Here is a 71675-nt window from a genome sequence, read left to right on the forward strand (position 1 = left end):
ACACCCTGGAGAGGCAAGGCAAGGCAAGGCAAATTTATTTGTATAGCACAATTCAACAACAAGGTGATTCAAAGTGCTTTACAGAGACATTAGAAACAAAAACAAATAAAAAGCATGATTTAAAATTGATTAAAACAAGCAAACAAACTAACTAACTAAACACACACATTTCACACCTGTTCGCGCGATCTGAACCCTTATCGTAAGGGGAGCTACCAGTCCTTCTGTGGACGAGCTACTTTCTATTTTAAATTCCCTGAATTTAAAATACTCTCTAGACCCAGTCTAGACCCAGCTGGGGAGCTACCCAGAGCTCTAAACCCACTTAACAAACAAACAAACAAACAAAACAGTATATAAAATCAAAACAGATAAAATCAGAACAGTAGATAAAATCAGTAGTTAATGCAAGTTTTGAAATTTAAGCTTAACAAACAAACAAAACAGTATATAAAATCAAAACAGATAAAATCAGAAATAGATAAGATCAGTAGTTAGTGTAAGTTTTGAAATTTAAGCTTAAAGTGTGGATTTGGTGCTTTATTCAAATGCAGCTGAGAACAGGTGAGTCTTCAACCTGGATTTAAATAAACTGAGTGTTTCAGCTGATCTGAGGCTTTCTGGGAGTTTGTTCCAGATATAAGGAGCATAAAAGCTGAATGCAGCTTCTCCGTGTCTGGTTCTGACTCTGGGAACTGATAAAAGACCGGATCCAGATGACCTGAGGGATCTGGAAGGTTCATACTGGGTCAGGAGGTCACTGATGTATTTTGGTCCTAGAGAGGACAGAAAAGACAGGTGAGTAATCACATCTCAGCAGCTACTTCTTTGCATTAGCTTTACCTCTGCACATTTTCCTGGTAGACCTCATTCGCTCCCAGTAACTGTTCATTCCTCCTCACAGAAAACCACCACACCTCTTGATGAGGAGCAGCTGTGCAGGACCTGGAACAAAAGGCTCCCTGCTAATTATTAAAATACTCAAACATTCAATAAATAATTAAACCTCTTGTGTGCAAATGTTATTGATGTGCGATGTTGCATAAAGTTATAATAAATAATATTAGTAAGGGAGTCCTGTTCCTTACACATAAAGATCCACTCTACCAGCAACAGATGATAAGTATGTTATTCTGACTTTGTAAGAAATAAAAGCAGGACGTGTGCAAGATGTTAGACATTTATTAGTTCATGAAGCCAGAAAAAAGAAACAATTTGTTTATTTGCTACAAAGTAAAAATGATAAATGCACAAAGTGTTGTAATTCCCCACGCTGGGCTTGCACTGTATTTGGGAGACTATTTGTTATTTGCACAACGGTAAGTCATCCAACAGGACAAGGACTCGTGCTTTTGTCTGAGAGATTTTTTACGAACCTCTAAAATTGGGTTTGTGTAAGTTGATGACAAATCATTTAAAGACATCTAAACAGTTTATAATAACTGATCTAAGATGATAAAGATGCTGCAGGTCTCTAATTTAAGTCTGAAACTAAAGCCATCGTACTGCCTTCTGCTTTTCCCAGGAACTCTCTCTCATTTATCTTAATATGTATGAATGAACAATAATAATCTGTCAGAAGTTCAGAGAAAATTTCAAATGTTGTTTATTTGTTTCCCCCCTTAAAGACAGTTTAAATGACTGGTTCAAAAATGTGCTGCAGGCCACTCCTGCATGACCTGAGCTTTAGGAGCTGAACAGCTTTGCAAAGAGGTGATTTTGCATAAACATATACAGTTATGCAGACCACATAATACAAGGGTGTGGTTGTTGTCATGGTCTCAGCAGTTTTGCTTCATGATGCAAAGACTGTCCAAAAGCTTCCGGCTTGCCTTGGTGTGTGCCAGCTTCTGAAGATATGATCTATAGAAATGTCTCCTGTACCCGGGAGTATAGTGAAACAAGAGTCACGAACCAAACTGAGGTCTTTTTCTATACATCACATCACAGTTACTCAATAAATAAAAAAGATAAATATTAGCTACGTTTGGCTGCTGCCAAAGCAGATGGATCTGCATTTGTAACTTGATTCGACACAAGTTTACAGTTTTTATCTGGAGTTTTATCCTCACCCACCAAACTAAAGAAGCTGAAATGGGAATTTTTTACATCCTGTTCTAACGTCACTATAATGAGCTCCCCAACACAGGTAGAGGCACGCTGTTACACAGTGGCTGTAGTTCAGTAGACAGGAAATGGCTCCTACATTAAATTTCACACAGTGAAATGAAAAAGTACATTTCAAAGTGGCCGTTTCCAAAAGTTAGGCATTTTTTACCAAAACAATCTAGCTGGCTAAAGAAAATACATAATAATAATGACCTGTGATGTGAGCTGCCCCTCAACAGTCACCTCAGCTTAAACAGCAGGACGCACAGGCCTCTGGAAAAATGTGTTTCCAATTATGGTGTATGAAGCATCTATTGTTTCCCTGACATCCTCAGGTAGCAGCTCAGTGATGCACACGCAGGCTGCCAGCCATGCCACACTTCATTCTAACACACTCCAAGCTAACCGAGTATTGTGGGTTGACTGAAAGAGCGCGGTGGGGCTGGAGGCTTTATTGCTGGGTCAATGTTGCTCAACTAGCAGCCTGCAGAAGGTGTACATAGCCACAAGCTATAACCATTCAGTTTATTAGGCTAGCAAAATGTCCCAGTCGACCTTGTTAAAAAGGAACAATGTAGACTCTCACAGAGGTGCGTCGTTAAACTGCATATGAATCAAAGCTTTGCCCGTAGATAATTCAACAATGCACCCTGATGCATGACTGGCATAACAAGCCTTTCTTTGTGTGCTTGTGCTGTTAGTCGATGCAAACCCCTCATCTAAAGTACATCTGATCTAATCCTCTCAGCCAGCAAAAGAAAATCCACAAACATAAATAATCTATATCTGCTGCTTCTGAGCTTGATCACATGAAGGGCAAGAAAATCGACTTGACAATCCTGGAAAGTTGTGAAGACTGCTGGGATGCTCCTCACCAAGTTCAAAGAGATACGGGAAATCCATCAGTTATACATCCCAGACTTTGAATTCAGGCCACGCAGAGGATCAGCAGCCCCCCCTCCACCCCGCCTTTTCTTTTGATGCTCTGTTCTCCTGCTTCCAAGAAATACATGCATTGTGACAATCAACATTCAAGCTGCATCCTATTTCTCGCTGCCATCATGTTAGAGGAACTGTTTTCTCAGGAGCTGCTTGTTTTCTTATCAGTTCGCTGAGGTACAGTCGCTTCTCGGCTCCAGCGAGGAAATTCTGTTCCCGCTTCTGAAAAAACTTTTTGTTTCAGTCACACAGAAAAGAAACCCAACAGTTGGCATCATGCTTTTAATCATCATCAAACAGGATTAAAGAGATTTCAGGAAAACTGAAGTGACACACGGCACACCCAGATAGTAACTGTCAAATATTCTCACGTTCACACTGCCTGTGTTTTCTTTGGTTGTCATAAGGACCCACATATGATCATGCTGGGTTTCCTGCCTGATGGTCTTGATGGGATTAAACTGGTGCAGACCATATAAATGAATCTCTGTTTTCTGCTCTCTCAGCCAATGATGCTGATGAAAAGGAGTAAGCTGCAAAGAAGCTCAACCTGTTTAATTGTGCTTCGCTCACTTAAAAAGGGGGGATGTCACATGTGCCTCTTCTTCTTCTTCTCTGCATATTCAGACATACACAAGCTGACTTCAAAAATGAAGTCTGCTTGATATGATGCTTCAACAAAAACACCCAGAAATAAACTGCTTTTCAAATCAAGGATATTTATTATTTTTGAATCATTTGTGGCCCATATGAGCCACAAACCTAAACAAAGGGTTTCATTCCAAAAAACAGCCCCGATCCGAGAACGCGTCTGATATCTGCATGTAGTTTCCCACAGTTAGGATGGTGGATATGCTGTTCTGGAATGAAACTCTTCAGAAACTGAGAGTACAAAAGAAGCTCATTGCACAGTGTTACAATACAGGAGAAAGAAAGTTGCATTAATGGTGTGACAGAGTGAAAAATACCTCGTCAACCAGTAAATCTCGAGAGGCACATTTTGGGTTTAAAGAGAACCACTGGCTACGTTCACACACGCACATCGGATAACTTCAACGAGTGGGTTTAATCTCCCGTCTCATTCCCGGAGGAGCTACAGGGAATGATTTCCCATCAGGCTGACTCAGCTGAATCACTGCTCTCCGAATAATGAAACAATACATTCAGAAAAAAGAATCTTTTCAAGGTGAAATCTGCTGTTCAGTCTGAGAACTGATGATTCATCGTGTAAACAGCATGTGATCATCCACCGTGGGAGGCCAGTGGTCCCACTGTTTCACAAACCTCGTCTCACAAACAAAAAGCAGAAATTAATTCTGGGTCATAATTGACAGGACGAAAAAAATCTTTTTTTAGCCTAAAATTTGATGATTTTATTTAAAGTGACCCAAAATACACCCAAATGAAAGTATTTCATATTTTTGTAAAGGTGCTACGAACGCTCAGGCTGCTCTGGGTTCGCCCCGAGGTGGAGCAGTGAGGCTCCCAACAAAGAGAACGGTTGTTGTAGTTGAACCTGTGACTCTGTAGCCGCCGTGTCGGTCTGCACTGTTTATGAGACGGTGGTGACAGAGCTCCTTGTAATGAGAACGCTCCGTGTTCCCACATTTGCCAGGTTCCTGCGGGGACAGGCTGGTCTTTGAAGGAAAGTTCCAAACAGTGGAATTGTAAACAGCATCAGAGTGATCATACACGAGGAAGAGAGGTCAAACAGAGGTCAGAGGGCACACTGACACAGGCACAAGATCTGATCTGGGAGGTGGAGCTGTGTGGTGGTTGGCATTGTGGGTTACCAAGGTTTACGTGACATTGTGACAGTAAAGATGATGTACAACATAAGAAATACCCTCCCTGCTAAATATTAATCCTGAATATATGAATGTCAGACCAGCTGTTCATACCTCCTGATACTTCAAAACTGGCTGTATCATTAAAAGTGTCCCTGTGCACTCGCAGGCTAATTATAGTAACGTCTGTGCTCACGCGTTTGAAACATGAAGCATGTGCACATGCACTAATCATCTGAACGTCCCTGCACAGGGCGTTCAAGTGCTCGTATGCAATGTTATGCAGAGCTTCTGACGTTTACAGTTGTCAGGTTTCCGGTGTGAGGTCTAAATATGTTTGGTAAATGTAATGTTATCTCAGCCAAGACTAACAGGTATGTTACTGGTAATCTCACAGAGTAACTTAATAAACATTAACCCTGGAAGTAGCCAGCTGCAACATGACCAAACATGCACATCTTAGATTAAACAACACCTGATCCTTTCCTGTCACTTCAGTGTTGGAATAGTAACAAAAGAAAAGACCAGAACCCACCAACACCTCCACCCCCACCAAGCACTGCTCCAGGTAGGTTGTGGCTGTTAAGCTTGTGGGTCAGGACTTAATCAAAGGTCCACTATCAGCAATGTGGCACAATCTGTTTTGACCCCTGTTCACCTTCCAACACAAGCATCTTTAAGAAGATGATTCTTGGTTTAAAACTTAAATTCAAACAAACATCAGTGCTGAGCAGACGTTTTGGTCCCCGATCCACAAAACACTGAGAACACAGAAAGTAAAAAAGTGACAGCAGTGGCTCTCCACAAGACTGATCAGAAAGAGTGGGATCCACGGGGACGCCCTCTGAAAACAAACCACAGAAGCTTACATTTTTGCTGAAAAGGCCACACACCACAAGGCGGCCCCAGATGTCCAGCCCACAGCTGATTGGTGCACAGAGCGTGGGTACAACAGGAGAGGAACGTCCCTTAAATATGCAGAGAACAGAGAAATCCAACACAAACCATGAAACAAATAAAAACAAAAGTACACAGGTAAACGTTTCGTACCATCAGTACAGACTCGAGCTGTTCTCGAGTCTGTAGCAGTCGAGTTCATCTGCTAACAGTCAGGCTTCACTTGTTGATCTTACTAGACATGGTGGCAGACACAATCCCCAAAATATATTCCACATAAAAGACATGTTTTTAATTTTTCACTGAAGGCCTCTGACTGATGCTGGGCTGCAGAGTCCACCAGTTAAGGTTTCTTCAGGTTTGTGGGCGATGGCTGGTGATTTCCTGCTCCAGTGAACAAGACCAGCAGTGCTTTGGTGCAAATGATGCAGGTCACAATCGCTACACAAAAACAGAAATTTAACGAGTACGGTGTGGTTTGCATGTAGAAATAAACAGGAACAATTTTTAAACCCTCGTGTAGATTAAAAGTTTCATCCAGGATGTGAAGTTAAGGAATGTGCTGACCAGCAACAGGGAGCACCGCCAGTACAACAAGGCTTAAGGGCATTAGAGACGGAGAAGTGGCACGCTTTCAGTCGCCCACGTCGCTGTCCTGATCTCCTATGAGCCACAGGAAGTGAAAGCTGAGTGCCAGCAGGGCGGTGCCCAACAAGTCCCCTAGCGCCGTCAGGTAAGGGATGGAGAAACTGTCTGGGTCTTTGCCGCTCCTCCATATTGAGTGCACCATCCAGTCTGCTATACACAACAACAGGAGTACCTAGAAGAAGAGAAGAGAAGGATTAGAAGGCAGCTTTGATCGAGAGCGTGCAGGAAGTATACACGCATACCCAGGTGGGCTCACTGAGACAAACATGCAGCAGAAAATCCATCATCCCTGTCAGGATAATATGAACGATGGTAAACCCGCGTCTCTGTTTTCTTGCTACGATTACAGGATTAGAACGTACTTGTGGGGTCTTTACCTTACAATACAAGTGCCTCGAGGCAACTGTTGTTGTGATTATATAAATATTAGTGCTGTCAAAATTAACGTGTTAATATTAATCTGCCATCACGGGCAACAGGATTACAATTTTTAACACACCTGGAGTGCAGAGCGACTCAGAATCCCTGCAATGTTTCTATAAAGGCATTTCGGGCAGTTTGTCCAAGTAGAGTCAGCTGCGCACATGCGCACGGGGCAGCTGGTGTGTAGTGACGGCCAGCTGCACCAATCAACTCGATGTGGAAGATGATAAACGCGCTTCGGCCCTCTCCGTGGGAAATTTAGCATTAAAAAATAAGAGGGAACAGTCGACCCACATAAGGTATTTTGCACGTTGTGCAAGAAGGAATTCTGTTTTCACCGAAGCGCTTCCAGCTTAAAATATCACATTGACTCGAAGCACACGTTAGCCAGGATGCTGCTAGCACTTTGGCTAACGCCTCACCCAGCTTGGACACTCGCGGAGCATCGGGGCCTCAGGAAGTCGACCTCGGACACATCGACTGACGCCACGCGGAACAAACTGCAGACCTGTTAACATCACTGAGAACCTTTACACAGCTTTGGTTCCTCGTTCAAGCACGTGAAGCCTCCCCAAGACAGACAGAGAGAGGATACATGTTTACAGAGTTTTTACATGAATGTTCAACATGTTAAGTGCGATGTTTGCCCTTTTTTCTCGAGTCTGTTTGCTCATGCAAAATGAAACGTGATTAATATAGAATAAAAATAAATGATGTTTAATCATTAATCCAAATTAATCCACAGTTCCCCTGTGATCAGTCTGCATAAACATTTTAATAGTTTGACAGCACTAATATATATATTAGTGTATACTTCCCTATTAGTATCTTGTAACTGCATAAATGTCAGTTACAAGCTTAAATATAAAGTTGAAAAAATGTAATTACAGCCAGGCTATTGATCAAGTAATTGCGATTAAGCGCGATTAATTACAGAAAATTGTGAGATTAATTAGTTAATTTTTTTAATCTATTGACAGCACTGATAAATATATTTAATTGAATAGGATGCGCATCACACTTTAATGCCTGTGTTGCAAAATATATAACCTGATATTAAGCTGGAGATTCGTGCTGTTACTCCTTTTTGTCTAAAACTAAGATAACTAACTTGTATTTCTCAGCGTCAAACAACTCCATACAAAGTATAATTATACATGCATGCACACTTATTATTAGGACAGGACTGGCTATCACAGTGGTGAAAAACAGTGCAGCACGTAACTCAAATGTTCAAACTCTGAGTGAAGTGGCAAACATAACTGCACAGCAGCATGTTTGCATAGCTCCAGACTCTCAGACACGCTGCTTTCTAAACGGCAATATAATGTAGATAATAATCATAATTATGATAATGGCAATTTTGGGAAGTCTTGACTTTTCCTTCTTTCTTTTGACTTTCCAAGTAGTATTTTTCTTTTTCATAAGAAAGAGAAAAGCAACCTTAGAACTTTATACTTAAAAAGAAAGAGAAAGAAAATGAATAGGTGCTTTAAATGCCAAGCAGAGTAGCGTAAACACTTAAAACTGCAACCGCAACAAAGACGAGGAGGAGTAATGGACAGAGCAGCAGACCGAGAGACGAGTTCTTAGAGTGTTATTCATAATTCAAGTTTCCACACATGAAGTGGAACGGTGGCGAGAGGAAAAGAAAAGTCTATTAAAAGATAAGGACAGGTCTATAATTTAAGAGGAAATGAGCTGTCCAAGTTGGCAGTAAAAACATTCGACAAACAAAGTATTCCAGACATTGATCGATACCATCATGCAAAGTAGGGATGATGATATCAGAAGAGGGGGGACGATTTGGTTATGACAATGATGTTTTGTGTTTAATAACATTAATGTATGAGTTCTGATAACCTGTTGACAGCCCTGCTTGTCTTTGGCTGTGATGGAACATCTGATACGGTTAAACAATGCGTTCTCCTGCTTTCACATCTAATAATCTTCAGTCATGACCCTGCAAAGCGTCTCTCAGGTAAATAACAAGCTTTCAAACCTATTCACAAGCACGGGCGTTGTCACTTTGTCTTTCATTCATGGTGACAGGGCAGCACATCCTCTCAGCTGCTGAAATTGTTGCCTTTGAACCATCCTGGATCTAAAAATGCCGACTACACTATCATTTACAGTTCACAGCTTAGCTTTGGTTTTCAGGCGGGAGGGGAAGGAGAGGCGCTTGTGTGCAAAGGGGGCCGCGTTTTTTAACAAATGAGACACATCCAAGTTAAAAATGCGATTAACCAAATGAAAGATGAAAAAAGGAACTCCAGCAGAGTGTCGATCCATCAAGCAGTCTCGACCACAGCATCTGTACCTGGTTCCTTAATCATGCCTGAGTGAAGGGGGATGATTTGTCTACACAAAGAAGCTGTTTGATCTCTGGAGATGGCCATGTTCGACTGCGACGGTCCACGTACACAGGTGACTGAAATAAAAATACAGTTCAAAGACACAAAAATTATGCTGTTCTCATATTGTTCCCCTGCCGCTGGGCATAGACCTCGGCTGGTTTCGTACAGCTGCCTTCTATTTATTTAGCATACCTCTCCGAGCGGCTGCCCAAGCCTCTGAGTCTTTGCTTGGCAGTTTCCAAGGCCTCAGGTCAGCCTGCTGCACTTCTTAGGCAGCTTCTTCTGCAGCTCCCATAGTTGGCTACTTTTCCCTGTGCTAACTTGATCTTGGCCTCTAGTCTCCTTCTCCATGGAGGGTACTGCTCCTTAAGGCTGTCCATCTTATAGCCAAGCATCTCACTGATCACTGCTAGCGTGGTCAAGATCAGCTGATTAGCCTCAGTGATGGTTGCAGCAGGGATCATCCACAGTGCTGCATCCACAACTTCAAGTAGACCTTCTGAGGGTACGTGATGCAGTGTTGGTAACCGGCTACAGAGGGTCCAGGTTTCCACCTTCGCAATGATCCTATCTTTCAGGTCAGTTCCTCTTGCACTCAACGCTCCTCCTTCCATCGTTCTTGGGGCTTGGGACTCAATCTTGGGTTGGAGTAATGATCCCCCCCCCCCCGTCCCTGAGAGCAGTCCCTTCTTCCGAATGTTGGAGCACTGAGCTACTATTTGTTGGGAGCACTGCAATTTTAAATTCCTGTGTATGATCTATACATACAACGAAGCAAGGAACATGGAGGCTTGCAGAAAACTCTTCCTTCCATAGGCTGACAGGTCTCAGCCAGACTGGGTTGTCTTGTTGTTAATAACAGCACTCTCTCAGGACAAAATGTAAGTTTAACTTTCTGTTTGCTTTGTAGCACTGTGGGTTTTTGACAGCAGCTTTCAGTTGTGCTACATGGACACACCTGCTCATGTCCAACTAAAGTGAATACAAGCTTTCCAAGGCGTGGTACAGACTAAACTGTATGAGTGCAACCTGAGAGTCTTTGCTTCAGTAAAAATGTCAGACTTTACTTTTATTTTGGACCATTTGCATAAAATGCAATGACTGACTGACTCGTCTCCAAGCCTTGAAACTCTTGAATGACTGGAGGTCTGCCAAGAAGGACTCTTTATGTTTAGTTTGTGCAGTTGCTGGTGCTTTGCTTCAAAGAACTATGATGAGTTGTAATGTTGCAAACACAGAGGAATTATGAGATTAAGAGACAATTCAGGACGCTGCTGGAATCACTGAATGTCTTTCATGTAAATCCTTTAATCCTGTAAATAATTGGACGTTGCTTGTTACCAGACAGAAAGTATGGACGACTGAAAGTGTTTCTTCTGATACTGGTGAGGCAATAAAAAGACATGCAAACACTGTAAGGTGGTCTGTAATGACTACAACAAAGACTTGTGCTAAAGTCACTCATATATTTATACCTGCACATTTCTCAAATCATCCAGCATACTGAGCACAAAAACAGACTTTCACGTAACACCGAACACATCCCAGACTTTGACATGAATAGATGTTCTGAAATAATCAATGTTTAATCATCTCTGAGAGGTAAGGTTATACTGTGTTGTTGATATGTGCGCGGAGCTGTTACGTAGACATCTTTTTGCTTATTCATGGTTACATCTCTGAGCCCCTTTTTTCCTCTGCAGCTCAGCTAAATATGCAACATATATACAGTATATATGGAACCCTGTGCTCAAAGAAACCTGCAAATCCTGCAGTGATACAAACAGTATCACTTGAAGCCACTTTATTAGATACTCTAGTATTTATCATCTGGGCAAACATAATTGGATTTTGCTGTATTCTACAGTAGTGCTCAGTGAAATGCTTGATTTGTGGACCATTGCAAGCTGCTTTATTGAGCCATTATTGAATAATCTTTTCTTTTTCCAGGCTATAACAAAATTAAGTTTGAGAATGACTTGAATACACGGACTTGGGTATTTTATTATAGCATTTCATTTGAATTCATCTGTTTTGAATTAGAAGATTTAAAGGGGAAGTCATTTAATACAAAAGTACACTGAAAGATCTTTTTTAAAGTGGCAAATACGATAAATTTAAGAGAGCTTATTGTATCTGGGAGCATTTCTTATATTCAATATTTTCTCCTCAGCATAAATCAGCTTTCTTTATGATGCACCTGGCCACAGGTCTGTAGGGATATACAGCCGTGGTGCATGGTGCATGTCTACTCATTTTAACCCTTATAACCTCATACGTACAAGAAAGCTTTATGGTCTTCATTTAGGATTAAAAACATAAATCAATTTTGCTGATCTGTCAAAATCAAAATCACGTTTTTGGTCAGGATGACTTTTTTATGACTAACTTCAAACATCCATATCTTGGGAAACATGGATATAATTTTAGTAGCTGAATTCCATCAAATGAGTGTAACAGAAACACAGCAACAGAAATTAGCATGGCTGCTTTAGATCTTTTATTTTTGGAACCTTTTTTAAACCTTTATTACCAGCATCATGTTCTACATGTGATTCTCCACTGAGCTTATCGTAAAGCATAGAGCTGAGCCCAAGCTAACTGTTGTGTGCTGTTGAATGCAAACCGAATGACTGTCTCTGCAGTGATTAATAACCGTTCCACATGTTCACTTATTGTACACCAACCTTGTGAGATTGATCTTTTTCACCAGTGCCTCCCTGCTAGTCATCCTGCTCAAGCTGCACTTAAAAATAGGTGACCTTGAGCTTTTTGGGAGGGAAGAAACCATGCAAGAGTGTACTTGACTTACAACCACAGAAAAGAAGAAGAGCTTAATAGTAAACGTTTTTTACAATGATTTTCTATTCACAATTGTGGAAGCCAAAATCACGTCTGAAAGTAAGCTGGTTCTACCTCAACATTACAATACTAGCCATACTTGGCTTTTGGAGCAAGGAGTGATCATATATTTATATGTATTGGGGACAGATACAGTGGGGCAAAAAAGTATTTAGTCAGCCACCGATTGTGCAAGTTCCCCCACTTAAAATGATGACAGAGGTCAGTAATTTGCACCAGAGGTACACTTCAACTGTGAGAGACAGAATGTGAAAAAAAAATCCATGAATCCACATGGTAGGATTTGTAAAGAATTTATTGGTAAATCAGGGTGGAAAATAAGTATTTGGTCAATAACAAAAATACAACTCAATACTTTGTAACATAACCTTTGTTGGCAATAACAGAGGTCAAACGTTTACTATAGGTCTTTACCAGGTTTGCACACACAGTAGCTGGTATTTTGGCCCATTCCTCCATGCAGATCTTCTCGAGAGCAGTGATGTTTTGGGGCTGTCGCCGAGCAACACGGACTTTCAACTCCCGCCACAGATTTCCTATGGGGTTGAGGTCTGGAGACTGGCTAGGCCACTCCAGGACTTTCAAATGCTTCTTACGGAGCCACTCCTTTGTTGCCCGGGCGGTGTGTTTTGGATCATTGTCATGTTGGAAGACCCAGCCTCGTTTCATCTTCAAAGTTCTCACTGATGGAAGGAGGTTTTGGCTCAAAATCTCACGATACATGGCCCCATTCATTCTGTCCTTAACACGGATCAGTCGTCCTGTCCCCTTGGCAGAAAAACAGCCCCATAGCATGATGTTTCCACCCCCATGCTTCACAGTAGGTATGGTGTTCTTGGGATGCAATTCAGTATTCTTCTTCCTCCAAACACGACGAGTTGAGTTTATACCAAAAAGTTCTACTTTGGTTTTATCTGACCACATGACATTCTCCCAATCCTCTGCTGTATCATCCATGTGCTCTCTGGCAAACTTCAGACGGGCCTGGACATGCACTGGCTTCAGCAGCGGAACACGTCTGGCACTGCGGGATTTGATTCCCTGCCGTTGTAGTGTGTTACTGATGGTGACCTTTGTTACTTTGGTCCCAGCTCTCTGCAGGTCATTCACCAGGTCCCCCCGTGTGGTTCTGGGATCTTTGCTCACCGTTCTCATGATCATTTTGACCCCACGGGATGAGATCTTGCGTGGAGCCCCAGATCGAGGGAGATTATCAGTGGTCTTGTATGTCTTCCATTTTCTGATGATTGCTCCCACAGTTGATTTTTTCACACCAAGCTGCTTGCCTATTGTAGATTCACTCTTCCCAGTCTGGTGCAGGTCTCCAATACTTTTCCTGGTGTCCTTCGAAAGCTCTTTGGTCTTGGCCATGGCGGAGTTTGGAGTCTGACTGTTTGAGGCTGTGGACAGGTGTCTTTTATACAGATGATGAGTTCAAACAGGTGCCATTCATACAGGTAACGAGTGGGGGACAGAAAAGCTTCTTACAGAAGACGTTACAGGTCTGTGAGAGCCAGAGATTTTCCTTGTTTGAGGTGACCAAATACTTATTTTCCACCCTGATTTACCAATAAATTCTTTACAAATCCTACCATGTGGATTCATGGATTTTTTTTTCACATTCTGTCTCTCACAGTTGAAGTGTACCTCTGGTGCAAATTACTGACCTCTGTCATCATTTTAAGTGGGGGAACTTGCACAATCGGTGGCTGACTAAATACTTTTTTGCCCCACTGTATCATCACCCCCACCTGAGATTAGGTACCAAGCCCCGAGAGCGAAGGAAGAAAGTGTTGACTGCAAGAGGAACTGACCTGAAAGCGTTAAACTTGGATCCTCCGTTGCCGGTTTCCAAGACTACGTGAAGTACAGACAGATCATCTACTAGATGATGTGAATGCAGCACTACGGACCTACCTACCGCTACCATTACAGAGACTAACCAGCTGATCTGCACTACAGCAGCAGAGATCAGTGAGATGCTTGGCTACGAGTTGAACAGCCACAAGGAGCAATATCCTCCATGGAGGAGACTAGAGGCCAAGATCACAGTAGCATGGAGGGAGGTTAGCCAACTATTGGAGCTGCAGAAAGGTGTGATGAAGAAGGTGCCTAATAAGTACAGCAAGCTGTCCATACCTGAAACCTTTGAGACTGCCAAGCAACGACTCACAGCCGCAAGGTACACAAGAGATATCGAAGGCAGGAGAATAAACCAGCTGTTCTCCACAGAACCATCCAAGGTGTACTCTCAGTGGCAGGGGAACAATATGAGAACAGCACCACCAAGGCTGGAGGCAGAACAATACTGGAAGACCATATGGGAGAAGGACACAACCCATAACGGCAATGCTCAGTGGCTAGTGGATCTAAGAGCAGACCACAGCGACCTCCCTGAACAGGGTCCAGTAGCCATCACAGTGGCAGATATCCAAGAAAGGGTCTCCAGTATGAAGAGTTGGACAGCACCAGGGCCCGACATGGTTCACGCTTACTGGCTAAAGAAGCTGACTGCACTCCACGAGCGTCTGGCAGCATAAATGAACCAGCTGCTAGTTGACGAGAGACACCTGGAATGGCTAACCGAAGGTCGGACGGTCCTGATCCCCAAAGGACCCCCAGAAGGGACCGGTCCCCTCCAACTACCGACCAATAACCTGCCTCAGTCCTACATGGAAGCTCCTGTCAGGCATCATATGGGCTAAGATGAACAGGCACATGGCTCTTACTGCAAGCCTGATAAGCAACATGCATCCAGAGATGATCTGGATGCATGTTACAGAGGCACATATAAATGACATTAGATTTATATGTCTGTATCAAATCAATGCCATAGGAACGTTGTAACCACAAACCCTTCTAAAACCTTATGCCCTAACCTGATATGCACCTCCCTTATAATGTATGTGCTGTTGATGCAGCCTGCTCAGAAACCGGCAACAGCATTTCCACTTGTGTAGTCTCTACATAGATCCAGCACAGAGGAGCATTAGTAGGGCTGTGTGATATGACCAGAATCTCATCTCCCGATATCAGACATCTATCGTCCGATAACGATATAAATCACACAAATGTAACATTTTCTGTAAATTCTGTGAATCTCGGGCAGGTGAAGTGTTTCCAGCTGGGCGTCATGTAGCTGAGTCGAGTGTTTTAGCCGATGCATGAAACGATACATTTTTAGACATAAGTTGTAACGGCCGCCGTTTTCTTTGTATTTATTACACGGCTTGCTGCGGGGAAAAGCCTGTTCTAACGTTTGAGTCTAAGGTTTATTTTTTTAGCACCTGGCGGCTCTTTTTTACTTCTCATCCGTAAATAATCTGCTCTTTCACATGATTCAGTTTATTTTGAAAAGTCTCAACAGGATCTTGAACTTTATTGTGAAAGGTTTATGTGGAACGTAAACAAGCGGACACGCGATGGTTTTACCGTCGTTGTTGCTAACGACAACGCATGAAAACAGGCGCTTGTCCATCCGTAGTGTGGTTATATTAAATATAAGAGAAAGAGAGAACTTGAAGAAATGAATATAACCACTACAGTGACATCAGAACCATGAACAAATATTACTGTAAACAGTTTATTTTGCGACACCACGAAACAAACGATAGCGTGAAATGAAACGATAGATGTTTGTATATCGTCATCCGATATATATCGTTACATCGAACAGCCCTAGGCATCAGTGCTAAATTTTACAATAAAATACGTGAATTTCATTCACCCAGCAGCCGGGTGCTTGCTTTTTTTTTTTGCCTGTCCCGTTTGGTTCTTTTGCCATCAGAATTATTGTCTAAAGCCAAAGAAATTTACTTTACCAAATGGACCATCCCAGCCTTGCCGTATTGGTCTATTTGATTCACCTTTTATTGTTCATTTTATTTTCATTTGCTGAACACGGGACAGACTTGACTGGGGAAAAGAAACGGGAGAAAGAAAGAGGGAAAGAAAAAGAGCGGGGAAGAGGGACGGGGATAAAGCCGGGTGCTTGCAACTTATCTGTGCCAGCAGCCACAACCCTAACTTTAAGCATTTATAAAGTTTAATAGTGCGATTTATTAAAAAGCAGTGGTCTTGAGTACAGTTGTTATGATACACTTTAACATGGAAGTCTAAAGGGACTGACTCTTGGAGCCAGCCTCAAGAAGCTATTCGGCACGTCTCTACAGGCGTAATCTTTCAACCCCAAAGTTGCTGCTGGTTGTAAAATCTCTTGGATTTTACCATCACAAAAATCGAGGCTTTGTTTGTTTTTGGATTCACGTTTCAGCTGTCGCTCACATCACACAGCAGTCAAAGCCAAATCGGGAAATAAAATCTGCTTTGTTTTGGTGTTTTGATGACGATGATGCTGATTTCACATCTGAGAGCGTTGAGCTGTCTACTGAGCACATTCAGAAACACTCCTCTGTATTTTGCCTCTAGGCAACCTTTCACAGCAATTACTCTATTAAACTAGCAAAATACGATCCTGCTGCTGCTGAGCACTGCCTGACAGACACCCTGACTGCATTTGAGCTGACACTTATACTGGTGTACTTGATAGGAAAATGTCATGCGGACCTCAGAAAGCCTGGCCATACTGTCTTTTGATGCATGCGTGAAGCTGACTGGTTTGTGGACCAAACGCTTGCTGACAGATGAGAGCCCAAACTACGTTGAGTTGGATAAGATCTGACACTCACTGGAATAATGAGATCATGTCTTCAGAGTAAGAGATGGTTACCTCAGTTATTATTGATTCATGTTTTCCTGTGTACTACCTCTGTGTTATCCAGGAACTTGGCTTCCATTAATATTATCATAGACATACATATGCTTCACTATTAAACTTTGTTTAACCTCATCAGACAAAGTTGCTCCAATCCCAATCTGTCAAACTCTCTACTTTCCCTTCACACCATCACTGACTGCACCGTGTTGCCTTAGTTTATTCAGTATTGCCTCATTCTTATACTGGATATGCTGTGGGCTAACATTAAATCGTGCAGTCTTGTGTGATTTGTTTATGTTTTCATGCTTCATCTCTTGCCATGTTCCAGGCTTTTTTTAATCCCTATGGATTTATGTAAACTTATTAATCACCGTGCGCCAAAACATGCACAACCCCATTCTTCCTTCCTAACTAGTGACTGTACTGTGAAGCAGGCAGAGATAGCACAATGAGTCGGGCTATTTTGCAGGAATGTTTCAATTTCTCCCCTTATTTTCTCTGCTTTCACTTTCAATGGAACGCTATCAAACTGTACCATGTGCAGTTTCTGCTTATCACTGCTATTAAAGAAGCAGACTGCTACAGTTAAAGTAGAACTGAATGACATTATCAAATTCTGCCATGTTACACACTTTTTTTGGGGGTCTCGCGCTGCATCGAATGTAGGAGAAAATTTGGAACGACATTGGAAGGTGTGGGAAAAATAAGTCCATATTGAATCTCAACTGGGTATTCGCACAGCCAGTTTGAATTGAGCATTTATTTCTTTAAAAAGACTTACTGGCAAAAACCAAATGAAATGTATCCGTGTGGGTAATGTGGTTTCAGTTTCCGATGTGCAGTGAGTGCATCGGGGTCTTTTACGAGCACTGACCAAGGCTACTTTTTTCTCAGAGCCAGTGCAGAAACAATCTACTCCAAGTCATAAACAGTGTTAAAACTAATGTTCCTCATGCAATCAGATATTATGCATCTTTACAGTAGTAGCCAGCGCTCCCTTTACGACCTTAAAGTGTCACGCTTTTTTTGCACATGTGAGTTTGCTGGTGGGCATTGCATCATTTGCACTGGTCTGCATTACAGGCGGAGGCTCGCTGAAGGTGAAGCTACTATCCCCTGCTTATAATCCTCACACACCCACACATTAGTTTTCCAGCCCTGCAGACCTGCTCACTGACTGCAGCGCTTTGCTTCAATAGTTCTCAGTGTAAACACTCCATGATCAGTTCACTGTGCTGTAAACCAACGCTGCTATTTGGAAGCCCCATGAGGTCATGTTTGACACGAGCAAAACAGAGACAAAGCACACAGAAGTATTTGCTTATTCTCCCTATAAAAAATATTTGCTCTTTTTCCCTGCTCGTTCAGACGCCATCTGTAGTGGCTCCATGCGCCGCAGAACCACTGTTCCACTTGTATTAAACCTCCATCAGGTCATTTTTGTGGTCATATTTAGTCCCTTTAAGCTCCTTTTTTCTGATCTTCTTTCTAACTCTACTAGATGCCCCACCATGCTACCAGTGTGTCATCAGCTGTGTCTGTCTGCTGTTTGGAGCACGGTGGCTTTTTTATTTTCTTCAAACGGCTGAGACACGAACGTGTGCAGGCACTGCAAACACAATGCAAACTGAATCATATGAATTTACTATTCAACATTTTCCTCTTGAATATTACAGAGTTTAGCATCCATCCATATGACGGTGTAAAATGATGATTAAATATGGCACGAGGAGAAACCTCGTGACAAAGCACACGTACTTCTGGGAGCCATTTCTGCATCTTACTTCAATAAACATTTGTACCCTAAAACACTTCCATCTATGAAGACGTGCAGAAAGACCCACACAAAGCAGGATTCAGCTCTTGAACAGATCAGTCATCTTCTTTGGTGACTTCAATGTGAAAAAGGCTGGATACAAACACTTTTTACTCCTGCAGTCCCGAGAGTCGTCTCTGCCATCTGATGTTCTATTTGGGACTGAAGGATCCTTAAAGCGGCTCTGCTCTTAATTGATTTGGAGAGTGTCCAATGCCTCAGTGGCCAGGATTACATCTTAATGTTTTGTGTCTGCATTAAAGATTTAGGGAAGCCTCAAAAAGCCTTTGGGCAGAGCAAGAGTCCGAGACACACACGCATGCACACACACACACACACGCACGCACGCACGCACGCACACACACACACACACACACACACACACACACACACGCACGCACACACGCATGCACACACACACACACACGCACGCACGCACGCACGCACACACACACACGCACGCACGCACGCACACACGCACGCACGCACGCACGCACGCACGCACGCACGCACACACACACACACACACACACACACACACACACACACGCACGCACGCACGCACGCACGCACGCACGCACGCACACGCGAAGTCAATTCTTCGAATTCCAGACCTTAAAGACAGATCACGATGCACCTAAGAAGTGAAAGCAGCCAATCATAATTCAAGCTGCTCCTTCATAATTATCATACCTGCTGCCAAAACAAAATAAGATTCCTTCAGGCACCGCCTCAAACCACAACACTCACACACCTGCATCTCCACCTGCTGTTGAGGAAGACACAGACTCATCTTCCTTTTATATCTGACTCGGAATATTTTCACACAGGTTCACAGGTGTTGCTGTTTTTGCTGACCCTCTTAAATACAATTAACACAGCGGATTAAAAACATGCTATCATTTCTTCTGTTTAAACTTTGTAGATGTTGCAAAAAATCTGCTGATGCAAACTGAAGACAACAGGGTAAGCACTGATGTAGAGCCTTTGTACACTGATGAATGTGAGCCTAATATTTTGTCACTAAAGCGGCCTGTCGGACCACACATAGTCACTTTATACAGCTTTAAACAACTGGAATCACAGAGGAGCCTGAGCAATGCCTTTTTGTTGGTGTTGATAATAAAGCATTAAGGTCTGAGATGGGATTGCAAAAAGAGCCAGTGAGCTTAAATGCTTCATGTGGAAGGATTATTCTAGAATTCTTTACACTGGCTGTGCACTCACCTGCAGCATAGCAGCAGCTAGGTAGACAGACATAAAGATGGGCGTCAGGGTTGTGTGCCCACTCTTCATGAAGTGGATGGCGTAGAGGAAAATCAGGTGACCGGGGATGGCCGAAAGGAAGAGCATCTGTGCAGAACGATGATTGGCGCCTGAGAAAATACAAACAAGATGAAAACATTAGAGCTGAACGTGAGGGATCCAAAATACATTCTTCTATTCTTTATGAAAAACACACAGGCTGGTGACAAACTGTACCCGCTCACGCAGTCCACCAGCTGCTCCCACTGCTTCTTCCAAACACAGAGCTAATCTACGCCTGCAGGAGAGGGTCTCACAACGAACGAGCCAGGGGAATGGCTAAAAGCTCGTTTCAAAGTCTTCAGTTGAGCCTGATCATCATTCTGACACCATCATAAAACATGACATCCAAGCCTACTTTAAACACGTATACGTGCGTGAAAGCCAATTAAACAGTGTGTGTGTGTGTGTGTGTGTGTGTGTGTGTGTGTGTGTGTGTGTGTGTGTGTGTGTGTGTGTGTGTGTGTGTGTGTACTGACCTGTACCACAGAATGTGCGGCAGGGGTAGTAGCAGCCCTTGGCCTCATTGGGAACTTCCCCAGGAGCACAGTGGAAATGAAGGTGGGTGGAGATCCTGCTTGACTGAATAGCCACCAGGTTACCTCCAATACCTGCACGTTACAGAAAGCAGTTATCAACATAACTTCAACAACAGCATGAAGCTGAAACGAAACACTACTTTTCACCTTTCCTAAGTGAGAAGACATCAATATTTAAGAGTTCAAAAACCTGCTAATATATCTCCCAAAGCGTGGGTAGAGCAGACCACCAGCTGCTCCAGTCTGCATGCCAAATATCCAAAGTTGTTCTCTGATGCAGCTATCAGAGTGTGAATGCTTGTATGAATGGGTGAATGAGGCATGTTTATAAAGTGCTTTCGGTGCTCCAGGGTAGAAAAGTCCTCTATAAGAATCAGTACCAAATATTATTTAGAGCCGCGCTCCCCAACCTTTGTTGCTCCACAGACGGTTTAATGTCAGACAATGTTTTCACGCTGCGGCCTTTAAGGTGTGGCGGATAAATACAACAAAATAAAACGATACGACCGAGACAAAAACTGGTATTTTGTAAATATAATAATAAAGATGAATTCACTGTGTAACTTTATTAGCAGCGTCCTCCTGAACTGCGCCAACAACGTGGAGAGTAACATCCTCCTCTCTGCTTCTTAATGCCCTCTGGTCGCTATGGTAACATGTAAATATTTCTTTCAAAATAAGACGCACAACTACAACACAGGAAAAGACGCGGGGAAACAGAGTTAACGATAAAAACCCTGAAAACCATAAATTCCGCTGCTTTAGAGTAAAACAACAGGCACTGCTGGAGTCATGATAATGCATGATGTACTTTATGAAATGATATGCACTGTGACACTGCAGGGAGTGCTGTTAAAAAACAGACAGGTGACCTCAGGTTGCAAAGTAGAGCACATGAGTAACTGACAACAAGGCGCTTCTTCTTCTTCTTTTTTTCTAAATGCTTCTTGATTTTTAATTGTGCTTAAACATTGGGAACCTGTGGGCATAGCTTAGGGTAATTAAGACACATTAGCTCTGCAACATATTTCGCTAACACTTCAAGATTTTCAAAAATAAAACGTGATTGTGAACAGTGAGACCTGTTAGAATTAGATAAAAATGTCTGTAGCTGAGAGGAGACGCCTGTTCTGTTAAAGGTCGACTCTATTTGTTGCGTACGTACCACGAAAGGTCAAAATGAAAAATGTAGAACAAACTCGTAGAACTCTGCATGTAGGGTGTCTGTGATTCTGTGTGGACTGTTGTCCATTTACATCACGCAGGTAGAGAACAACGATTGCTGAGAACTTAGTTCTGCATGTTGAGATACAGCACCATCAACCCAAAGTTAGCAGAAACTGGTTTTGCTTCAATGTTATAGAGACTTACAACAAGGCCACAGCTAGCTTAGAGCGCTACAACAAATAACTACAAATCTAAGTACTTATACTGTAATTAGAGTCTGTCATTTTAAAGTAAAGCTTTCACCACCAGCAGGTTACCAGTGTTCACGTTTTCAGATCGGTTTGTTTCTAGCACAACCCCGGTTTCCTCAAGGCTCTGCCTGCTAGCATGTAGCACCTCTCCGGGGGGGTTGTGAGGTTTCCTTTGGTTATCGCTGAACAGTTTTGTCTCATGTTCCTCTGGATCTATCTGCCAAAGTGAACAAAGAGTCCTGGTGTTTCTGCTCTTGCATCACAAAGCTCTCAATATGTTCACATTTTGCATGTTTTCCAAGACAGTGAAATGATTCCAATCTTCTTTATTTCAAAATGCTTTAGATTTGGATTTTTTCATCATGCATTTAATCATCTAGCAGATGATCAGTGATGGAAATATGAAACACCATCTGTACTGACAAACATGCTGATGTTATATTCACGTGCCTCAGCATCACCTTTCCTTCAGCAGGTGACACACAAACACATTTCTTGTGTTTTTGTTCCTGTAGCCACAGCGTGGTGACTAAACCACAGAGGAGAACTTACACAAAGAACCAGCTAGCAGACAGGTGTACACAGAGCAGGTCAGAAGAGAACAAAGTCCTACTGCTGTTATGTACATAAAGAAGTGTTCAGGGGAGGTGAGAACTGGCAGGAAGGAGGATGATTTATTCAGAAATAATTCACGTACTCCTCCTTGAATCGCTACCTTATCGTGGTGGAGGGGTTTGTGTGTCCCAGGGATCCCAGGGGCTATGTTGTCTGGGGGCTTTTGCCCCCTGGTAGGGTCTCCCATGGCAAACTGGTCCTGGGTGAGGGACCAGACAAAGAGCGATTCAGAAGACCCCCATGAAAAGAATATCGAGGGAACAGTTTACCCTGCCCGGGATAGGGTTACCGGGGCCCCGCCCTGGAGCCAGGCCCGGGGAGGGTGCCCGAGGGCGAGCGTCTGGTGGCCGGGCCTTAGTCCATGGGGCCCGGCCGGGCACAGCCCGAAGAGGAGACATGGGCCCATCCTCCCGCAGGCCCACCACCCGCAGGAGGCGCCATAGGGGTCGGGTGCATTGTGAGCCGGGTGGCGGCCAGGAGCGGAGGCCCTGGCGGACCGACCCCCGGCTGCCAAGACTGGCAATAGGGACATGGAATGTCACCTCTCTGGTGGGGAAGGAGCCTGAGTTGGTGCGTGAGGTTGAGAGGTACCGGCTAGATATAGTTGGGCTCACCTCTACGCATTGTCTGGGCTCTGGAACCAGTCTCCTGGAGAGGGGCTGGACTCTGTCTCAGTCTGGAGTTGCCCCTGGTGAGAGGCGGCGGGCTGGGGTGGGTATTCTTATATCCCCTCGGCTTGCTGCCGGTACGTTGGGGTTTTTCCCGGTGGACGAGAGGGTTTGTTCCCTGCGCCTTAGGGTCGGGGAACGGGTCCTGACTGTCATCTGCGCTTATGCGCCGAGTGGCAGTTCGGAGTACCCAGCCTTCTTAGAGTCCCTGGGGGGGGTGCTGGAAGATGCTCCACCTGGAGACTCTGTTGTCCTGCTGGGAGACTTCAATGCTCACGTGGGTAACGACAGCGAGACCTGGAGGGGCGTGATTGGGAGGAACGGCCTCCCTGATCTGAACCCGAGCGGTGCTTTGTTATTGGACTTCTGTGCTAATCACAGTTTGGCCATAACGAACACCCTGTTCGAACATAAGAGTGTCCATAAGTGCACGTGGCACCAGGATGCTCTAGGCCGTAGGTCGATGATCGACTTTGTAATCGTATCACCAGACCTGCGACCATATGTTCTGGACACTCGGGTAAAGAGAGGGGCTGAGCTGTCAACTGATCACCACCTGGTGGTGAGTTGGATCAGGTGGCGGGGGAGGACGCTGGACAGACCTGGTGCACCTAAACGGGTAGTGAGGGTGTGCTGGGAACGTCTAGCAGAGGCCCCAGTCCGCGAGATCTTCAACGCACACCTCCGGCAGAGCTTCAACAGCATCCCGAGGGAGACTGGGGACATTGAGTCCGAATGGACCATGTTCAGCGTCTCCATTGCCGAAGCTGCTGCATTGAGCTGCGGCCGCAAGGTGGTTGGTGCCTGCCGTGGTGGTAATCCCCGAACCAAATGGTGGACACCAGAGGTGAAGGGAGCCACCAGGCTGAAGAAGGAGGCCTATCGGGCTTGGTTAGCCTGTGGGACTCCGGAGGCAGCCGACAGGTATCGACAGGCCAAGCGGAATGCGGCTCGGGCAGTGGCTGAAGCAAAAACTCGGGTGTGGGAGGAGTTCGGAGAGGCCATGGAAAAAGACTTTCGGACTGCCTCGAAGAGATTCTGGCAAACCGTCAGGCGTCTCAGGAGGGGAAAGCGGTGCTCTACCTGCACTGTGTATAGTGCTGGCGGAGCGCTGTTGACGTCGACTGAGAAAATTGTCGGGCGGTGGAAGGAATACTTCGAGGACCTCCTTAATCCCTCTGACACGTCTTCCGGGGAGGAAGCAGAGTCTGGGGATGAGGGGTGTGACCCACCGATTTCCGGGGGCGAGGTCACTGAGGCAGTTAAACAACTCCTTGGTGGCAGAGCCCCTGGTGTCGATGAGGTCCGCCCCGAGTTCCTGAAGGCTCTGGACGTTGTAGGGCTGTCTTGGTTGACACGTCTCTGCAATGTTGCGTGGAGATCAGGGGCAGTACCTGTGGACTGGCAGACCGGGGTGGTGGTCCCCATCTTCAAGAAGGGGGACCGGAGGGTGTGTTCCAACTACAGGGGGATCACACTCCTCAGCCTCCCCGGGAAAGTCTATGCCAGGGTGCTGGAGAGGAGGGTTCGTCCGCTAGTCGAACCTCGGATACAGGAGGAACAATGCGGTTTTCGTCCTGGTCGCGGAACACTGGACCAGCTCTTTGTCCTCTCGAGGATACTTGAGGGTGCATGGGAGTTTGCCCAACCAGTCTACATGTGTTTTGTGGACCTGGAGAAGGCATTCGACCGTGTCCCTCGGGGCGTCCTGTGGGAGGTGTTGCGCGAGTATGGGGTGTCTGGCCCATTGCTACGGGCCATTCAATCCCTATACAACCGTTGCAAGAGCTTGGTTCGCATTGCCGGCAATAAGTCGGACTCGTTCCCGGTGGGTGATGGGCTCCGCCAGGGCTGCCCTTTGTCTCCGGTTCTGTTCATAATTTTTATGGACAGGATTTCTAGGCGCAGCCAAGTGGCGGAGGGCTTTCGCTTTGGTGGCCTCAGAATCTCATCTCTGATTTTTGCGGATGATGTGGTTCTGTTGGCTTCATCGGGTGAGGGCCTCCAGCTCGCACTGGAGCGGTTCGCAGCCGAGTGTAACGCAGCGGGAATGAGGATCAGCACCTCCAAATCTGAGGCCATGGTTCTCAGCCGGAAAAGGGTGGAGTGCCCACTCCGGGTCGGGGATGAGTTCCTGCCCCAAGTGGAGGAGTTCAAGTATCTCGGGGTCTTGTTCGCGAGTGATGGGAGAAGGGAGCTGGAGATCGACAGACGGATTGGGGCTGCGGCTGCAGTAATGCGGACGCTGCACCGGTCCGTCATGGTGAAGAGGGAGCTGAGTGTAAAAGCGAAGCTCTCAATTTACCGGTCGATCTACGTCCCTACCCTCACCTATGGCCACGAGCTGTGGGTAGTGACCGAAAGAACGAGATCGCGGATACAAGCGGCGGAAATGAGCTTCCTCCGAAGGGTGGCTGGACTCTCCCTTAGAGATAGGGTGAGAAGTTCGGCCATCCGGGAGGGGCTTAGAGTAGAGCAGCTGCTGCTCCACATCGAAAGGAGCCAGCTGAGGTGGTTCGGACATCTGGCAAGGATGCCCCCTGGGCGCCTCCTGGGCGAGGTGTTCCAGGCATGTCCCACCGGGAGGAGGCCCCGGGGCAGACCCAGGACACGCTGGAGAGATTATATCTCTCGGCTGGCCTGGGAACGCCTTGGTATTCCCCCGGACAAGCTGGAGGAGGTGGCTGGGGAGAGGGAGGTCTGGACCTCTTTGCTTAGGCTGCTACCCCCGCGACCCGACCTCGGATAAGCGGATGAAGATGGATGGATGGATGGATAATTCACGTATTTGCTATTCAGAAGGTTCACAGGACTACATGTCATCGGATGGTCACTGTGATCATGTGCTGGAAACCAAATACAAAGGACAAGAAGCGACGCCGCGTGGTTAAGCCTCCCAAATTCGTTTTGTAGTGACTATATTAGATTAGACACCGCTGCCACCTCAGGGTGATGTCCACTTAACTCCATCTATTGAAGCTCTTTGTCTGCCTGGTGACGCTGGAGCATTAGCAGCCCTCCCACAGGGCCTGTAAACAGATATCACTTCACAACGAGCGTTCACGCTCTCTGCCATCTGTCCCCTCACATTCCTGTCCTCACCGTTTCCGTCGGACACAATCCCATGCCATTCTTTAAAGGTACAATGTGGAGATGATGTGAACCTCGTGTCAGAGTGGAGAAATATAGACAGGAAGTAGGGGCAGCTGGCCTGGCTTTGTCTGCTGTGGGAAAAAGAGCTGGATCAAGTTTGAGTTTGGATTGCACTGAAAGTTAGATCTCATCAACATGTGGATATATTATGTGAAACACCCAAAACAACAGAGAGACAGAGCGAGTGACTGGGCTCTAATGTGTATGCAGTCGATGCAGTTATGTATGCGGCTCGTACTCGAGGGACTGTTCACATCTGTGAAGCTGTGTCCTGCTGTCATTCTGTCTGAAGCACCAGCAGCATTAGTGACTGCACTATTTGACTGCTATAAGGGAACTGTATAGAAAACGTTGAGGTGACGACAGGGCGCTGCACACTAGTCGGTTCCCACAACTACTCGGTCACCAAAAGCGATATAGCTAAAAAAAATATTGTGATATTAGATTTCCCCCATATCACCCAGCACTAGTACACTCATATGCATTTATCACAGCAAACCAAAACCATGTGAGAATGACAGAGTGATCACACATGTGAGTGAAGTTGCCCCCCCACCTTCTTCAAATCTAACAAAAGTGGTATCAAACGTTTGTGCAGCTACCATTTTAAAAAGGAGGAAAGGGCTCATCACACACCTGTCGTGACCGATAACAAAGCCTGGTTTCCCACCTCCTCCACGCACAAATTGGCCACAATGGGTGAAACTGGGTAACCCGTGGAATTAAGACACACTTCCAAAAGCAAACACAACTGATCAGTGCTGAGAGTGGTCCTGTTGCTGAGGTTGGGGTGATCCTGTAATCTCTTACAAACTACCTCCAACGCTTCCGTGACTGGGATGCCAGTGGAGACAGATGTAAGATCTCTCTTCACTGCACATGTCCTGTTTATAAGGTTGGAGAAAGCGGCTGTCAGCTGAGACTGAAGAAGTCACTGGATGAGTGACGAGAATCTTCTCCCACTGAAAATGTCCAGATGAACAGAATGGATGATTAAGCACGCATCAGGACATTATTTTATTAATATTTTTAAAATGAAAGCAGCACAAACAAACATTTTTGCAGCACAAACGTTTGATCCCACTTTTGTTAGATTTGAAGAAGGTGGGGGGCAACTCCACTCACATTGAACCCACTACCAGGATCCACCCGTCACTCTGGGTCAAGGCATTAACATTTGGCTAACACTACCTGTGTTCCCTCCTTCAGGTCAGCCTGTCAGCCTGACTGAATATTAGAAACACTCCCACAGCCAGAGACGCTGTCCTGCAGGGCTGGTTCTCCATCATCTCTGTGCTTCTTTGTCTTATGAAAGAAGCACTTGGAAAATGAAACGGATAACTACGTCAGACTTAATAAATTGGTTTGGTTGTAAAGAACCACAGCAGCAGGTCAGCGTACAGTCCAGGTGAGTACAACTGTGTCCAAACAATCATCTGCCTACGTCACCAACGTGCCTTTAGCTATTCAGAGGACGTGATAAATATTTTTCACCATTTTAAAAATTACTTTTATATTTATATGAATAATTTTATCACACCACACGTTTTGTGGTGTGATAAAATATGTTTAACACAGAGTTTGACGGAGGGAAGGAAATGTGTAGGCTGACAATTTAAGCATCCAATTTGCCAAGAGTGTTTTTCCAACCTTCATACATTTGAAAGTTTCATTTTAGAACTGAATTTGGTATTTCAAAAATATGTTAAATGATCACATTTCATAACGTTTATGGTTGATGTGATGGAGCACTGATTCTGACATCCTCAACGACACAGTTTGGGGTATGAGGGCATTCTTGCCACCTCAGCAGGGGGCAGAGTTAGCTGAAGGTGGTTAAGAGGGCAATCTGGCTTATTTAGGTCACTTGGTCTGACAGGAGCAATGAGGGCGATGAGGATGTCTGGGCCACGGCAAACCTTCGTGGAAGCTACAGGGGGTCTGTGCTGCTCTCAACTGGGCCACTCTGCCTGCAGGGAGGTGGTGGTGGTGGCAGCAAAGGTCTGCGAATCTTGGCTTCTCTTCTCAAGGCTTCATTTATATTGTTTATTCAAATGAGAAAGTGGCAGAATGAAACAAATACAGAACAAGCATAATGAAAGAAAAACACTGACAGATGAAGGAGAAGATGACTTATTGGTAGGAGTTAGATGTAAAAAAGGCAGACACCTTATCCTGAAGCAAACAACAGAAGGAAAGAAAAATAGGCAAATATGCCCAGATGACAAGCAAAGATTAAAGACTGGGCTGTCTCTCAGTGATGTCTGGTACAAAAATATGCAGCATAATGTATCTGCACGTTTCACAAAGTCACATAAAAGTCTCTAAGACACACACCTGAAAACGCATTTCAGATCAAAAGAAACAAAAGATGACAAAACCCTGCGATGTGCATCGCACAACGCGGACAAGAGGAAACCGTCAGACGCTCCCTGGATACTAAAGATGTCAGAACCCAGTTTGAAACCTGCAGTATCAGGATAGTTAAGCTTAAACTGAACGAAATAACCCTGAAGCATTAAAACGAAATAATGGAGGTCAGTGTGGGAAAAGAGGGCTTTCTCTCCCCCATGTTTCATTTAACCTGCCTTCTTACCAAGCCCTACACACCCCCTCCCCCACTCTTTGCTAATCAAACATCCACATGCTTTCCCCATCTCTGCTCCGTCTGCCCTTTCTTCAAATGTACTTTTATTAGGACAGGAGCGCTGGTGCATTTTTATCAGCCAAAAGACACGAGGCACTCGCTCTGCGATTCCTGAAATCGGAGATGGCTTCTTTTCCCAACGGTGCAAACAAAATCAAAAAGTCCCAGTGCTCACAAACGGACACGCAGTGGTTCCACAGCTGCTTTGTGCCGGGGGTACGTCTCAGTAGAAAACCAATTAGAGTCAGGTTCGTACTCCATCTCCTTAAACGTCTCTCATTAATGGCATTTAATTAAAAGCTTATCTGTTGTTGTGGCGGTGCCAGAGCCCTGGCAGCTGCGGTTGAGCCCGCTGGCAGTGGGAAATGTGATGAGGGAAAGGTAAGGGGAAATGGAAGAGGACCGGAGACAGACGGATTCCAACTGTCTGCCTAAACCAGTCTCATTAGGTAACTTATTTATGGTGATGAGCATCTGGAGGCTCTTTAGTAACCCCTGTTTATCCAGGGAGTGTGTACCGAGCACGTCCCTCCGCTGCTCGTACATTCACGTACGTTCACACCTGGGAACTGAGCAGCTAGAGGAAAAAGACAAATAGACTCTGCAGTGTGTTATCCATCTTGTGTAGAAACACTTTGTCTCCATCTCTGCTCCCAGGGTCAAAGACTGCATTAATTATAAAGCTGAGAGAGATAAATGAGACAAACAACAACAGAAGCAGTTTCTCTGTTCCCAAACTTCCACGTTAAGCAGCTCGTTTCCAGTCAAATCAAATGCGCTTTAATGCTGCTGCTCATTAAGATCTGAAAAAAGCGCTGTCAGAAAAACAGCAGAAAAAACAGAAAATCCAAAGCACACCAGCAGAGAGCTTTTCCATTATTTCTAGATGTGGCCTTTGTCTCCTCTGAGAGCCATTTGTCTGCCTTCACAGCAGCCCTTTGGCCACCAGGAACCTTTACTGCACCAACAAGGCAAGATCCATTTAATCTAAATCACTTCCACACCTTCTATCATAGCACAGGTGACCCTGTAGTGGTCTTTTCCAATTTCATTTTCAGTGCGACTAAATACGTGCAACACATCCCTCCTGACAAAATTATTGCTAAGTGTTGTCTCACTACTTTACGTTAAATACTGCTAAATTACTCTGAGCGGCCAGAGCAAAGAAAACACCTGCATACACACACGTGTTTGAGTTGCAGCTGCAAAAACTGCTAAATCACAACATCAGCTGCTTCAAGGCACGTTATAGGTTAAAGAGCTGACAGTAACACAGAAAGGCCAAAGTCTAAACTGATGGTAGCAGCGACAGTTCTTCTCCTAATTCAAAGGACAGTCTTCAAACCCTGGGATGTGCTTCGTCAGGGCGCTTTGCTACATGTGGAGAAGAGCAGGTCATTACTGAACCTGGCTGCTGATTCAGCCCACTTATCAACACAGTCAGCAAGTGGAGCTCCAGCTAAAGGCTGTGACAGAGATGTGGCCACGAAACACTCTGGGTTGCATTAAATGATGTCCGTCATAAATAAGTTCAGTAAAGCAGCACAGAATCAAAAGCACAACCCAGAACTAAAGGTTTGCTCCAGTATGAAAGCAATGTGCTGAGGGAGGAGCTCGAGGTCTAAATTAAAAACAAGAACTGCTGTTAGCCAAGCCGTCATATTTATAACTCTGCCAAAAATGTAAACTAAGTTATAAGTTCCCAAATTATGGCTTTCAGGGAATGTGATCATTCGATAACATCCAAGCCTACATTATAGCACAGAGTGACAACATGCAACATTATTACCATGCTTCAATGACGCCGTGTTTTCTAACACAGTTGTTGGACCAAGAAACTGTTTGTGGTTGGTTAGCACAGTGTCTCAGGTTAAAAGCTTTATGAGGGTACATATTTAGCTGTAATGCACCTTTAAGCTACTATTTAATAGTGTGTCTGTGAACCATCACAGAGGTGATCTTAAAAGCCAACGGTAGAAGCTACACATACAAACGCAGAGGCATCTTAATGTGATAAGATGAAAAGAGGAACAGATCAAACAGACTCTGAGAGCAGCTTGGTGGGGCATGGACGCCCAGCTGGCTATTGCAGGAACGCCTGCATTTAAATGTATGGGCCGGACTCCTCAGGTCAGCCTGTCGATCGCTGCCTTTCTCTTTGGTCACGCAATTGTGTCTTTACTTTTGAGATGAATACAGTGCTTCGTTAATTCATTTCTGGAAGCAGGAGGAATCTGTTAAAACTGAATTTTCAGAACAGCAGCCATCTACACTTACCTGTGTTAGGATGTACTGCAGAGTCTGATGTCTCAGGCTCGAGGCCTTCAGCGTGACCACATCAAAAGAGGCATATTTTAATTCGTTTGGTCTGTTTAATTATGTGTTTTTATTTATTTATTTCACTTTTTATCTTAATAATGGTTCACACATCCAGCCACAACATGTGTAGCCCCAGGGTGTGCCAGGAGCAGCAGCTACACTCAGACTGGATGTGACGCTTCCTCTCTCATCACAGAAAGAACAAAGTTGAGTTGGTAACTATCAAATCTATTGTTGAGGACATGAAGCCCATAACGATTATTCCTAAACTGTTCCTGTTCTGACTTCACAGGGTGTCTCGTACCGTGCACAGCTGCTATTACAGTAGCAGCTGTGCAGAAACAGCTCATAAACAAAGATGAAGGCACTTAAGTTGAGCGGAGCAGAAACACCAGATATGGACATTTCTGAAAAGGGTGGGTTCTGTTCAGCTCTAGCAGCATGTACACCTTACTAAGACACTATGGAGCAGATTAACTAATGTGCTGTGGTACAGCTAACTAGGAATAAATGTAATTAAAAACTATACTGCTGGTATTTACAAAGGACTGCGTGCAAGAGGTGGGAACTCGGAGATTTTTGTAACTGAACTTGTTGCAAACGTATTTCTGGGAGTTCGTTTCAGGTGCAGAATATTAGAGACCTGATTCACTAACATTTGACACATGAAATATTACTTCTATTTGTGCCAATATTAAAGAGGGAAAAAAAGCATGTCCCACCTCTGCGAGTGGTCGCAGCAGATGGCTCCGCCCCTCCCTGAGCCTGCTGGAAGTTTCTCGATGTTAAAATTACGTTTCTCCTTCCCACTGTCACCAAAGTGCTTGCTCATGGGGAGGATGGTGTTTGATGGGTGTTGAGTGTTTTTCTCTATAACTGTAGTCTTATAAAGACACTAGACTAATATTAACCCTGCTAACTGTACGTCTTTGACTGTGGGAGGAAGCTGGAGTACCCACGCAAAGTCCACAGCCAGGTGGTGGGACCGAGCTCAGTGCTAATCACTGCACCACTGTGCTGCCTCTACATGTAATACTCATGGCAACCATGTGACACACACATACACACAGAGTGGGTACAAGAGCGATTTATTTATTTGCCCATGAGTAAGTTTGCTAATAATGATGGCGCTAACAGAAGCAGTCAACAGAATAATAGCGCTGTTTCAACAGCACCCTCTTTCATCTGCGAGCACATGCACCCTCCTCAGAGTGCGCCCAAACGCAGCGATTCATTTACTCAAACTCATAACAGAAAGAAAGAAAGGCAGTGCCTACGTTCAGACAAAAACATTCGGATGGTGGACGCGTACATGCTCATGCAAGTTAGTCGTTTTTGAGTCCTCTGCTCGCACTATACGTCTGCACAAGCGGCACACCGCTTTGGTTACATCCTTAGGTTTACCTCCTTCATCCCAAAGTGGCGACTTTATATTGTTTTGGTAATTCGTTTGTCCATGTTTGGACTTCTTCTGTGTTGTAAACGCACAAATTAGTCCGTGCATGATTACATTGCTCCGCCCATCAAAAAGTCTGCACATGCACGAATATATCGCCCATCGTCGATTATTGGACTTAAAATTCTCGGAAAATTTCACCATATCGCCCAACCCTACTGTAATGCTGTATCCTGAAAGAATTAGAGGATGGAAGATTCAAGGAGGAGTGGGATTTTTCATGTGTGTGTTTTATAAATAGGATTTAAGAAGCTGTTACTAAAACCTTTGGTCTGGTCTTTAGCCAGCCCCTCCGTGTCTGTTCATGCCCCCCGGGCACACGACTGCACATCAGCAACACCTCTATGCTGCACAGAACAAAAGAAGGAAGCGGCGTCAATACTCACCGTTGACAACGGGGGTGTACACTACAATGCCGGCCAGATTTGGGTCAGACACCGTTTTGTCCAGGATGAGCCCTCCGATGCTGCAGAGCACAACATAATTAGCTCATTAACTCAGAGTGCATGGAAAGGCATAGGCTCACCTTCACCTAAGTGATGTGTACAGTGGATTTGTGTGCTTCTCTAGAAGAGCTACTAAAATCCTTCATGGCTGTACTGGACAGAGAGAATGAAGGATTTTTCAATTGTTCACAGCCCAGCTCCCCCTCCTCTATTACAGCCTGTGTGGGTCTGTAATATCAGCAGCACTGATTGTTGAGAGGAGAGAGTGAGAGAGAGTGAGCGGGACAGTAATTTGCTTCCTACTGGCTCCTCTGTAAGGCCGCCAGGCTCAAGGAGACCTGAGGGTGTATGTGCTGGGATGCCGCAATTTGTTTAGGGGATGAGTCATCATGCAAACCAGACGCTGGGAGGTGCAGACTCGGGACAGCTGTTCTTTTTCCTTCAGAAGACTAAACACACACACACACACACACACACCTGCTGATGACCATAGCAGTGATGACGGGCTCCCATCCTGAGTAGAGCAGGGTGCGGCTGGCGGGGTGCTTGGAGGAGATGACGATCCACAGCGGAGTCAGACACATGAAGAAGGCCCAAACCAACGACGACACATACGGATAGGAATCTGCAGAGGAGACACACTTGGGTTTTAGTTTCTGTCCGTTTCCTGCTCAGGTGAAACTGAGTAACACCTGAAACGTCTCAGTGACCCGGGTAAGAAAATCCCAACATGTTGATTCTGTTCATCGGGACGTCCAGATTGCTGGAACAATGGTTCAGCACCACAAACAGGACTTTTTTCCAGCACTTTAAGGAATGAAGATTCTTTACTTGTGGCTGACTCTGCCTGTTGGCATCCAGTCCTAAATCCATCCAGTAAATACACACCGGATATTTTCTCTCACTTGCTCTAAGACTCTAACAGTAAACGTCTTTGTTTCAACTAAAATATAACAGTTATTTTGGAGAGGTAATTAGACTAAAGCACCTGCATGAAGCCACCACCAGATGTTTCCAACATTTCAAGCACTCAGTAACTGTCATTAGCAAGCAGTCCCACATTTACTATCTTGATGGTCTAAAGAAAAGAAAGGGCGTGGTGTCCAGCTCAGGATACAACGGGCTCTAGTAGGCCTTGGATTTTAAAATGTGAAACAGATAAACGGAGTCATATCTGGAGCGGAGCCTTGCCCCAGAGCAGCCTCTGGAAATGTGGCACCAAGTTAACATAGACTAAGTAAGCTGGCTAACAGGCAAAGTCCCAGTTAGACTCTTCTACCTTTAGACGTTGCACGTGTCAATAATTATCTTGCTTCGGTGAATAAACCTGCGAGCAAGCAATTGATATTCCTGCCCATCCCTGAAGGAATACATTTTGCTACGACACTCTGCCAGGAAGAGGGACGGAGCAGCTGCCAGCTATCTAAATGGCTCCATTCTTCTAATGCTTGGGAAAGAAATGGTGTTTCCAAAGAGTGATGATAACTACCACCGTGTTTTTAGATGCTAGTCGTGCACCCAGCATGAACTGGGCAAGCAGAAAATAATAATAATGAGAAGAAGAAGAAAGTGTTCTGCTTTCTTGCTGTCAAGAAAACCTGTTTAACAAGAAGGAGCCTGCAAAGAGACGTGGTGGCGAGGTTACCTGAGCAGGTGGGGACCAAACAAAAGAACTGCTTTCTTCTTCTGTTATTTCAACTATTTCAAGTCCGACTCACGTCTATCATAGATGAGGTGAAGTGGATGAGACTGCAGCATTTCACTGTACTGAAGTCAGTGTGAAAAATATATAGAAAGAGGACAACTGTCATTTAAAGTTGGTGCATAGAGTACAAAGTCCTGCACTATGGCAGCGTCTGTCTCACAACAGACAACTCAGAAAGAAGACTCAGACTGATGAATTCTTCATTCTTATCTAAAGGTGAACCTACAGCAGCTTTCACGTGAGCAGTCTCAGCTGACTGTGGGCCAAAGCCCAACCTTCCTTTGGACCCGTTAATGTAACGGTTTCACATATAAGGAGAAATCCTTTATCCCACTCATTAAAATCGTAGTTCTGCTTCCTCGTGTCATGGGTGTGCACCGTGTTGCATTGAATGCTTTTCTGCAGGTTTACATGCAGCCGGCATGTAAACACCCATCTGTTAATTTGTGCGATGTATCAACACAACCTGTGCATAAACTCTGGGCCCTTTTCTTGGTGTTAGTGCTTCATCTCACACTCACATTATCGCTGCTCTCATCCATTGTTGAGCCCTCTCAGTATAGCACTCTGTAACAATCCTGTTGGTTAACAGCACTATAAATAAACCCAAGAGGACTCCACATGATTCCTACAGCTGCAATGTCTCGCTTGCGTCTCTACTTGGCTGTTTCCCTCAATGCCTCTAAATGACTCTCGCTTTAGCTTTTCTTACGAGAACAGACAGACGAGCGATTTCAGTTTTCATCATCTGCGAGTAAACTGACCGTTAGTTTGAGTTTAGTGGGCAGGTGTCTGCTGGGCTCAAAAACAAGAGAGCCAGTGTGAGCGACACAGCCAGACAGCCTCACTGCCCTGCCATGGAAATCTGAAGTGTGCTTAAGAAATTTAGCTCCCAGCACTAAACTATTCCTTTTATAATGGAGAACATCTGTGCTCAGCAATTAGACCTGACGGGTTTAGTTAGCATGAGATGGTTTCCAAAGGAAAACGCTTCTAATGTGGCTGCACTGAGTAATACAAGGTGGTGCAGCACAGGTCTGCTGTCACATGAATTAAACATGTGGAGCGCATGTCAGGAGGAAGAGAGATGGTCTGTCCTGAAACTGGAGGCTGATGTTCTTACAGAGTGAGACAGGAAGGACCCCTGCTGGCCGACTGCGGGAGTGTATGACTCTACAGTACCACATGAAGCATATTTGAACTGGATATTATGACTGAATTTAAACATCCGCACTCAGACTGAAACACTCCGAGGTGCATTCATGCATGTGATGGCCCACTAATAAATGATCATATGCATGAGGGCTCTTAGGCAGTCACTGTGAGCCCTTTAATGCAGATCTCCATACAGTACATCTGCAAGTTTATTCAAAAGAAAGTACATTTGACATCCTCTCTTGTTCCATCAGTAAAGCAAGAGCCTAAGAAGATATTCAAAGGAGAATGTTGGTGTAAAAAGTTTGGCTGAAGGAAAGTGTGGCTGTGGGGGAGGCTGAGCCAGGACACGCTGGAGAGATTACATCTTTCAGTCGGGCTCATCTGGGCTCTACAACCCAGCCTTGGATACGCAGCGATGGAGCTCCATCACTGTGTGCGGCGAATGCACGGATGGATGTTCACACTGACTTTTACCAGATAAACTGGCACAAAGACAGACATTTTATCATGTAAGCATGTGTGCCGTCAGTGGACAGACAGATAAGACCAAAGACTACTTGGCTGCGATGTCTGATATAATCCCCTCAGGTGCGTTTGTATTCACCTTATTGTGCGATCTACTGTACAATATAAAGCGCCTTGAGGCGACTGTTGTTGTGATTTGGCGCTAAGAAATAAAATTGAAGTTTGCACAGGTACAATTTTATACACTCTTAATAATTTGTGGTAAAACTAAAAGTGCACACCCTCTGTGCTCGCCAATAATCTTTATTTATGCGCCGATGTTTTCATGATGGGCTCAGCAGCCTGAACAGAGCTCGGTGGAGGCGGAAGGTTCTTCAGAACAGGTGTCCTAATTCTACACAGTATGGATCAGTAATATATGGGTTCTATGAATATAATGAGCCGATTGGCTGACTGTGAAACAAAGTGGCTCCTTGTAATGCGGTCAGAACATATGCAAGTGTAGTAAAGGTAGGACCTACCCAGGCACTTGTACAAGCCTTGGCTTATCCAGGCCAGGATCGCCAAGGTTATGAGGTCACCAAAACTGGCTGCAATGGGCGTGGCTACGTTGTCTGGGTTAATCCCCGTCTTCTTCGAGCCCACAATTACCCCCACCATGATGATACCTGAATATGACATCAAGAGGATAAGCACATTACTCACAGCCATCACATTATAGGCAACTGAAAACGTGCGTGTTAAAAGGCCTGACGTGAAGCAGCAGCAGCATTACCAGCTTATACCGCGTCACAGTGTGTGTATTTACCCTGCAGCAGGGAGGCTATGAAGGCCGTGGCCACGCTGCTGGAGCAGAGCAAAACAGCGTGGCTCATCTGAAACTTCCCCTCTGGAATCCAACCAAGAACCACGGCTGCTACGGCCGCCAGGAAACCCACAACAGTGGCCTGAACCTGGGGCAGAGAGGCAGGAGATGATCCAGACTTGCTTATTAATGACACAAAGCGAGCTTTAGCAGCAACACGTGCACGTCCATTTTTCCCTAATAGTTCCTGGTGACACGTTACATGCAGGACGAACGGCTCAGCGTGTAGCTTTATCATTACATACGTCATGTTGTGGTGTGTTTATCGTACATAGGTAGATATTAACACAGCATGCACTCGGTCTTACGACACAGCCAAAGACTTTGGTCTAAATAAACACCCGCACGGTCCGTGCACCGTATCAACATATACACACTGGATATTAGCCATAGCACTGCATTAATATTATCAAAGATTTGTGATATTTCATTCAACATATAAAATACAATTTAATGTTTTTGTTATGACCAAAAAGGGAAAAACACCTGAGTAAAAAACTGCTCCCAGTAAAAAGGAAGAGAAACGAATAAAACTGCAGCTCATGCCAATGCAAAGGATGCAGGATTGATTCGTTTTTATATGAAAGTGTTCTCTCTACAATGAGACAGCCACTGTGAGCCATTACCTGCTTCAGTGCCAGGTTCCCTATGATTAGATTCCACTTCTCGATGGGAGAATCCATCTTGCCCACATTGACCTGAGTTGGGATGGGAAGAGTTATTTTACAGAGTAAAGCCTGTGTTGGAAATGCCACTTATTTTCCAGGATTGACACTAAATTGATTAAATGCTAGAAACTTAAAAGTGGTCCCATTTAATCCCAGTATTTCATATTGTGGGTTTCCCTGCAAAAACCAAAGAGTACTAAACTTCCCAGGTGTAACAAATAGACTTAAAAGCAAAGACTAACACAAACACTGGGTCTGGCCTTTTCAGTCGTCACACTCTCCATCTGAACCATCCGTGCTACACAAACACATTTACTGCTATGAATGTGAAGATGTGCTTTTTCCATCAGGCTGCTGAACACTTCACAGACACCTCACCTTCACTTACCACAACTTCAACATTGTGCACTCCACACTGTATATAAATGCCACTTGGTTTGCATACACACACACACACACACACACACACACACACACACACACACGTAGATATACACTCAACAAAAATATAAACGCAGCACCTTTGTTACTGCTCCCATTCCCCATGGGATGGACGTAGAGACCTAAAATTCATTCCAGATACACAATATAACCATCCCTCCCAAACAGTGGTCACAAATCAGTCCAAATGTGTGGTAGTGGGCACATCTGCTATATTGAGATAATCCATCCCACCTCACAGGTGTGCCACATCAGGATGCTGATCTGACATCATGAGTAGTGCACAGGTGTACCTCAGACTGCCCACAACAAAAGGCCACCCTGGAATGTGCAGTTTTTTGCGCTATTGGGGGTCTGGGGACCCAGAACCGGTCAGTATCTGGTGTGACCACCATTCGCCTCATGCAGTGCAACACATCGTCGCATGGAGTCTATCAGATTGGCAATTGTGGCCTGTGGAATGTTGGTCCACTCCACTTCAATGGCTGTGCGAGGTTGTTGGATATTCGTGGGAACTGGTACACGCTGTCGTATACGCCGGTCAAGCACATCCCGAACATGCTCAATGGGTGACATGTCCGGTGAGTATGCTGGCCATGCAAGAACTGGGACATTCTCAGCTGCCATCTGCCCTGAACAATGTGAACCATGATTCATCCGTGAAGCGCACACCTCTCCAACGTGCCAGACGCCATCGAATGTGAGCATTTGCCCACACAAGTCTGTTACGGCGACGAGCTGGAGTCAGGTCAAGACCCCGATGAGGACGACGAGCATGCAGTTGAGCGTCCCTGAGACGGTTTCTGACCGTTTGTGCAGAAATTGTTTGGTTGTGCAAACCAATTGTTCCAGCAGCTGTCTGGGTGGCTGGTCTCAGACGATCTTGGAGGTGAACCTGCTGGATGTGGAGGTCCTGGGCTGGTGTGGTTACACGAGGTCTGCGGTTGTGAGGCCGGTTGGATGTGCTGCCATATTCTCTGAAACGCCTGTGGAGACGGCTTATGGTTGAGAAATGAACATTCAATGCACGGGCGACAGATCTGGTTGACATTCCTGCTGTCAGCATGCCAGTTGCACGCTCCCTCATTGCTTGTGGCATCTGTGGCATTTTGCTGTGAGACAAAACTGCACATTCCAGGGTGGCCTTTTGTTGTGGGCAGTCTGAGGTACACCTGTGCACTACTCATGATGTCAGATCAGCATCCTGATGTGGCACACCTGTGAGGTGGGAGGGATTATCTCAATATGGCAGATGTGCCCACTACCACACATTTGGACTGATTTGTGACCACTGTTTGGGAGGGATGGTTATATTGTGTATCTGGAATGAATTTTAGGTCTCTACGTCCATCCCATGGGGAATGGGAGCAGTAACAAAGGTGTTGCGTTTATATTTTTGTTGAGTGTACATATTCAGTAATGCACTCCTATATTGTCCATATATTATTCATATAACTCTCAGATTTAGCCATTCCTATATTCTGCTTGTTCTTGTGTTATTGTACTTTTGCACACCTCTGTTGCTTGTGGAGCTCGCACACTTGCATGTGCTGTACCCGTGTACCTGCACACGTGACGTGACGATAAAACCTGATGACATTTACCAGAGATGGAGCACTTTCATGGGTCTAACCTTTTTCTGTATTATGAGTGATTGATCACATGTATCACACACACACACACACACACACACACACACACACACACACACACACACACACACACACACACACACACACACACACACACACACACACACACACACACACACACACACACACACACACACTTTTTAAAAATGAGAACATCGTTAGTCATTTTCAACAATGTGGTTTTGCCAATAACTGGAGTAAAACTGAACAAAGATATAATCCGACTCTGTATCCCACTAACAGCTCAGGAATTCTGTCCGCGGTGTCTCGCACATCTGTGAGGACATTCACAAACATTAATAAATTCCCAACCATGTCATAAAGGTGACACATAACACAATAGCTGCACAAAATGTTCACACTCTTGTAAATATATCACTCAGATGATGTAAAGCTCTGTGGAAGATAGCAGAACATTGTATCTGTATGTAATTATCTTGGTTAGCTGTGACTGCAGACTCACTGTTTGGATGAGTGGTTGTTGCTATGATCAGGCACATTTCCTGTGAGTGCATCTTTTCAGCCGTCCTCTTTCACAGCAGTAACTTCACACTGCCTGGACGTGACATGTTTAGGGGACTTCTGTAAATTGTGGCTCTAAGATGAGAAGCTGGGATTCACTCTGAGTGAGCTCTGCACTGCACAAAGAAAAGACCTTTTTCTGTGGCCTACAGTCATTTTGCTCATATGTGGGCACCTGTGCCTTACTGACCACCTGTCTGTCCCACTCTGATGCTTAGCTGAACTAACGTGAACAAATTCAATTAACTGTAATGACATTTCTGAAATCACGTGTGACTTCACACATGCAACAACTGTCATAAGTCCTCCTGCATTTCTCAGCACTGCAGGGCAGAGCAGCTGAGCAGAGCAACAGTAACATGAAGACAAACTGTTTTTGGGACACCGCTGAGGAAACTTGGCTCATGCTACGCTCCACTCTCTATGTTGACACAGCGCTGTGAATGTGGAGCTTGTGCGTGGGGAGCAGGAAGAGCCGAAAACCAACAAAGAGAGAATTCTGCTCAGTCACCTCTTCTACTTGGACAAACAGGACTGCAACGAGTAAGGTTATGGACAGAAGGAGAGCCTGTTTGATGGGACAGGGTGCAAACACATGCTCACCCTCTTTAGCAGAGCAACAATTCACCGTCTGACCATTTGATCCTGGCTGCAACAGCCTCTCCCAACTCCCCGTCAGCAAATTCCTCCTGACTCCAACTATTTCTCAAACACTTTAAGTAATTCTTACGTGGAAACGCCCAAAGTCATTGTAACAGCTGGGCACATAAGCCTGTGGTGTTCACCGCACAGCGTCGACAGCACTGGAGCTATAATTCCAGACTGGGCTGGATGATGAACACCTAATCACAGTTAGAGGCTCTGTGGAGGTGAGTCATGACCACAAAAACAAAAATGATGCAACTACGTACACAGTGACATCACTGCACTATCAGTGATCCTCGAACAGCAGCTACGAGCACGAGGCTGACGGGAAACCACTCCGTCCTTCTGAGAGTGAAACAACAAGCTCGCAGGACAAAGCAGCCTGACGTCTGATTACAACAACATCGAATGTGAAGACGGAATAACAGTGACACAGCTTCCACAACCACAAGTGCATTACAAGAAAGAATGACAGTTCTTCAGTTTAGGGTGTTGTTTACTATTACTACACATAAAGATGCTATTGTGTTGGGGTCTTAGAGTGGAATGGGCTACAGAGCGTGTGTGTGTGTGTGTGTGTGTGTGTGTGTGTGTGTGTGTGTGTGTGTGTGTGTGTGTGTGTGTGTGTGTGTGTCTCACCGCTGTGGACAGCCTCGAGGCCAAAGTCATCTCCAGGTTTCCCTTGAGGCCGAGCAGAGCGGGTACCAGGATGAAGATCTCTGTGATGTACTGGAACGCCTCCCAGTGCTGCAGACACCAGAAAGTCACTTTGCTTTTTCTGGCTATCACTGAACTTCACACTTACATGTTGTGTTTTCAGGATAAGGCAAACTGGGGATTTGCATCATTTAGCTGTGAAGCAGTGAAGTAAATCCAGCAGCATTCACAGACTTTTCTTTTAAAGCTTCGTAATTCTGTCAGATGTTGCCAACAGGGATAACACGACTGCTGTAATGTCAGCTGAGCAAAGCAAGAAACTCTTCTCCTCACACCTTACTGACTGCCCACAGCAAAGCTTTCACGTTTGCATGAAGGACACATTTGGGACGCGAGCAGCACTCTTCCAGCTCGTTGGCTCACGCTTCCACCGTCTGACAGATGGTTTCACCCAAAAAATGTAAATGTGCAGAAACGGAAAGGGTTGCAGGCAGGACCACGCTCGAGTGGGCGCTGCGTTTCTACGTTAAAATCTTCAACACATTCACAGAGAAACACTGAAATTAAAACTACGGTTTAGAAATTCTAGAAGTAGAACAGAGGTCCCCGTCTCCAACCTGGGACTTCTATGTAAAACACCCTGCTCACAGACGTGCACCTTAAACATGTGATATGACAGAGTGCCGTTACAGAGCGGCCTGGTGAGATTACAGTCATATCAAGCTTGGTTGCCAGCATATAACCCAAGGAAGGTTTGGATAATGTGATCATTATTAGTCAGTGACTGATGTGTTTAGTTATTTTTCCACCTCAGCCAACACTGTCCTTTTACTGCAGCCTGGTGGGGTTGGGTGACTACTACTTTCAAATGTAGCTTTACAGCACAACACTTCCCAGCCTTGGTAACTTCGCTGCAGTTGTGCTACTATGTTCCACATTCACAGAGAGCAAAACTGAACAAAACCCATATTTGTAAGGAGCTTGAATGAGCCTTTAATCCCAGCCTGCTTTGACTGGTTTAATAATGCTGGTTGCTCAATTTACCTGCACAACATCCAGCACCATTCCAGCTGATACGGTTCCAAATCCAGCTAGAAGGAAAGGCACCAAAATCTGAAATGCCATAGCCAGCACTGACTCCTTTGGCATATTCTGCGTGTTCGATCCCAGCCCTTCCTCCTCCTCTTCCTCCTCCCCATCTGCCTCTTCACCTGAGAGCCTCCTCTCAGTGAGCATAGGCTCCGTCTCCGAGCAGTCTCCATCGCCACAGTCTGCTAAAGTCAAAGAGGCCCGAGAGGCCCGGTCCAGAACCCGTCTACCTTCTATATGAGACGTCTCCTGTCTGTACCCGTTCTGGAGTGAGTTGGCCTCAGATTTAGCTCCAAGGTCCACCATGGCCAACCGCTCCTCCTGAAGTTTGGTGTAACCGGTGGGGACCATGGTGTGGAAAATGGAGGCGATCCACCCCGGGGAAACAGGTTTCAGGGAGAGGCTGTTCCACCCGCCACCTGCTCCACTCATGCGCACTGTGAGACTAGAGCCAAGAGACTCCCCTATAGCTCCTTGTAGGCTTTGAATGCTCATGATGTGGTCCAGGGCTCCAGTGTCTCATCTCCTGTCATCCGGTCTGAGGGCGGTGTCCAGGCAGCGAGCGGTCGAAGCGAGCTTCAGGGATTCATCAGCCTAAAGAAAACACACACGAAATGAAATGAGAAGAGGAATATCTGCCAGCTGCTGATATGTATAAGACAAAACAACAGTAAGTGATAAAGAGGAACAAACGGTTCTTAAAGTGGAAATGCAGAGAAACAAGAGGTGACGTTAGAGCGTACGTGTCATTACTGCAGGGAAGGATTGTGCTGAAGCTGCTGTAACATACAACACTTTATTTTTAATACATCATCAAGCAACGACGGGAAGAAATCCCAAGACTGGATCACCATCACAGATATATCAGTGCCAGCATCACTGCTCACCTCAACAACGCTTTCTGTTAAAGGACTGCTACCAGTTAGAAAATTAAAGAAATGAACAGGAACAGCTGAGAAGCATCCCAAAGAGCACCGGAAATACAATTCAGCCTGTTCCTGTCATTCACGTCTCGTTTGAAACGATGATGACGATGAATATAGAGAGTAGAAGTTAGCCGCTAGTGTCGCTGCTGTGGGCTGACAAACTAAACCCGAGCTAGCATCCAAGTGACGAAACCTTTCTCCCACAAAACGCTGCGTCCAGATGAACAGAACCAACTTTTGGAGATTTGCTTCCCTGAATGATTGAGCATCGAGTCTTTAAATCCGAGGTCCACCGAGCTGCTTCTTTAAATGTACCAACCGAGGATGTTCACAAAGTTCTTCCATAATTTGCTGCTGTTCCGCTGTCTCCAGTTTATCTGCGTTTCGTTGGTAAAATGTTCTCGAGACGACAGTTTTCATACTTTTTTAATTGCCACTGTTCAGGCCCATTTATTACCACCATCCTATTCAGCGCCGTCTCACACCACAGCTGCCATTCATGGATCATTTAGCCAAACAGGAACTTGACACAAACAGGCTGGTTGTGTATATGTTTATGGTCGCCACATAACACGGAAATGCTGCTAGCTAGCTGTGGAGGAATCAAAACAGTAGAAGGCACGTCGGCTGCCTACTTACCCAGCGTTAAACGTAAACCGGGAGAATACGGTGGCCACAGTTAGCCAGTATTACAAGTAGATAGGATATATATAACTCTTCAGTGCTAAGGATTATTATTACCGTTGTTTTTATCCTTGACATACGTTTTCACTGTGAAGAAATTCCACCCAGAGGAGATGCCAGTCCTTTCCTCTGACAGCTAGCCAGCCAGAGAGCCGCGTCAGAGCGAAACTGGCCAACCAAGATCGTCTACGCGACACGACGAGCGACTCCGTTTGAAAACAACGCCTGCTTACCAGAAGTTATAAATCCGGGTTGACCTGATTACAGATCCAAAGACATAGTATGTCCGACAAATGGGATGGTTTTCCTCACATCTATATTAAGTAATGCACTTTTAATCTTCGACTGCATTATGACTGCATTAACATTACTGCTATAGAATAAAACATCAGCTGGCTTCAGCGGATTAGAACAAAACTTTCAGATATAATTTTTTATTGTATTACCCACATTACATAGTGGTAGTTTTGGTAGTATTAATTGCAGGTAAGCCGAGTCTATCAGCTGGGGAGTTTAAACCTGACAGTCTCGGTCCACATCTGGAGGATGTGCGTAATCCTTACACCTAACAGTGTGTAGGTGGGTTTTTGTTTTGTTTTGTTTTTTATTAGTAAAATTAACATACAAACAAAATGCACCATATATTACACGTTCAGAGAATAAACATTCCTTACATATTAGCAACTTTCATACATAGGAAAAAGAAAATATAAAGATGGGGTCACATAATTTAACAGATTATTAACTCACTAAATCAAAATCTTCCACAAAGGAAACAAAAAAGCAGCCTTTTTCTTTTTAACTAAAGTCAAAGATTTAACCAACAGGTTTAAGTCGTTTTTCCAGTGAGCCAGTGTTGGTTTGGTCTTAAAAAAACGACATTTATGTAGAAATTGCTTGCACAAGATTAATAACACAGTAACACCATAATTAGCTTTCTTTTCTTTCAAAAACACTCCAAACATTATCATATTTCAGGTAAATGGGGTAATTTGAATCCCACTGGAATAAAGCCAGGTATGAAAAGCCAGCCAAAATATTTGTATAAAACCTGACAGTGTAGTAAGGAGCTTGGAATGTGTGCGTAAACGCTAGAGTTCATCCCAAACACCAGGGGGCGCTGTATAATTCCTAAAACAAGCTTTGTCCCTACCTTTCACACGGATGTGGATTTCGACCAAAAAAAACCCACATGTGGAGGAAAACATTATCGTGTCCTCTCTAAATCTAACATGGAATTAAACGTAAAGACAACGAGCTCGCAGGCGTTGCTGTCGTGTGGTAACGGAGCAGGTTTGGATGCTTTTTATTTCTTTCTGTTTTGTCAAAATGTCAGGAGAGTTGGACTGGGAAGAAGTACAGAGCCTAAACTGCACATTCGTACAGGAAAGCCAGCTTCTGTGTCAGTATTTTGTTGTAAAATACTAACTGTCTGTCAGACTATTTGAATATATGTAAGCAGCTACATGGAGTAATGAAAACTACACGTTTAGTTAAATCATTGCCAGCGTCATATAAACAAAGTTATTACCTAAAGACTTCAGAGCGCTGAGGCCCGATTTCCTCCTACTCGGTAAGTTTAGTGCCACAGTTCAGTGCTGTGACTCTGCAGGTCATGTTGAGTCCTTAATTGAAACGTAGTCGACCTTTATAACAAATAAACCCATCTTAGACTAATGGAAGTTAAAACAAAGTCCACGGATCACGTGTTTACAGCGTGGGGAAAAACATTTTTACTTATAAATAAACGGACAGTCTCTAATTGTGATGGTAGTTTTTGAATGTAGAGAAACATGTCAGCCACAAACGCAGACAAAGACTCCACACTGGGTAAAAGTAAATCAGGTTATAATGTTTCTGCGATGTTTTGTTGGAGGTTTCTGTTGATGTCTGTCAGTTAGAGTAAAAGTGCCGTTAGAGACATTAGAGAAACCAATCTTCACACACCATGTCAAAGTCTGCATTTTCCTTTTCTGTTGTTTTTATTTATTTTTTGTCTATATTTGGATTCACATTATAAATTAGAGTGAGGTATGTCATCCAACTCTCCCCTGGGAGGACTGGGAAAGCACTGGGTGGGAGAAGGACATTTGGAGTATCCTCCCTGCTGCTGCTGTGACCCAACTTTGTGGTCCATCCAGATAGACTGATTGATGCCTGATTATTTCTCAGTTTGGCAACTTTCTCTGCAGCTTTCCAGATTTAGATTAATCATTGTGCTGACTAGAGTAAACCCAAATCTTAGCTACACAGAATGGTCATTTCACTAACTTTCTTAGGGACCTCTATCAGGGACGTGTTGCCACAACTGCTGTATTTAAAAGATTGAAAGGATTTCTACACATTAACCCACTCATGAGAAACGTGTCTTTCTTTTCCCGCAGTATAGGAGCATAAGTTTGGTCATGAGGAGTAACTGATCTGTGTGTTGTGCTGCTAGGTCTCAGTGAGAAGCTTCTCCTCAATCCAAAAGCTGGAAGATCACTGCAGACAGAGAGAGTCCCCAGAAGCAGCGGTGAGAATGTCAAGCATTCTTTTTAGTGACAAGTTGGTCGATGGTTGATCTACCAAAAAGCATAAGAGTGATGTTTAGTGATGTGTGTGTGTGCGGGTCTTTCCCTGTGAATCAGTTCTGGACCGGCTGCAGAGCTTCCTCCCTCAGATGGCGGAGGCCAACGAGAAGCTGAAAAGACAGATGGAGGAGGCTCCTGCTGGACGCTTTGACATAGAGAGTGTGGACGAGGCAGAGAGGGTCATAGAGATGGTGAGTATCGGCCTGCCGCTGAACCAGCTGCACTGCCACCATCTGGTGACGTACTGAACTGTGACATGGAACATAAAGGACTCTGCAGTAGAGAAGTGTTGGAGGTTAGGGCAGCTGGTCTCTGGGTAAATCTGGCAGCTCCTTTCATACAAGGGCTGCGTTATTCCAAAGAGGTCTGCTGTGTGTGACTGCTAGGACTGCAGCAATGCATCGAGTAACTCAAATAACTCGGTTACATGCATGCATATTTTTTTCTTACCTTTGTTTAAACTGGAACTCTGTAGAGCTCAGTCGTCACCATGTCAACACAATTAGACATGCAGCATGTGGGGGAAGTGTTACAGTACTGAGCCTTGTTTTTCCAACAGCAGCACACGACTAGGGGTGGGCGATATAAACGATATAAATTTGGCCAACGATAGAGATTTTGACTATACCGCTCTATCGTGATAACGCATGTTGATGATGTCATCAAGCTGCGCCTGTTTTGGTCGAAAGCATCGCAGCGGCTACAACCATTATCATCTGCAAATTATGGCGGGCGACAGTCATAGCAAGGAGATGAAGCACTGTTGAAATATGGGGAAAGCCGAAAACTGCATTTCCTCCACTTCCATAACGTTGATTCATTAATGTTGAATTCTCTCGCAGCTGTTCTGTTCCCATGTTGTTGCAGTATATTAATAACTAACCTCGTATTGTGGATGAATGATCTCAGTTGTTCTCCTGACTGATGTTTGGCCCGTGTACAGCATCCTGCTATGCGACTGCATTTGTCCCTGACCACCAGAATCCCTCACGTTAACTTTTATCGAGTGGAAAAAAAGTTGGCGTTCATCCTCCAGCTTCACTGTGCTAATGTTATGCTAACATAGCTGTGTCGCTAGCAATCACGTAGCACATCATTATATACCAGGTAGTCCAACTTCAGTAACCCTGCAAACGCCACTGCTGTTTAGTTTTCTGTCTTCATTTATGTTGGAAGTGGTAGCAGAGCTGTTTGAATTAGTTTCAAAAATCTCTGTCAGAACATGGTATGAAATGTTTAGGTGGAAACTAGCGAGCTAACTTCCTGCTAACTTCTAACTCCGTTAAATGTAATAAATTCTGTTTTCATGGATGCCTGGATGTAAAACTTCATTGTTACACCTGGTAAAGCAGCAACGCTGATGATTTTATTAAAGATGAAAGAATTTGGACCGTTTTTAACTCTCAGTGTTCGTTTGACTTTGGGACCTGAAGATGACGGAGTTTTGGACCCAGATTACTCCGAAGCTCCTCACTACGGCAGCCGTAATGCTCTGACAATCCATCAAGCAGTGCTGCTTACCAAAGTTGTACTAAAACATTTTTAACAGATTTTTGCCCAAATCGGTTCGAGGTCAGTAAGCACAACCAGAATTCATACATAAGGAACACTCTCGATTTTTGAGAAAATTAAAGGATTTTAAGTCCTTATAGTGTGGAAAATAGGTTATACAGAAGAAAAGAATATATCGCGATATATATCGTTACCGCACGTGCTTCAAATTATATCATGATAGAATTTTAGGCCCTATCGCCCAGCCCTACACACGACTTTAATCTTTGAACCATCATACTTTTATTCAACATTACAACTTAAGTGCAGTTCAGTTAGCATTAATTTACTGTTTTTGTCCTGTTCTTAATTCTTTCCTGCGTTTCCAAAACAAAAGTGAAAAACTGAAATCGACTCTATTAAGAGCTCCGTTTAAAGAATTCGGAGCACACGAGGAGAGTCGGTCTCTTATTTTGACAACAAAAAAGGCCCAAACTGTCTGTACTATTTATTACTTTCTATTAACGTCCATAAAGACAAGCATGATGGTGGCATCATCATTCTGTGTGTGCTCTTCTCAACACCCGGGGCAGAGATCGTTTCAGAACAGCTAACTGTCCCCAACAGCGCTGCAAAGATGTGAACGTGGCACACAAGCTGCCAAAATCCAGGTAGCCATGAGTTGTAACTGCTGCTGCAGACGCTTCCACGCAGCACTGAGTTAAGGCTCTGAACACTTTTGCAAATGACAAATTTTATTTGTTCTTCTGGTGGTGGATAAGTCTCAATCTACTGCTCATTTAATCAGTTTCTCTCCATTTAGCTGCTTTAAGTGCGTCTTTCACCAGTCGTGTAATTTTGTCCCCGTGTCCTCAGGATGTAGCACTCGTGGAGCTCAATGAGTCAGGTGACAGCGAGACGTCGGACTCTGAGGAGTCGGACTGCAGCGACGATGACGGCGAGGTCACAGAGCAGAACTTTAAACTGCCCGGAGACAAAGGCAAGAAAAAGAAAGTCAACATCCTGGTTCTGGACCAGCAGGGGGAGTAGACGAGTCAGACAGAGGGACCTTTAGTTTCTTTTCCATGGGAAACGTTTTGCCAACGAGATCCTCAGATGTCATGTCAGAGTTTCTTGTTTCTTTCGAACCTTCTTCACACACAGACAGCGGACAGAACAGCTGCTGCCTGTGGGAGTACAGTGAACACTGAAATGTGCACACAAACTGCCCATAGAGCCAGAACAAATGCTGGGAGTCTGCCCTGTGACCACGATGTCTGCATGCTGTGTTGTCTCCTCGTCCTCTGCTTCATGAACGTGAACACATCCTTGCATCAGTTTGGGCTTCAAACCGTTCACTTCAGCTCTCTGCTGAAGCAGGAAGTGAATTGTGAGTACAGATGGTAATGAAACAAAGCCTGCTCCACAACCAGCATTGAGTGAGTGACCCACCCCACATGGATGAATGATCCTGGATCCCATTGCAGATGCTGGCACTTGAACTGTGCAGCATATTGTCTTTGTCTCCGTGGATACAGCATCCATCATTGGACCGTTTTCCACCACATGAGGCGCCTGTTTCTTCTTTGTGTTTGTGGATACAGCAGGCTCACTGACAGCACTCGCCTGAGCAATATACTGTACCCTCATCATGTACCCAGTGTGACAAACAATGCTTAAAGTGCACAGCATAAAGCGCTCTCAGCTTTTAGAATCCGAGCCTCTGTGTATATTTGTTGTTTTCACTTCTGTTAAGAATTATATTTAAATTTTCCACAGATTCTCCTTTTTTGAAACAAGGCTGTGAATGTGATTTTGAACCACCTGAATAAAGTTTAATGATGACATTGAATGGTAATTTTTGTAAAAGCTGAAAACACAAAATGCCTAAAAAGTGCCCCCGAATGCATGTTTCACCCTGTGAGTGTCGCAGTCACAATGTTTGTATTCAACAGTTTTTAATGACTGATCATCAGATCGTGGTCCATCCTATAAAACACTGAAACGAGTGTTGCTGCGCAGCGCCTTTAATCAACGTCAGCATTACAAAGTCAAATGGACACCAAGCTTTCTGGAGCCTTACTGTTTATTGACACGATCGCTCTCATAAAGACTGAGAAACATTTGCATCGTAGCCCGCGCTGCCTTCACTGACAATGTGGCATAATTAGAAAATTAAGTTTACGACTTTGTCACATGATCGATGTATAAAACATCTGGCTGGTGTACTTTAATGAATAGAGAACACTACATAGTCCTGCTGCTGTTCACAAATACAAGGTCAAAATGTATCAAAGAGTCTTTTTAACCTGTTTAAAAAAGTATTTACACAGAAAGTGACGTTTGGACACCGAGTGGATGTGTCAGGATGTCTGAACGGGCGTGATGTAAACAGCTAAACTAACACTGACGTTAAATACTGGCTTAGCTCAGTTCTAATGCAGCACCCAGCTCGAGGCGGTTCATCACAGCTTAGAAATATCTCACATTGATTCTTTGACATTTTAAATTCAGCTGCTAAGCAACCATTTCAGGAAATCAGGATTGTTTGATGTGACGCAGCGAACCAAAGAAAATGACCCGAAACACGAGGAAAAGCTGAAAGGAACTTAAAACGTGACTTAACTGCTCTGGATTACACACTCCAGTCTCTGAGCTCTTATGTAGTTTGTTCTAACTAAAATCTGAAAGCTTAAAATCAGTTTATACATTGTTTTCATCGTTAACATTCATCAAAGATCTCTGGGTCTGATCAGAAACACAGAAAGGTTTACATTTACAGCCAAAGAGATCGACGTCTGTCCAAACAGCGATGTCCTGACCGCTGGCCTCAGTTTATCCTGCTTCTCACACGGTTTACGTGTCTTCTGTTTTCCTAGCCTTGTTCCAGAACTGTGTGCTGAGCACCGCTGATCAGGAAGCTTCCTGAAAATTTGTAAAGCTATTTTAATGCTGCTTTCTAGACTCAAACATCCCCATTTTTCGGACCAGTATGGATGTTTAATATTGCTATTTTGTTTGCAGCCTACACAAAGCTGCAGTATTCGTGGGTGAGTAAACGTGAGCCGAAAGGCATCCAGCACACACGGCACCCTGATGGCAGTACACAGATCAGGTGATCCAAGAATGAAAAACCAGAGAAAGGTAAAAAACATTTTAAAAAGGTCTTAAAGGGATGAAGAAGGCAGCATGACGTTTGGACGAATCAGTGAAGATAACTGATAGTGTTTAGATTTTTTGCTGTGCTAATTATTTTTACATCTTTAAAAGTACAGCCAGGAGCAGCTCGGCTCCTCAGGGACCAGCTGTGGAAACATGGCTGCAAAACAAAGAAGGCATGTTGTCCACCTCAAGGTCAACCAAGCTTTCCCCCATCACTCATACAGTACACATGCTCTGAACCATTTGCACACACACACACACACACACACTGAGTTCCTGTTCTTGTTCAGAGTTCATTGGGAGATTGTGAGCCTCAGTATTCCACTGTCACTGCTTTGGTCTTGAGATATTCCATGAGAGCATCCTCACCTGTGGACACAAACGACAACTTGTTAAAAGCTTGTGGGACAAAAGGTTTCCTACTTTAAAGAAAGGAGTTATAATAACGTCATATATTTACTTTGAATAACAGAAGCTTATCAGTAAGCGTGACCACCACGCCAGCTAGCATCAATTCAAAAGTCAGAATTGAAACAGCCCTACTCATGTAAATTTTGTATAACCTGTAAATTGTAAATACTGTAAAACCACTGTCATTTAATGGTCAGGCATTGCATCGCACAGCTACAAGCATTTCACCTCATGTCATACTGTGTATGGTTGTGTGTGTGACAAATAAAATTTGAATATAATATTAAATAAATGTAATAAATTCCAGTTGTCTTCTCACCGAGGTCTTTGCCAAAGCCTGACTGCTTGAAACCCCCAAAAGGTGTGGCAACATCAGTCTTGTTGTAGGTGTTCACAAACACGGTTCCAGCCTCCAGCCGCTCGCTCACATACATGGCCTTGTTAATGTCGCGCGTGAACACGCCTGAAGCCAGACCGTACTCCGTGTCATTGGCTCTCTGCAGCACGCCGTCCACATCTCTGGAGGTTGGAGGAAAAGAGCAGAGCGAGGATATGAAACACCGAGCCACGACTCTACGGTGTGATACTCGTTACCCTCGACTTACCCGTCCTTAAATTTGGACACCACCATGACGGGACCAAAGGACTCTTCTTTGGCGAGGAACATGTGGTCCTCCACATCAGTGAACACGGTGGGCTCCATGAAGAAACCTGAAGGAAGACGGGCGCCCATAATCACGCTCTGATGAACTGCGTTACAGTAGCTTTACTGTTTTATTTGACCTTTCTTGTTTTATGTCATTTTAAAAAATGAATTCGTGCTCCATGACTGAGCCCTGTCAGGTGCTTTTATTGTGACAGGCTCATAATGGATGTTGGAAAAATAGATTTGGTATCAATGACCATGTGAAAACTATAAATCTATACTGTGGTTTCAAGATTTCAAATAATAGTTTGTTTGAATATTCCATGATAAGGCCTGAATGTACTGATTCCACAGTCAGTGCTGGTGCAACCTAACTTGCTCATATATTAGAATCCGATTTGTGCTTTTTCTGCACCAACTTCATGCTCCCAGTTATTTGGCTGGTTTTTGAAAGAGAAACAATCTTTAGATGAGACATTAAATTGGTAATGAAAATCATCTTTCTGTTCTTACATGCAGTATTCAAGGACTAAAACAACAGAGGACGAGTGTAGCAGCCATTTAGCCTCCAGAGAGGGGCGTGTTCTACCTGGCCTGTCGACCCGTGTGCCTCCGTACACCAGTGTGGCTCCCTCCTTCACCCCGATCTCACAGTACTCCAGCAGCTTGTCCAAGTGGGCTTTGTGGTTCTGTGGGCCGTGGTCTGTGGAGCGATCCAGGGGGTCTCCGATCTTCATCTTCTTGATCTCCTCCACCTTTTAAGGAGAGGGTGTAAAGACAGGATTATGATTTTTCTGACAGCTAATAATGCCGGTTTGGCTTCTTCTGCTTCTTCTAAAGTCACATGATGGCTGTTTCGGCACTCACCACTCGGTCAATGAACTCGTCGTGTATGGACTCCTCCACAAAGAGACGGCCGGCAGCGATGCAGTTCTCGCCCTTGTTGAAAAACACCGAGCTCATGCCCTGTGAGGCAGCACGCACAAACACACAAGCATCAGTGTGCCATTTCAGTCACACTCTGTGGCGTTTCAGGATCTCACCAACACCAGAACCTTGAAAGGAACCGAACTGTCTCGTGATTATTCATAATTAATATTTATATGCACAACTAACTGGTCTACAAAATATCACAAATTGGTTCCCCGAGCGTTGTTCCCTCACCATGCGAACAGCCTTATCCATGTCGCAGTCACTGAAGATGAGGAGGGGGGACTTCCCCCCGAGCTCCAGAGAAACTTTCTTCAGATTACTGACTGCACAGCTGTGAGAGAGAGAGAGTAAAGTACTGTGCAGCTGTGGTGTGCGACCTGTAAGAGTCAGCCGGGTTTTACCTCTTCATGATCTGTTTGCCGATAGGCGTAGAGCCGGTGAAGCCCAGCTTGCGGATGTCTGGGTGCTCGGACAGACGCTGTCCAACCACGCCACCTGGAGGAGATCGAGAAGGTCACGTGACAGAGCCCAGGGGGATGACACAATCTTCCACATGTGCTGCAGTCAACTGGACACTTCTACACGTGCTGTGAGTAGTTCTGCCTACAGCTATTTCTAATGTTGTAGTCACAAAAATCCACACAGGCTGAAGGACAAACAAATGCTCCTTTTTCCCTGCTGTGATCGTACAGTTTTAGCTCTCCAGGCAAATAAAACGATGCAAATGAAGCACAGAGAGAAGGACTGAAGTGCTCACAGCGCTGATCTTTGAGAACTTTCCCTAAAGAAGGAATAACCAAAAAGAGCCTGTTTAAACTGTACAGATACTGTTCATTACCAGAGCCTGGTAAAATATTGATGACTCCTTTTGGGATGCCTGCCTTCACTGAAAGCTCAGCAAACTTTAGTGCCGTCAGTGGAGTGACCTGTAAATATCAAAAATAATCATTACAACACATAAAATGCCCAGGAAGAACTGAAACAGTACACAGCACGAGGAACAATGAACCCACCTGTGCAGGTTTGAGAACCAGCGTGTTTCCAGCTGCCAGGCAAGCTGCACTCTTCCACGCCAGCATCATGAGAGGGTAGTTCCACGGGATGACTATGGCACACACACTGTGACAGGAAATAAGCTCTTCAGTCAGTGAAATCCACAGAAATGCGTATACTGTCTAAATAGCTGAGGATAATTAGGTTCAGGTTAGTGAATGCAGAGCTTTTACCCCAGAGGCTCTTTCTTAGTGAAGGTCAGGTTGCGGTTGGGCCGGGCTTGGTTGATGGGAATCGTCTTACCCTGCAGAAAACAGACAGAGTGTGCTGAAGTGAAGAGCTTAGGTTGTGTGCCACTAACACACAAACCCTGAGAAACCTTCACCTACCTGGATCTTGTCACACCAGCCAGCAAAGTAACGGAAGGTTTGGATGGACATGCCGACATGTGTCTTGAGGGCCAGCGTGTACACGGCTCCTGAGTCGATGGACTCGATGGTGGCCAGCTCCTCCTGATGTTCCTCCATCAGGTCAGCAAGCCTGAAGGGAGGAGCTCGATGTTAACTCTCTATATCTATTCTATATCCGTGGAGAACCAATTCCAACAGTCTTAGAGAAGCCCATAAAGAGCCTGGGACAGTGGGACGATGCAGACCTCAGTGATACGTGGCAACTAGAACAGTTAAGGCAGAACTTGGCGGATGACCTCAGCGGATTAACAACACTGCACTCCCAGGGAAACTGAAGCTCTGGTGCTTCCAGTTTGGGTTATTACCCAGACTACTGTGGCCGTTGACAATGTACGAGGTCTCACTCAATCATGCCAATCGACTAGAGAGGCTAGTGAGCTCCTACGTTAAGAAGTGGCTCGGACTTCCCAAGTGCCCCAGCAGCGTTGGACTCTACAGCGACAGGATACTGTCATTGCCTATCTCTAGCCTGGTAGAGGAGTTTGAATGTGCACAAGTGAGGCTTGAGATGTCACTCACGGACTCCCGGGACCCCATAGTGGGAGGCACTGCTCCCACCCTAGCAACGGGGAGGAAGTGGACCCCGGCCACATCTGTGCTACAGGTGAAATCTGCTCTTCACCATCGTGACGTGGTGGGTCACGTCCAACAGGGCAGAGGAGGATTTGGTCTTGGCGCAGTAACACCTCAGTGGCAACAGGTATCTGTAACCGAACGTCGGGAAATGGTGGTGGCGGAGGTGCAGCGACAGGAGGAAACAGCCAGACATGCCAGAGCCATAGCGCTGGCCAAGCAGGGTCGCTGGATGAATTGGGAGAGTGTGGAAAAGAGGAAACTCTCATGGAGTGAAATCTGGGACATGGAGTCTAATAGACTAAGTTTCATCATCCGAGCGACATGCGATGTGCTGCCTTCCCCAATAAATCTGCAGCTGTGGTTTGGAAAGGACCCATCCTCCCCCCTGTGTACAGTCCCAGCAACATTCAAGCACATCTTGGTTGGTTGTAGGACTAGCCTTACTCAGGGCAGACACACATGGAGACACAACCAGGTTCTCAGGTGTCTAGCCGAGAAAGTTGAGCGCAAAAGAAAATCCATCAACGCTCAACCTTCACGAACCAAGAGGAGCGTCAGTTTTCATCAACATTTATCCAGGAAGGAGACAAGCCGAGGACGAGCCCCTCAACCCAGACCTGGGCCCGCTGAAGGTTGCCAGGGATTGGCAGATGCAAGTGGACTTGGATCAGAGGCTAATTTTTCCCGCAGAGATCATAACAACAATTTTGCGACCAGACCTCGTCCTTTGGTCTAACTCCTGAAAACTTGCGTACGTCATTGAGCTGACGGTACCATGGGAGGCAGCAATTGAGCGTAAGAAGCTGTGGTATGCCAACTTGGCAACACCCGATGAATCCAAGGTCTACTACTGACGATGTGTCCCAAATCTTAATATGATAATCTAGATCAGATTCTCCCCCAAACCCCCCCCTCCACAGTTCTGATGTTTCTGCAACCCCAAAGTAATCCTCTAGAGGGAGGTACTCACCTGTAAAGAAGACTTCCTCTGTCTCTGGGGTTCATCTTGCCCCAGGGCCCATTTTCGTAAGCTTCTTTGGCAGCAGCCACAGCTCTGTCCACATCACCCACTGAGGCATAAGACACCTTACAGATCACCTGGTTGAAGGTTGAGATCGTCAAACATGATCCAGTGAACATGGCATGGAAAATCTGTGCATTGAGCATAGTGAGTGTGGTCATGTGACTCACGGATCCATCAGTGGGGCTGATGCTATCATAGGTCTTTCCATTTTCTGAATCCTCAAACTTGCCGTTGATGAAACACTGATATGGCATTTTCACTGTCATGTTGTTTACGTCTTTGGTTGCCTAGGTAACAATGGAGAAAACCCCAACTGGGTTTGAGTGACGGGATCTCCCCTCGTTACTTGATTGATTTTGCTTTAGCTCGGATTTAGACTCACATAATCAACGACGAGCTCCTCCTCCTGGTCCTCTCCTCGCAGCTTGCGGACAAACATCTGGATGAAGTCCTGGAATGTGGTGGCCATGTACACATCCTCGTTCTGTAGCTGCACGCCAGCACACTTCTGCTTCACCTCCTCAACCAGTCTGCACACAGTGAGGACAGCTCTTTATCACACACTGCGTTTTTACACGTTTATAAGCTTTTGTTTCTGCTTGGTGAACTCACATTCATGTTAACAACTAAAGGTGAGACACGCACACCAAGCTCCTGCTGTCTGGTTAAAGGGCGCGAGATATAAACCAATCACCTCGAATGTAATATCTCTGTTCATGTATTATTCACATATAAATGTGTGTGTTAAAGTTGCATTGTTGGCAGTGAGACTGGGTCAGGGTTTTTGTATTATCCAGACTGGTATCAGGAGACTCTCCAATTGCTACAATTCCATTCAATGCAATTCAGCTGTCAATTCAATTTTATTTATATGGCGCCAAATCACAACAGGACACTTAACATTACAAAAGCAGACATTTATGTGTGGTTACCCCAGGCAGACAGCCCTGAAAAAATGCAGCCAATCCATAAGTGGAAAAGAAAACAAAAAAACTGCAGTTCCTCTAGTGGCCACTAGAGGAACTGCACAAACACCCATGTTAAAATGCCCAAACACAGCATTAAAACCATGTTTGTAGTCCAGTATAAAAAGCTTTTAGGCTCTTTGGATAGTGTACCCCTTCATAACAGCTGTGAGGTGAATGATTTTTATTGCTAACACAAAAAAACATCTGTCAAATCTGACTGACAGATGTTCACACAGGGAGCTGTGGCCTCACTGCGCTGGTGAAGCATTTTTAATGGAATTATCTGTGAAATAATGTGACTTCCTGTTTGGCTGAATCCATTCCAAAGACGCTGTGCTCTCGGAGAGTAAAATGATAGTATTTTATTACGTGCATCTGTGTGTTGGACTGTTTATGAACGCAGGTCCTCTAGTGGCCACTAGAGGACCTGCGTTCATAAACCAGAGGACTGTTTATGAACGCAGCTTGCTTATGAAGCCAACCAGCTAAACTCATGCTGAGGCTTCAAACTGCATCTGAAAGCAATTAATGATAACAGGGTGGCTATGTCCATTGTTTATATACAGTCTGTAGTGGTTTCCAATGTCCACAGTGGAAAAACCCCCGACATATACAAACAAACACAATAACTGATATCAAAATGAAGATTTACTGGTCAGGTTGGAAAAGTCGGAAAAAGGTACTCTGGACTGAAACATCTGCTTTGAAATAACTTTTAAATGTAGAATTCAGTTATTGAATCAGAGCCTGAAATTATGCAGACTTTCTCTTTTTTGTGTGAAATGTGCACACAGTTGGTTTATCATGGTGTTTTCTTTATAAAAGCTATACTATGCATTTATTCTAGAGGTTACTTCTGATATAAGCCAGTATCTTTTACCCATAACAAATTTAAAGAAGGCGTTAGCTGCACAGTGTTCTGTATAGACTGTGTTTTTTTAAAGTGAATTCAGGATTTGAGCCCAAAGATCTGAGATTTTAAATGTGGCCTAAACTCAGTATAACGGAGCTGACTAGAAACTGAGCGTGCCATCTTCAGCACAACTTAAAATACATGACATAATTGTATCTGTAAAATGAAAAGACTGCTCCACCTGTGGATAACAAGAAGAGGTAAAACATTTCTGAGCAGTCCCTGCACTGATCCGTCTCACCTGACCACATCCATGGAGGCGGCGCCGGACTTGAAGAAGTCTGTGGTGTCCTCAATGGCTGGCACGTTGCTGAGGATGCCCTTCCAGATGTTCTGCAGTAAAAAAATGTTTTAAATGGGCTGATGTCTTTCATTTAAATCATTTACAGTCTATTGGGAGACAGCAGGCTAAAAAGAATCAGATAACACAGGGGTTCACTTGCCCTGATCTCCTCTGCCATTGTCTTCTCGTCATCGGTCAGCTCCACACTGGCGCTTTCTCCGGAAGAGAAATATTTGGAAGCAGGAATCATTTTCCCATCTTCAAACTGCAGGTTCTTCACTAGGAGCTGTGGCACAAACAGAGTAAAGATGAAACAGGCATGCTGGCAGTGCATTTGATTCAGTCAGCTGTGGTTGAGTTAACCTTATTGCCTCTGGAGTTCACTGTCTGATAGCTAATAGAGGCACCGACACACTCATCCAGCTCGGCTTTTGTTTGCTCTCAGTTATTTGTTTTATAAGGTCACTCACAGCTTTGCCGTCAGTTCCATACAGGACGAGCCCGTTTTTGGTGACACGAGCAGCCTGAGAAGCCCCCTCGATGTCCAGCGGCTGGCCCTCGGGTACAGACCCCCCCAACATGGAGGAGCCATAAAGGGTCACAGACTGAGGACAGACCCAGAGAAGATTTTAAAATACATCCAGAATGTTTGGTATTATCTTTGCTCAGTCATTCTGGAAAACACACCTGGCCATCAATGACCGTCCAAGCACCGGGGACTTTGTCGTGGCCACGGATCCAGTTGTGGATCGCCTCGGCTGGCTGTGCCAGATTCACCTGGGGGACACAAGAAGAAGCCAGTGTAAACAGTGCCTGAGCTACGTTTCCGAGAAAGAGAAGGAAGGTCAGCTGACGGCCTCCGATTTAGCAACACGTGGAAAAATGATGCTAGAAAACGAGACTGCTCCAGGAATAGCACATTTGTAATAGCTGCAAGCAAACATCTCTCCATGTGACAAATCAGGAAGCAGCTAAGATCAGCTCCACCTCGCGCTTTCACGTTACAGGGAGACCCACCCCAAACCAGTCTCACTTGCACAGCTAATAGGAAATTTCCAGTGAGAGAGTTCTTACACTGAGCAGCTGTTCAGAGTACGAGCTGCATGTGTAAAGAGGGGTTAACTTGGGCTTGGTCGTATAAATGATAGACTCTATCAGTGTTTCTTGTAAGCTATTATAAAGCCGAACAACCCGACTCATACACAGTTGTTGTGCAGGAATAATATTCAGACCGTCATTCTGAAGGTCTGGATACACCCCTGATGGCAATCCAGACCCGATGCACGTTCCTGATATGATGTAGTGCCTGATCTCAGACTGCCGTCTAACGTTCACCTTGGCGTTGGATTTCTTCTGAATGCCTTCATAGCTCGCTCCTTCCTCTGGCTGAGGAGTCCGAGGGGCTTTTCCATCAGCAATGAGCTGCACAGACTCCACCTGCACCAAGAAACAGAGTCCAGGTGACAGCTCAGTGTTTCAGTTCAAACACAAGCACAAACATTGGGGTTGGTGGAGTAGTGCAATGTAGGTTTAGATGCTGAAGGTCCAAATGATTAGAACTAGTCCTTTTCATTATACTGAGGTCCATGTGATTACCATAGCCTTGATGCCCCCGGGGAAGAGGAAGCGGTTGTACAGTGTGTCCACAGTGTCATTGGGCTCGACATCACACTCGCGCTGCAGCAGGATGGGTCCGGTATCCAGTCCATCATCAGCCCAGAACACTGTGAAGCCGGCTTTCTTATCTCCATGGATCAGAGTCCTGGTGACATATAAAAGGGAAACAAAGAGCTGTGTCATTAAACAATTATATTTAGAACAGATAAAGGCTATAAAGTAGACCATTACAGTGTACTAACAGTTAATCCTGAAACCAGAAAAAACCACAATCAGGGAGCCCTTTAAAGGTGCAATACAGAGAAAGTGTGGGGAGAAGCCATCGTCAAGGTTGTATGGGCAACAGGTTTCTTATTAAAGGCAACTCAGCGCATTGACTGTGTGACATGACAGCTGTACTGCATGACAACTTTAACCATAAAGGTTCCACACAGAGACAAATTTGATTATCTTTGATTTATTGTTTCAGGGTGAGCATTTCTGCTAAACTGGCTCGTGCTCAGTTTGAAGTGTCAGCGCCTCTGCACGCGGAGAAAGCTAACCAGGAAAGGAAGGATTCCATAATGAGGAAGGTTTTATGGCACACCGCTCCACCACCAGCAAGCCCATAGCTTTTTTATGACAGTCAAACCAGGAAACACATCGACCCGACTGTGTTGTTCTATTACAGATGCATGCAGAGGTGCCCAGCGGTCTGTTAAATACCATATTTTACTGCCTGCTGAAATGTTACTAAGAAAATGTTCTCAACAGTCCTTTCCTTAAAACGATCGCTTTCTACTTAGAGAAAAATGGTGAGCAGTGTTTTTCTTTTTAATCAAAGTATGTTTATACATAACTACATTTATAGTTGCACTGAACAGTTTGAGCTTTGGACGGTTCTTAGCTAGCCTCTTTGCTAAGTTAAAGAAACTCGTGGGAAAGATTTCTGCAGAAAGCAACACCTATAACTCATGCTCCTGTTGAGCCAGCATTACATTATGGTGAGTCTCAGCCTTCGGCTCGGGCAAACTGTAACTGTCTCTGTGCTCTTTGTCGATCACTGATGTGCTGACTTAACATGAGAGTTTGGGGTTTTTCATGAAGGAGGAGCTTGGAGACTTTTCCTTTTTTGGGTTGAGATTTGTTGTTGGAAGTAGAAGAGATAAGAAAGCCAGGCTGCTTCGAGTTTGAGGTCAAACATCGCAGGTTTAAACCTACCAGACCAGGGGTGGCAAACATAATTACACATGTCAGTTATTCATGGACTGTTTGCATGTTGGAGCCAAAGCTTCAGCACTGCTGGGAGTCCATACAGGCAAAGGTGGGCCAATCACATGCACAGACAGACTGGGATCGTACCATTACGTAAGGAAGGATGGGGGAAGACGTTCCAAAGGTTGCAGGTGTTTTGGCAAAGGCCAGGTGCACAAAGAGACGGATGAGTGTGTAAATGAGTCTCACAGGCCTGAATGTGCGCTTGAAGCCATTTATAATTCTTAACGTGTTTGATCTCTGCAAAAAAGCACAAGAATACATTTTGGACTTTTAACTGTATTTTCATGAGTTTTACAGCTTTTCCTACTGATAAACCCCTCCCACATGGCCATTCATGCTAAACAAGGCCATTAACAACAACAATTAACCTGTTGTTTATTGTTTAAGCCCCAACGCCCCCAGTTGGGGGGGGGGACATCGGGTTTAATGGGATGTACCGCCAGATCTGTTATTTAAATATAGACGTGTGGTATCCACAGGAATGTCAGAATCTCAGCTAAAAGCGAATAAACCAATTTCAACAACAGATCAAGGAGCAGGCAAACAGCTTCTGCAAAAACATGTAATCAGGATACTTTATGGAAACAAAGTGTGGATCCCCTTGCTTCCATCACAATAATAATCGCACTTCCTGCACAGCTCTCTCTCTCTCTCTCTCTCAGTGAGCTCTGAGACCAGTTTCCCATCAACAATCGATGGAGATACTTTCTGCCTTATTGGGATTACTCGTTGTTGGTCGCTCTGTTTCTGTTGGGTCTTTTCCCCAAAATAACCTCTGACAGGACAGGAAGGCTCATTTCTTAAGCCTTCCTGTCTTTTGATAGGACAGAATATTTATATTCCTTATAATTAAATCCACTTTGTTCAGTGTACCAGTATCACCAGCATATCCCAAGCTGTCAAACAAACTCCTTTCGAACCCCCTTCTTTCTCACCAATTGATTGCTGAGGCTCCTCTGTGCAGGGGCAGGATGGAGGGGTGGTAGATGATGGAGCCATGCTTTGGGTGGTCGATGACGTTCATGGGGATGAACTGTGAGCAGAAGGGCATGACATTGAGCTCAGCACCCACCGCCTTGTAGGCATCCACCACTTCTGGGATGGGTTTCCCCTTAACCCGCCACCGTGGGAATTTGAACACAGGTGTCCCCTCTTTTTCTGCCGCCACCGCTAAGAGAAAAGAGGACATTTTAGGGATGCAGTCCTGAACGCCACGGCTTCATGGAGGTCCTGAGTAATGAGCTAAAAGTCTAAGTGTATGTCAGAAATTAAATACTGCAAGTTTAGAAAAGACAAAGACTATAAAATGGATTAAATCAGACAACGAATGAAAGGATGAGCTGGCTGCAAAGTGGCTTGCAGTTACACAGCTACTGTGGCAGGCAAAGTGTTTACAAAGTATGTCTTTGAAGAGATTTTGATGCACAGAAGGACATCAGATAATCTGTAAGGAGTGTGACTTAAAATTAAATTCCTGGAATAACTGGAGAAGACAACACTGGCACAGCTTAAGATGAAGGAAAACCACAGTCTGAAGACACTGTAAGTAAATAATGCATTTACAATCAGTTTATTATAAACTGTGACCAACAATATATTTTAATTTAACGTCAACCTTCATTTAAATATAAACCCTTTTGTTTTTAGCCGGAGAATAAAATAAAGAGATGGGAAGTGACATGGAACAAATGCCCCTGGTTGGCGGCCGCCGTGGGAACAGAGGAACAGTTGGTGTGTTGGAGTGTTTAAAAGTTAGGATAAAAAGATGCTGCATCATGTAACAGGGACACTGCTGCACTGGACTTTTGATTGTTCAACATATAACCCTTAAAAAGTCATTTTTCTGTCCTGATTAGATGTAAAAACATAAATATCCACTTGCTACACCAGAAACCTTTTACTTTTAAAATTAATTCCTTAAAATGTATCATGTCATTTATTTATTTAAACTTGGCTTTAAAGGCCCTTGAAGGCAATTTGAGATATTACAATTTGCATTTGTAATGTGCCGACTGTACTTCCTCAGGAGGCTGAGGTCTTTTAACATCTGCAGGAAGCTCCTGAGGATGTTTTACCAGTCAGTGGTTGCTGGAGTACTTTTCTATGCTGTGGTGTGCTGGGGGAGCAGCACAGCAAAGAGGGACTCATCCAGGCTGGAGAAACTGATCAGGAGGGCTAGCTCTGTGGTCGGCATGAAGCTGGACACTCTGGTGACAGTGGCAGAGAAAAGGACATTAAAGAAACTGATGGACATTATGAACAATGCTGGGCATCCTCTGCACACGGCCATAAACAACCAGAAGAGTCTGTTCAGTGACAGGTTGCTTCTCCCCAAGACAAGAACTAACAGACTTAAAAACTCCTTTGTCCCACACGCCATCAGACTGTTTAACTCCTCTCTGGAGGGGAGAGGGAGGGGAAACAGGAGGACAAAGGAGGGGGGAACAACTAAGCTGTAGTGCCTCTTCATCTCACTGTGCAATACCTTTTGTGCAATACTTTTGTAAATAGTCAACAGACTCAATACTTGAAATGTGCAATTCACTTGTATTTTTATTTTTATTCCTATTTATTCTATTTATCCCCTTTGTATATTTTATTTATATTTGTCTCTGTATTTATGTGTGTGTGTGTGTGTGTGTGTGTGTGTGTGTGTGTGTGTGTGTGTGTGTGTGTGTGTGTGTGTATATATATATATGATATTCTGTAACTTCTGTCGGTGCTGTGCTTTTTGGAAATCGAACTTCCCAGAGCAACCCACCCGAGGGATTAATAAAGTTCTATCTTATCTTATCTTAATCCTACAGACTATGCAAACAGTGATCGTCAGAGGCTCTTTTGCTCCTGGGCATTTGCCAACTTTGTCCCGCTGCTAATCTAGCACTAGCAAAGATTAGATAACACTAACTGAAATGTTCATTTCAATGTGAAAATCAACTTGTGGAGACTTGAAAGCTGCCTGAGAAGCGTGACATGTAAAAATTCATACATACTTGTTGCACATGCAATGAACTGCTCAGGATAATATATAAAAATGTTTAAGTGGCTTTGTGTGAAGATGCTTCAAAAGAAAAAGAAAAAACAGATTAACAGTGAGGTGTCGAGGAGGACTCTTTACGCTGCAACACAGCCTGTAATAAGTGCACCAGGTAAGCATGAGTACTCCCCTTCAGTCCTAAATCATGCTCATTACTTTACACGGATGCCACAAGATGCTAACAATGACACCACAAACTCTTATGAAAACTACTTCTGCCCAAAAGGATCCTTTAGTCTTCGTCCCCCCAACCCTTAACTGGTCACAGCAGATTGCGACCCCTCCATGAGCCTGGTGCTGTCAGAGGTTTCTTCCTATTAAAAGGAAGCTTTTCCTTCCCCCTGTTGCTAAGTGCTTGCTCATAGTGGGTCATCTGAGGTTTTTTCTCCATTATCGTAGAAAGACTACTATACTATATTATTGTCAAAGGAGCTTGCAAAGAAAAGCGTCTGGACTTCTTTAAGTTGCTTGAAGACGTTTCACCTCTCATCCGAGAAGCTTCTTCAGTTCTAAGGTCAAATGGTGGAGAGTCCCAGATATAAACCTAGTGGGACTTTCCCCCCACAGAGGGACAAAAGGACCCCCTGATGATCCTCTAATCGCCTGAGCCAAGGTGTGTAACTGGGTGTGGGTCCCCATCAGCCAGAGTTTCGGGTGTGTTCATTGTGAAACCTGGCCCCACCTTATCATGCGAATTCCTGAGGTCAGATGGCCCAGGATGTGAGTGGGCGTTAAGGCGTCTGGGAAGGGATCTCAAAACTATATAATATAATATAATATAATATAATATAATATAATATAATATAATATAATATAATATAATATAATATAATATCATATCAAGCACCCTGAGGAGACTTTTGTTGTGATTTGGTGCTATGTAAGTCAAATTGAACTGAAAAAAACTCAAACATATACAAACAGTGGGATGATGCAATGTAGAGATCTGCTCCAGGTTATGAACCATAGAAGAAGAAATTAAGTTTTCAACAACAGGTGAAGCCAGGAGGCAGCAGATGATGCTCCGTGGTGAGACGGCATCACCAAAGCGCACCCTCCCTGTTGCAGACTTTTCACCTCAGAGTTACATCTCTGGGCCACACAGGGCCTCTCCTCACACAGACAATGGAGCCCCTATCCCGCAACTAATGCAGAATAAAGGCCTGTCTTTGTCCAGGAGCACTGTAGTCAACACGCATCTACCTCAGCTGCAGCACAGGCCTCTGGTGACCCACAGTTAGTACCAGGGACAGAGCTTCATCTCACCTACAGGCTGTTATTAGTTTTATGCAGATTCTAATTGTAATCTCTTTTATTTGTAATGTTATATGTGATTTCAAAGTTTACACAGTCTGATTAACACTGAACTTTAAATAGTAGTGCTGCTGTCACGTACAAGCATCTAAATGTTTAAGCATTACATGATCTAATCAGGGGCGAGGAAAAAGAAGTTTCCCTATTTGCAATAATAACTGAAAGGAGTAGCATAGCCTGCCCTTCATGTGAATTTATTACAGCACATTATTTTGATTTTACAGCCTACGTTTGTCGTAGTCTCAGCTGAACATTTGGCACTGCTAAATAGGGCTGCTCGATGTAACGATATATATCGGATGACGATATAAAAACATCTATCGTTTCATTTTACGCTGTCGTTTGTTTCGTGGTGTCACAAAATAAACGGTTTACGGCGATATTTTTCATGGTTCTGATGTCACTGTAGTGGCTGTATTCATTAGTTAAAGTTCTCTCTTTCTCTTATATTTAATATAACCACACTAAGGATGGACAAGCGCCTGTTTTTATGCGTTGTCGTTAGCAACAACGAGGGTAAAACCATCGCGTGTCCGCTTGTTTATGTTCCACATAAACCTTTCACAATAAAGCTCAAGATCCTGTTGAGACTTTTCAAAATAAACTGAATCACGTGAAAGAGCAGATTATTTACGGATGAGAAGTAAAAAAAGACGCCAGGTGCTAAAAAAATAAACCTTAGACTCAAACGTTAGAACAGGCTTTGCACCGCAGCACGCCGTGTAATAAATACTTACAAAGAAAACGGCGCCGTTACAACTTATGTCTAAAAATGTATCGTTTCATGCATCGGTTAAAACACTCGACTCAGCTACACGACGCCCAGCAGGAAACACTTCACGCAAGTCGAGCTGCCCGAGATTCACAGAATTTACAGAAAATGTTACATTTTTGTGATTTATATCGTTATCGGACGATAGATGTCTGATATCGAGATATGAGATTTTGGTCATATCGCACAGTCCTACTGCTAAACTACCTACTGTTGGGTCTAAAGTCAGACCACGCTGATCCCAGAACTTATTCCCGTGAAAGAAAAACAAGGCAACGGCGATCGATCGTTTTACTTGCAAGGGAGGCCTTGTCGGTATCTCAGCTCATCACAAATAACCTCTCTCTCTCTCTCGGCCCCCTCTCGCTCCCTTTTATTGACAACGTTCACACAATAAACAATAGTTTACAACACATACCTTCCCCCGTAACCCCCCTTGGTTACAAAGACAAGGCACTGGGTGTGTGTGTGTGTGTGTGTGTGTGTGTGTGTGTGTGTGTGTGTGTGTGTGTGTGTGTGTGTGTGTGTGTGTGTTCCTGCTGATCAAAGGGTCATATAACATAAAAGCACAGTAGGAACATCCTTGGTCATAAAGAGGGTAGTCTCCCCACACCCTAGATGGTTCACCCTAGATAACACAGTGAAGCCATACAAAGGGGAGGAGGTTTGCTAACATCAAACAAGGGTGTTACTGTGATAAAAACACTACCACCCCCCCTCCCAGAATCTTAAGGATCTGGGGAGGGGAGGACAGAAAGAATTCTTTAATACTATGTACAAATGGTAAACATAAAAATGACAAACATTTAACATTTCAACTTAACACCTACTCAGCACCAAACAGACGAAAACACAACTGAAGAGCTCAGGAATTAAAATAGAAGCTAGAACTAGACCTGTATTCTTAAGGTGGATCCAAACACCTCTTTTAGATAATTATGGGTTACATGAACAAAGTTCCTCCACTTCTACAAAGTGTGACACAAACTGACTCAAACCTTTGTGGCGAGGCTCTTTGAAAAGCCACGACTCTGTTAGCGATTGGAGACAAAATTCAAAGTGTTTCGAAAAGAAGAGAAAACAGGCTTTATGGGGATATTATTCTATCAGTAGCACAAAGCCTTCACAAGGTACTAGAGTCTGAACACAGGCAGAAACGCAGCTCTGGCTAGATTTCTAAAGGTTCCTATAAGATGAGAATTAATTTGTAATTTTACGGCCAAAATGACAAAACAAGCCCAGGCAGCCTGTTTGATAGTTGGGTTGATAATGAAACATTTCCTTGTACTGTAGAACACAACGCTTTTCCATCGTTCTTAGGTGTTTATTTTACCAACTGAAGAAGTAGTGACTCCAAATGCCCCACTATTAAAAATAATAATAGCAAACTGGGAGGACAAGAAGACAGCAATGTTGAAAGTTTGGTATCTGACATGTCAGAGAGAAACCTGTGAATGAACAGGAAACTTACCCAGGGGGTCAGCCTTGCCATCCTTGTCAGGGACCGTGAACACACCCACCACCTTGTGCCCCTGCTTCCTCAGGTTGCTGTAGACCTCCTGACCAAACAGGCTCTGGCCAATAATTGCTAGCTTTAACTTGTTCTGGTAATGATGCTGTAAAGGGAGCAAAAACACACAAGTTTCAACTTCACTGAAAGCACATCAGACATACTGGAAACACTGCAAATGCTCATGCCCTAGTCTTTCTGCAGAAGAAGACTTTAGACACTTCACTACAGTTCAATAGATTTTATGCAACTTCCAGTAAGCAGTTATTTTACTTTGACCTACAGTACTGTGCAAAGGTCTTAAGCCACACCTCTTTTCTCTTGGAATGTAACTGGCAAAAATAGTTGTAACAAATTTGTAAACATAAATAGAAAAAAACAGTTGTGTGGAAGAAACAGGAAAGCCAATATTTGGTAGGAACACCTTTATTCTTCAACACAGCCTGAACTCGCTTAGGCAGGAATTCTTGTATGTCGTTAAATAATCATCAGTAATTGTTCTCTACGCTTCATGAAAGATATTCCAAAGCTCTTCTTTGGAGGCGGGTTTCCTTTAGTTCTGTTCTCGGTCATGATGAAGTCAAACCTCTTCAACAACAACAATCAGAAGAAGAATCAGGAGGAGAAGAAGGCGGTGGCCCAGGCTCTGGGACGGCCCATCCATGACTGATAGTGTGTTTAATATCCAGTATATGTCGTGTGCGAGGGATCATGAAAAATGAAGCTGTTCCCAGGCACTTCCCAGATGTGACCGCACGCTGGACCAAACTCTGACAGTACTTTGTGTCCACCGGCTGGAACGCAGCCCCGAGTATTTTAAACATGACTGAATACTCACCTCTGTATATACTGACTAAAGTTTGAGCAAAAATCTCCAATCTGTATTCATCCTCCACAATTACTGTCAGTCCAGTTCTTGCATACTTCATCCTTTTCTCCCTGTTTTCCATCCTTAACAATGGATTCCTGACAGCCACGATTCCACTGAGACTATTTCTCATCAGGTTTATGAAAACAGTAGACGAACCAACTGCAGGGCAGGCGCACTATTAGGTGCTGTGTGCAGGATTTGATCATTTTCTTACAGAACTAACATTCAGATATTGGTCATCTGCTGCAGATACTCTTTTATGCCTGCTTGTTCTTCTTTTGTCCTCCAGTTGTCTTGTTTTTTAAGAACACAGTGCACCTACAGAGATATCCCACTTCTCTGGCTAACAGCTGTTTGGGAACCACCTTGTTGGTGCAACATACTCTTTTATGCCTAAACATGCAGTTTAAAATGGGTTCAGCCATTCTTCTCTTGAATTTGGTCCTTTGTCCATGCCTGACTGATTCAAGTTGACAAACAAAGTGCTCTGAAAATGGTCAGGTTTAATGACTGGACTGAAAATGAGTAAAAATGTGGCCAATGTCCAAAGAAGGACTTTGAAAGACCTCCAAAGAGCCTGGAAAACTATAACTCAAGACCACTTTAAACTTTTTGAAAGCAAAATATAAAGAAACGATGGCGAGCTCACAAGTTTTAACAGCACAGCAGTTTCTGATTAAACTGACAGTCAAACTGGGGCAGCAGAAACCTCTTTGCTTCTGTTTCCCATAATATAACTTTTCACAACCAGGGCAAATGTCCGTCATCATTAAGCTTTTTTTCCCTGAAGTTACATATTATTGACTTTTTGTCAGACCCTTGTAATATTTTATTTTACACCTGTTCATTGCATATGTGAGAAATCCTTAAATCTCAACCTCCCTTGGCGGTCTTAGTGGCCTTTAACTCTGTTATTGGCTAAAGGCAGCTCAGAGAAAAGCTATTGGCTGATGAAGATTACAACCCTTACCCAGCAGTGACAAGTGCATGCCAGAACCTCCTCCTCATGTGTTAAGCATGGAGGTTTCAGGTTTCCCATGCACATATGTAAGATCCTGTCAAGTGCACATTTGACAGGTCTGGCTGCTGCTGCACAGCAACTTCCAAGCGACACGGTAAATAGATAAGAAATGAAAGAGCCCGTCTGATGCTGCCTCTTTCAGCCCAGCAGGGTCGTAAGTAAGCCGGGCTCCAGCCAGTACACTGTGAGCCTCCTGTGATGATGATGCAACTCCTCCAGATATTGTACAGTAAAGGCCAGCTCCGTCCGAGCGCGCAGCGGGAGGAACAGAGGAGGAGGGCGCCGTTGACACCGTAACGTGGCAAAGTGTGCACCATCTTTTCCCGTGTTGGCTGAAAATACAGCAGCTGAGTGACTTACTAAGAATGAGTGCAGTCAGACCCGAGCCTGGCTCAGTCCTCCTCATGACCCGCAGACCGCTGCATGCGTTCAGCGCTACACAGACACATTTAGAGAAACGATGTTCGCGCAATCAGAGCAGCTCACGCATCAAACCCCGGTGATTGTTTGCAACGTTACTCACGGATGAAGTGGAGAATTTCCTCAAGACTTGACTCGCCGTCCACAACATAATGGCGCTGTTGTTTGTTTTTAATCTATATGCGCGCGTGTGTGTTCAATGCAATAGAAACGACAATAAATCGAGACGCTGCCGGATGTTCAGAGCCCCCAGCTGAGGTAGGCGCGCTCCTGTCTTCACACGCTGCACCTTATGCTGCCCGTGTGAGCCAGACTCAGCGGCGGACCGTGGCGTGGGCTCGTCACAGCCAGCTTATACTCGACGGCAGCAGACGCGGTACGTCCTGCCTACTGTACCGGACGTGCGCGTTCCCGTGGTGCTTATTTTACCTCCTTGCCCGCGCGGTCACGCGTGGGAATTCGTCCTTCTCATGGTTATTGGTCATTGAGCTCGTTATACGTTGCTTTAGTCTGGGATTGTGAATGACTAAAGCGAATTATACATACATGTTCATAGTATACATACATGTTTATCTCTGTGTAGATTCAGTTACTGTCATAAATTCTGCCAAAAGCTAAACTGTGGACCTCTGAAAAAGATATTGACCATAATTCACATCAGAAAAACCAAAAATACGTTTTCCTGTCCTTTCTCTGTGTATCTGTCAAACAAACACTGAAAAAGCCCAAAATATCTACTCTGCTGTGCACCTGCCCAAACTCCCACGTGGAAAAGGCTCTAATCAAACAGCTGGCCAGCACAGGTTCAAACTGAC

General features: G+C 44.6%; 3 protein-coding genes across 8 annotated transcripts; 1 reads left to right on the forward strand and 2 right to left on the reverse strand.

Annotated features, from left to right (window-relative positions):
• Window positions 1–3747: 3747 nt before the first annotated feature.
• slc41a2b (solute carrier family 41 member 2b) lies at window positions 3748–44818 on the reverse strand. Of its 6 annotated transcripts, none has more exons than XM_004570864.3 (11): window positions 44679–44818; window positions 42944–43582; window positions 41882–41989; window positions 37941–38012; window positions 37258–37402; window positions 36971–37117; window positions 33599–33746; window positions 33062–33141; window positions 20340–20471; window positions 19783–19931; window positions 3748–6552 (listed from the first exon to the last, which is right to left on the reverse strand). In XM_004570864.3, the coding sequence occupies exons 2-11, from the start codon at window positions 43481–43483 to the stop codon at window positions 6367–6369; spliced, it is 1707 nt and encodes a 568-aa protein (XP_004570921.1). In that variant the 5' UTR covers window positions 43484–43582; window positions 44679–44818; the 3' UTR covers window positions 3748–6366. The 6 variants fall into 6 exon arrangements, with proteins under 6 accessions (XP_004570921.1, XP_004570919.1, XP_004570920.1 ...); XM_004570862.3 differs by having other exon boundaries at window positions 44656–44813; XM_004570863.4 differs by having other exon boundaries at window positions 44554–44806.
• Window positions 44819–45740: 922 nt separating this feature from the next.
• Window positions 45741–50509, forward strand: nopchap1 (NOP protein chaperone 1). Its single transcript, XM_004570868.5, has 4 exons — window positions 45741–45891; window positions 47039–47113; window positions 47229–47362; window positions 49539–50509. Exons 1-4 carry the CDS (start codon window positions 45831–45833, stop codon window positions 49710–49712), a joined length of 444 nt encoding a protein of 147 aa, XP_004570925.1. The 5' UTR covers window positions 45741–45830; the 3' UTR covers window positions 49713–50509.
• Window positions 50510–50730: 221 nt separating this feature from the next.
• aldh1l2 (aldehyde dehydrogenase 1 family, member L2) lies at window positions 50731–71216 on the reverse strand. Its single transcript, XM_076875877.1, has 23 exons — window positions 70964–71216; window positions 68510–68654; window positions 62851–63085; window positions 60638–60803; window positions 60377–60478; window positions 59729–59818; window positions 59512–59646; window positions 59202–59327; window positions 59000–59091; window positions 57260–57407; window positions 57045–57164; window positions 56824–56951; window positions 55197–55347; window positions 55041–55111; window positions 54828–54933; window positions 54653–54740; window positions 54216–54309; window positions 54046–54145; window positions 53749–53847; window positions 53471–53636; window positions 52841–52946; window positions 52555–52754; window positions 50731–52193 (listed from the first exon to the last, which is right to left on the reverse strand). Exons 1-23 carry the CDS (start codon window positions 71009–71011, stop codon window positions 52138–52140), a joined length of 2772 nt encoding a protein of 923 aa, XP_076731992.1. The 5' UTR covers window positions 71012–71216; the 3' UTR covers window positions 50731–52137.
• Between the last annotated feature and the right edge of the window lie 459 nt (window positions 71217–71675).

Source organism: Maylandia zebra, linkage group LG17 (genome assembly GCF_041146795.1).
Source record: "Maylandia zebra isolate NMK-2024a linkage group LG17, Mzebra_GT3a, whole genome shotgun sequence".
Taxonomy (NCBI): domain Eukaryota; kingdom Metazoa; phylum Chordata; class Actinopteri; order Cichliformes; family Cichlidae; genus Maylandia; species Maylandia zebra.

Coding starts and splice junctions, on each gene's coding strand:
- slc41a2b (XM_004570864.3), bottom strand. CDS start 43,483: ATGAGCATTCAAAGCCTACAAGGAGCTATAGGGGAGTCTCTTGGCTCT. Junction 33,142..33,598: donor ACTGCTATGGTCATCAGCAG/GTGTGTGTGTGT, acceptor TGTGCTCTGCAG/CATCGGAGGGCTCATCCTGG. Junction 20,472..33,061: donor GTACACCCCCGTTGTCAACG/GTGAGTATTGAC, acceptor TGTAACGTGCAG/GTATTGGAGGTAACCTGGTG.
- nopchap1 (XM_004570868.5), top strand. CDS start 45,831: ATGGAATTAAACGTAAAGACAACGAGCTCGCAGGCGTTGCTGTCGTGT. Junction 45,892..47,038: donor GTCGTGTGGTAACGGAGCAG/GTTTGGATGCTT, acceptor TTGTGCTGCTAG/GTCTCAGTGAGAAGCTTCTC. Junction 47,114..47,228: donor GAGAGTCCCCAGAAGCAGCG/GTGAGAATGTCA, acceptor CCTGTGAATCAG/TTCTGGACCGGCTGCAGAGC.
- aldh1l2 (XM_076875877.1), bottom strand. CDS start 71,011: ATGTTGTGGACGGCGAGTCAAGTCTTGAGGAAATTCTCCACTTCATCC. Junction 59,328..59,511: donor ATGGAACTGACGGCAAAGCT/GTGAGTGACCTT, acceptor TTTGTGCCACAG/CTCCTAGTGAAGAACCTGCA. Junction 54,934..55,040: donor ACTAAGAAAGAGCCTCTGGG/GTAAAAGCTCTG, acceptor TTCCTGTCACAG/TGTGTGTGCCATAGTCATCC.